The 72,089-nt window shown below is 34.1% G+C and overlaps 4 protein-coding genes across 5 annotated transcripts; 2 read left to right on the forward strand and 2 right to left on the reverse strand.

The window, feature by feature from the left end:
* The first annotated feature begins 5,746 nt into the window (after positions 1–5,746).
* Positions 5,747–9,450, forward strand: LOC110462368. Its single transcript, XM_021516300.1, has 4 exons — positions 5,747–5,772; positions 7,643–7,739; positions 8,537–8,750; positions 9,085–9,450. The coding sequence occupies exons 2-4, from the start codon at positions 7,667–7,669 to the stop codon at positions 9,212–9,214; spliced, it is 417 nt and encodes a 138-aa protein (XP_021371975.1). The 5' UTR covers positions 5,747–5,772; positions 7,643–7,666; the 3' UTR covers positions 9,215–9,450.
* A 2,759-nt stretch (positions 9,451–12,209) lies between these two features.
* Positions 12,210–17,059, reverse strand: LOC110462365. The gene is made up of 5 exons (XM_021516298.1): positions 16,958–17,059; positions 16,127–16,570; positions 15,384–15,524; positions 14,793–14,993; positions 12,210–14,274 (listed from the first exon to the last, which is right to left on the reverse strand). Exons 2-5 carry the CDS (start codon positions 16,562–16,564, stop codon positions 14,074–14,076), a joined length of 981 nt encoding a protein of 326 aa, XP_021371973.1. The 5' UTR covers positions 16,565–16,570; positions 16,958–17,059; the 3' UTR covers positions 12,210–14,073.
* Positions 17,060–23,603: 6,544 nt separating this feature from the next.
* LOC110462327 (macrophage mannose receptor 1-like) lies at positions 23,604–36,595 on the forward strand. Its single transcript, XM_021516255.1, has 14 exons — positions 23,604–23,720; positions 26,828–26,994; positions 27,637–27,776; positions 28,192–28,319; positions 28,694–28,866; positions 30,174–30,295; positions 30,970–31,100; positions 31,786–31,943; positions 32,049–32,173; positions 32,316–32,437; positions 33,466–33,644; positions 34,733–34,866; positions 35,332–35,465; positions 36,196–36,595. The coding sequence occupies exons 1-14, from the start codon at positions 23,684–23,686 to the stop codon at positions 36,273–36,275; spliced, it is 1,830 nt and encodes a 609-aa protein (XP_021371930.1). The 5' UTR covers positions 23,604–23,683; the 3' UTR covers positions 36,276–36,595.
* Positions 36,596–39,126: 2,531 nt separating this feature from the next.
* On the reverse strand, positions 39,127–68,027 carry LOC110462328 (ferric-chelate reductase 1-like). Of its 2 annotated transcripts, none has more exons than XM_021516256.1 (15): positions 67,947–68,027; positions 61,681–61,779; positions 60,287–60,430; positions 57,343–57,491; positions 56,909–57,000; positions 55,453–55,546; positions 54,470–54,673; positions 53,911–54,006; positions 48,417–48,582; positions 47,554–47,670; positions 43,303–43,418; positions 42,129–42,215; positions 41,737–41,893; positions 40,540–40,680; positions 39,127–40,179 (listed from the first exon to the last, which is right to left on the reverse strand). In XM_021516256.1, exons 2-15 carry the CDS (start codon positions 61,727–61,729, stop codon positions 40,058–40,060), a joined length of 1,734 nt encoding a protein of 577 aa, XP_021371931.1. In that variant the 5' UTR covers positions 61,730–61,779; positions 67,947–68,027; the 3' UTR covers positions 39,127–40,057. The 2 variants fall into 2 exon arrangements, with proteins under 2 accessions (XP_021371931.1, XP_021371932.1); XM_021516257.1 differs by lacking the exon at positions 67,947–68,027 and adding an exon at positions 62,864–63,130.
* Positions 68,028–72,089: the final 4,062 nt, after the last annotated feature.

The following is a 72,089-nucleotide window of genomic DNA, read 5'->3' on the forward strand; positions in this document are numbered from 1 at the left end:
GAGTCAAAAACATACTCTAAAGTGCCTTCTGACAGCCCTGACTGTGTTTGGAAATAATTATTCAATATTTATCATTGTATGTATTATTACTATATAACCCTACTAACAATATTCCTTTGTCCAATTGGCATTCATATTGCCTATGAATTCCAACTGAAAGCAGTTCAATGCTTAACTCGGTGAATCACAGACCGTAAAAAAGGATGTATGTTCTCTGATTTAGATTTGAAATTTGATAATCTTGCTCTTTCATAACACAAATAGGAACTGACTGAATGAGTACCTATATTTTGAATATAAAATGAAATCTTCAGGAAATCCGACTTCAAACTTGTCTTCGTTTTTCTAATCGCACATGATAACATGTATCGATAGTGATACCATGTATGCTTCTTCAATAAAATATGAAAAATATGAATGTGCTCAAATGAAGGATGTATATTAACACTGCTTTATTATAACTTGTATAAAAAATTAACTTGATTAAAAAAGATATTTTGGGAAAACTACCACATTGTCTGATAAATTGATTTACTGCAAAATTGCTTATGAGTCTACATCTGTAAAGATACCGCCTCTATTAAACTCCCTAATTTGGTAATGTTCACTTAAACTAAAGATGTATTAAAAGGAACGAAATTTATATAAAAAAACCACACCAAACAAGGAACACATTTTAGATACTATTTAAGAGTAACATGATATATCCTATTGCAGTTCGAAAACAATCAGTGTCTTCAGCGTAGACTGTAACTAACAGTAAACAATCGAGTACATATGTAAAGAGGAATAACTCTCTGTTTTGACTGTACATATATCGATCATGTTGTATTTCTCCGTTTTGCCCTATGCAAATGTATAAGTTTAATTCATTTCGAAAGCGTTCGAATATTTAAAGTGAGGAAATTTAAAATAGTATATTTTTGTTGATATATATTGATAAATTTATCAATGCACCGCTTTCCGCAGTCTCCGGAAAATATAACCATAGCTGTAACAAAAGGACAAAATCGATACTCAAAATGCTTAATGTTTTGATCCCTCATTTCGTAGTTGCCTATTTGGCTTATAAGATAATTTTAAGTATGAATATGGTGATTCCCAATGGATAAAAATGGCAAACAGAAAAAAAATATCCAAACGTGTCAATATAAATAACATTTGCTATGTTTTTTCTTCACAACAGTTATGCTTTTGCTTCTAAATAATGAGAATTACATGGTAGAATTAATATAAGGTAAGTAAAAGAACTATTCTTGTTCGTCGACAAATACATATAATGCCACTAGGTTTAGAAATTACTCAATTATCAAAAATCATATTTAATCTATTCTCCCGTTCTTCAATGGTCCTAATATGAAACATATTTGCCATGTATTAATTGTTACATCATGTCTACTTGTGTGGAAGATGGCAATGGGTTTTCATGGTAGGAAGTGGCAATGCGTTTCTTTTGTTGTAGGAGATGTGAATGAGGTCTTGAAGTATGTCACGTCAATGAGTTATTGTGGTAGGAAGTGTCAGTGAGTTATTGAGGTAGCAAGTGACAATGTGTTATTGTGGTAGAAAGTGTCAATGAGTTATTGTAGTAGGAAGTGTCAATAAGTTGTTGTGGTAGAAAGTGGCAATGAGTTATTGAAGTAGGAAGTGTCAATGAGTTATTGTAGTAGGAAGTGTCAATGAGTTATTGTGGTAGAAAGTGTCAATGAGTTATTGTAGTAGAAAGTGTCAATGAGTTATTGTAGTAGGAAGTGTCAATAAGTTGTTGTGGTAGAAAGTGGCAATGAGTTATTGAGGTAGAAAGTGTCAATGAGTTATTGTGGTAGGAAGTGTCAATGAGTTATTGTGGTAGGAAGTGTCAATGAGTTATTGAGGTAGAAAGTGTCAATGAGTTATTGTAGTAGGAAGTGTCGATGAATTATTGAGGTAGAAAGTGTCAATGAGTTATTGAGGTAGAAAGTGTCAATGAGTTGTTGTAGTAGGAAGTGTCAATGAGTTATTGAGGTAGAAAGTGTCAATGAGTTATTGTGGTAGGAAGTGTCGATGAGTTATTGAGGTAGAAAGTGTCAATGAGTTATTGTAGTAGGAAGTGTCGATGAGTTATTGAGGTAGAAAGTGTCAATGAGTTATTGTAGTAGGAAGTGTCAATGAGTTGTTGTGGTAGGAAGTGTCAATGAGTTATTGAGGTAGGAAGTGTTAATGAGTTATTGTAGTAGAAAGTGTCAATGAGTTATTGTGGTAGAAAGTGTCAATGAGTTATTGTAGTAGGAAGTGTCGAGGATTTATTGTTGTAGGAAGTGTCAATGAGTTGTTGTGGTAGGAAGTGTCAATGAGTTATTGTAGTAGGAAGTGTTAATGAGTTATTATAGTAGAAAGTGTCAATGAGTTATTGTAATAGGAAGTGTAGATGATTTATTGTTGTAGGAAGTGTCAATGAGTTATTGTAGTAGGTAGTGTCAATGTGTTATTGTGATAGGAAGTGTCAATGAGTTATTGTAGTAGGTAGCGTCAATGAGTTATTGTGGTAAAATGTGCCAATGGGATATTTTGGTAGGAAGTGTCAATGAGTAAGTGTGATAGAAGATATCAATGAGTACTTGTGGTAGGCGATTATTTATTGTAACATGATACATGACTATTCATCTAGCGATTTTTGGCTACATTGTTAAGGCAAAACCAGATCTGGCCCTGATAGTGGGTACATTTTGTGCGCTGTGTAAGGCAATCGTGAAAGATTTTTATCCGATCTTCGCTGACAATGTGAAACATTTGCTCGTGCACAAAGCATTTGCATGAATTTTCAAAGGAATTCTCCATCCTTTTCCTCTTCAATGTTCAAGATTACATACCAACCCAAATCAACCACACAACAGCACATACATAGGTTCTTAAGAGCAATACTCTTATCAGGTTTGGAATCAATCTGTTAACATAATCTTGTCCATATCCAAGAAGGTTATATTTCATACCGAATTGATTATTTCGTTTTCAGAGCTAGATATGATGAATTTAGAATAAAGAATTTCATATCAAATAAGGGTTATAGAAGCTAATGCAACTGAAAAAGTATTTTGGTCAAGTATTGGAAATGCATTAATATATGTTAGTATTAGCAATACAATCATCATTACTTTGATAAAGAAGAGTTTAAATACCACCATTTGCAGATGGACAGCTGTCTTCAGATTTTACATATACATAAATTTATATTTATGATCAGGTATAAAAAGGCTCTCAAAATTGTAAAGCATGAGAATATTTAATCTTTACTAGGCTCTTTGTGTACTGGAAAGTTAACATATTATTTTTCTCTTTTCGGTGTCGGTAATTACATAGTTGATTTCAATAGCTCTTTTGAGATTATAACCTTTATCACTATACAACATGTAACATGTAGCTATAATAGCTACAATTTGACACTGGTTTTCCAAAGTCGTAAACTACAGCAAAAAACTCCCGAGATTTTTCATCAAGTTCCATTTTAAGTAAGGCACGTTTTAATTAGGCACATCAATTAACGCTCCCCCAGTTTTCAGTCACCCCCGAGAAAGTTGCGCAACGTATTGCTAACTTAAAGAAAAGATTTAAAACTGAACGTTTTCAATATCTCCACATGCATGCCAATTGTTTTTATTTTGTCGATTGCTTACTAGTATTTACATACAAACACATGTGATTGTAGTGTTGAATTTCAATATTTTTCAATATATCTTTAAGACTCAATGATTTAAAAGGACGCTTATCAAGTATTATATAACCCATATATTATACCAGTTCATGACAAAGACATTATGCTTTCTCTACTTTAAACGTGTATGCTTTACATGGCATTTTAAGTATCTTTAAAGCAAAGTGACCATTTTGACAATTCATTAATTTCTTTTCTGATACATGTTCTGAAAGCATCGTTTTAGTGGTCCCACATTGTTGTACCTCTTAAATGTAATGAATCTAATTTCAATATTCATTTTTGTAGAATTCCCATGTTTATGCATGTTTGTATAGATTGTGAATGTTTTCTACGTAAACTGTATGAGACAGTTCGTTGCCATTGGATTATGAAAAGTTCTTTTTTACACAACCAATAAAATGTTCTATGTGACGTTTCGATGACTAGTACGATAGATACACTGTCACCTTCATCAGACAAATGACCAGTGAAGCGTATAAACACAAAGGTGCGAAATGTGTACGAGTTGTCCACGAAATCAATTTAGATCGAATCAGAAGTTAGGCGTCGTACGCACATTGCTCGACAGATGTGATACAATAGTCACAAAACAACAGGACAAAACACAAAAGCAGAATCACATTGCCAGGGCAATGAGAACATGTGCATTTTCGGAACGCGTCGTATTTTGGGGTCCGCCTTGGTAAACACCGGAAAGATACAGAAACCCAAGTTTTGTTCTTATCCTTGATTGGGCTTTTCGTGTTCTTCTCCTTACTTTGACACTGTTTTGTACCCGTTTTAGGGCCCGTTCCGGATATGCACATGTTCTCATTGCCCTAGCGATGTGATTCTGCTCTTGTGTTTTGTCCTGTTGTTCTGTGACTATTGTATCACATCTGTTGAGCAATGTGCGTACGACGCCTAACTTCTGATTCGATCTGAATCGATTTCATGGACAACTCGTACTCATTTTACACCTTTGTGTGCATACGCTTCACTGGTCATTTGTCTGATGAAGGTGACAGTGTACATATCGTTCTAGTGTTCGAAACGTCACATAGATTATGTTATTGGTTGTGTAACTAGAACGTTTTATAATCTAAACTTACCAACCTGAAGAAAATGTTTAGAAATATCGTTGCCATTGGATTCAGACACGATTTTGCTATGAGCGAGGATTTGTGAAAGCGAATATAAAAATGGAATGTTATGTAAGTTTAAATGTACGTTTTTGAAAAAGTTAAGATATGAACATGCACACACTTTTCCATTAAATCAAACCGAACCTGAAATAACATTCAACGTTTTGGCAAAACGATTTCCATTTTAAAATCAACAGAGAAATAAAGCACTGTGTGCTAAAAAGCGACGGAGCGATTAACCTTTGACCCAGCCGACATATTAAATTACCTTTGAAACTGATGGCGGATTAAATAGGAAACAGATTTATATAACTCTCTTGCGACAGGTTTTTAATTTTCGAGTAGAAGGGTTAACTAAACTAGAACCACAGCGTGGTCAGAAACCCCCCATTTTAATTAATCAACAAAAAAACCCCGAGGGTTTTGCTATTGTATAACGCAACTTACTGTGTTATGGTTGTCGTACCGTGTCGTATCGTAAGAACAAAGCCATATACTCGACAGGTCCTTCAAATAAGCAAGTTTTAAACAAAAGTTAAGCTGCATATTGGAGAAGACAGCAAAATATAAAAAACACTAATGATATACATATAATAATGAAATAAAAATATAATGCTTACACAGCACATTCTAAAATTCTAGCATAATATGTCACTATGTGAATGAACACATTGACCGCATTAGTTGGAAGAAAATATAACAGAAAAGTTCCATCATTTCTGTTCAACCCAAATATTTGGAACGTTCATGACTGAAAAATATTCTGTCTAATCCAATTATGTCAAACTGTTGCATCTGCACTGTCGAGAAAAGTAGGACTCTTCCATCACGGAAAATGTCACATGGCCCTAACAGGTGCACGCCGCTATTTATTACACTTCGAGCAACACACGTATAAATAGGTGCGAGCTCAAACTGAATCTTACATATCGCAATCAGGCTGCAAGGACGATACAGGTGAGTTCAACTGTCGTAAAGCTTTCATTTTCATTTCGTTTTTTAAATATTGAGGTAACGTTACATGTTTCGTGCAAATTTGTCGATAGTACGGTGTTTCGATTTATTTTCAATTTAGTGTGCGGTTTTTGTGTTAGTTTATTTCAACTAAGTTTAGGAAAGATATCAGTAACACCATAACGTAATGTTTCTAGCAGACTGTTGTTTGTGAAATAATTAGATATACAACATTTAAAATATCTTGACAACTCATATTGACGACATAACGTGACCGGTTCTGCGGCAGCCAAAATGACTGCCAGATAGGATGGTCGGATTTGGCAGCAGAAAGTGCAATTATTTTCCATCAAGAAAATCGGGGTTCGATTTCCGGATCGGACATAAAGAAGGATCAGGTGTTCTCCGGGTATGTCGGCTCCCTCCTACATCATCACACCTATGTGTTGTCATCCGGACAGCTGACATTAATATTGAACAATATAAGGTATACAAATGTATGTAAGGCAGGTGTACACAAATAAATATCACTATATACGTAACAATTGGTATCTGTTGGATTCGTTTAGTTACATGCAATATTATTTATCTATAGTCTTTGTTAAGTGGCAACATGTGCAGAAATTCTGGTAATTATATTTTAATCCTACTGTGTATTAATATATAATCAAGTTAGAAAGAAAATAACAGACAGATGTATTTGTTTGTGTAAGTAATCACCAACTAAACTGGAAAGAGAAACATATTTAATTTTGTTATAACTTTATATCACTATCGGGATATATTACAGATATATGCAGAATATATATATACTAGTTAAATAATACAACAAATGTTTTGTCTGATTGTTTGTATAATATAAAATTTAGGTTTACGACATATTGTCGCAGTGGTCTTCTAATGGTAATAACTCAGAAACGCAATTTGCTGAACGTACCTTTAAAACGACGGGTTTGTAGATAAATGGAATCCAGTGAAATATCTTACAACAGTGAAATAGCAATGTTAAATATTCTGCTGTGTCAATGCGATATCTGGTCACTTTTATCTTTGAAATTATGTTCCGATCGGGACTGCAGGATTAAGTGTGAGCGTAATACATGAAAAATCCTACATTAGCGAAAAAAAGTTTTGAAATAATTATCGACACATATGGTAAGAGTAAATTATGTTATGCTAAACCACATCGTCATTCACGTCCCCCTACACACGACCAAATGACATATTTATCGCTGACCTCAGACCAAAATGCGACATGAAGACAGATTAATTGGGAAAAGCTGTCAATCGTTCTTCAGTAGATTTGCGTGGGCGATGACAGGCCTATATGTGTGATATCGGTTGATGTACAACTAGTCTGATAAACATTCTGACATTGGATATAGTCTTGGACGCGTGGCATTTATACAGTCACTAGATATTGTGTTCAGCATTTCACGTTATAACTTAATGGAGCATTTATTTTTTGAACACAATTCGATTATTGAACGGATTCCAATTTAACTGGAGTTTAATGTCCTAATTTGGTGGGAACGTCATCAAGATTTGTTAACATAGAACATGTGCACACTTTGACGAGAACTGTCGCCTGAACATGCACGCATGTTTTAAAAATACAAGCAAAATTAATTATCACCTTGCAAAACATGCTGAGTGTATAAATCTCATGACAAGTTGAACTCTATCTTCTCTCTTTGAATCGACGTTAAAAAGAAGTCACATGGACAACAAGTTATTGTAAATATCTGCAAGAAGAATCTGTATTTGTTGGCAGTCAGAGCTAGTAACATTTACTGCAGTAACGAAGGCGACAGCTATAAAACAGCGGTATCTTGGACACTTGTTATCAATGCAGTATAAACCTTTTTTGCAGTGTGCATTGGACGTATCTGGAAAAATGTTCACCAGGTTACTTTGTGTTTTGAGTGTGGTAGCGTTAGCATCGGCCTTACCAATGGGAGGTTTCGAAGGTAAATTGTGTTTTAAGTTTATGCTTGTTTGTTTTTGCTTTATTTGTTTTTATTTTTATTTATTTATTTATTTTTCAACTAAATATCAATTAAAGTCTACTTTACTTTATTTAACAAAACGCAAGAGATAATGTTTGAGAAGGTACGTAATTGTACGAATAATTTAATAAGTATATTACGACATTTTATTTGATGTGCCTATGTTTTGCACATTGAAAACTCTACGCCCATTGGATGCTATTTGGTAAAATGTGTATTAGGAAAAGAAAACAATTTAACTAAATAAAATCTTGTTTGTATCTGTTAAGTTATCGTTCTTCCGAATAAAGAATTAGGTTTAAACGTATATAGTTTTCCTAATGAATGATTAACACTTATTTTCGTAAGAAACATTGGCCTAAATGTAAATGTATGGTACTTGTATGTTTATACTCATAGTTATCTTGTTGACATTCTGTAAAATGTTTGGACGGAGCTTGGAATCTTGCGATCAACTTTAGTTCATAATAATATTAAGTCATGGTGAGAGGAACAATAGTCGTATTCAGTGAACGGCATTTTCAACCAATACTATTCACTTGAATGTACTGCAATCCTTTTGCATACTGGAACAAGGTTATAACAATCATAGGATCTAAGAACGTAGTTCACCCAATATAGACATAATTTGTGATATAATTATAGCTTGTTAATGTTGTTTGTTTGTTTGTTAGCTAGATAGATGTTTTAATTCTTGTTTTGTTTTTCGAGGATGAAACTATCGTTTCCTATTTCAATATTACCGATTTCCGTTTTAGGTCATATTGGTAAAGGGTCCACCTCGGACTTCTTTAGCAAGTTCATCCCAAAGGGCGTCATGGCCAACTTGACCAGTAACCCTATGCTGCAATGGCTACCAGGCTTCATATCGCAGACAGTTAATGCTGCTAGGGAGAGAAAAATGATGAAGGAACGGCAGCAAGCAATGCAGTCTGATGTCGAAATGGGTGGACTTAGCGGCTATATGGCCCGGTAAGTAAAGCAAAATAATCATGAATGCAACAGTGACTAACGCCTGGATCGGCCATTCATTATATATATTTTTAATTGCAAAGAAATTGCAATTTCATTTAAGATTGATGAGTTTAATTTAATTGGTATTGGCGGATACATTTAAACAAGGCTTTAGTGAAAACAAAAGGACGAGTTACATAAAACTCATATGAAACGAAAAGTTATTCAAATCCAATGCAATCATGATATTTCATATCGAGTCGTGAGGAATGTACAAGAAATCTTGTAATAATTGGAAATGATGTAGGTACCTAGTATTCTGTTAATAATTTTCTATGATTATTTTTTTAAGGAGTTCTGGAGGATCCACAGGTTTATCGCTGTCTAGTAGTGGACGTCAAGGCACGGCCATGGCGGCTGATAATCCGGTGGGAGACTATTATGCTGGACATTATGGCAGAATAGCGGAAGGAATGATGTAGATAACGGAAACATTTCCATACCTCTCGATACACAAATTTATTACCTGTGCTAAATGCTATTTATATAATTACAGCAGGCATTTAAAATGCACCTGTTTTATACGTAATGAAGAAACTTTATAACTTAATGTTATACCTATTGTAGTTATTTATATACTTATACAATAAGTAGCAACATGTGATTAAATGACAAAATTCCATACTTTGACAATAATGACGAATAGATGGATATTAACTGAACGATGCTTTATTTTAATTCAGATGAAAAACATTAAAGTAATTGTTCATAAGATGGTTTGTGTGTTTTGTCTATTAGGTTCGTAATGCTGTGTTGTCATTAAAATATATACTGACAATTAAAACCTCAATGATTGTTCACGTAAAGAGAGGCTGAACTTAGTAATAGAGAATTTAAGTGATTTAGAATACCCAGGTTACCTGTCCGGAAGGACCGTATAGGTTTAATACATAAGTTAAGTAGAGATATTCATAACACATGACACATACAATACACGCGAGTTTGTGTGTCGAACATTGGATTGTGTACAACAATCACCTAATACAACACCCAATGATATACTGTTTGTATACTATAAATAAACTTATCATATTACTTGCAAGATTTAATTAGCGATCACGCTAACAAACAGCTGTTGTTACAACGCATTGGAATGATTATGCTATTATGCGATACAAGATATATATATATATCTAAATAAGAGACACAACCGGCGACAGTGATATGCGATAATATGTTAATGTATCACTCTCACACCAGTACAATTAATTTGATTATATTAGAAAAGTACGCTTAGTTGTGGTATTAAATAAATTGTGTTCAGGAGCTTCACGGAAAGAACAGATTAATTGATGAATGCAGAAAAATATGCAAATCATTGTACATGTGAATGTATATGTGTATCCCGTAACCGCTACTGGCTTTTGTTATAGGCCTTAGTTAATTCACTTTGTATAACAAGCATTCTTGCGCGTGTTATTGGAGCCACAAAACATCCATAATGTTATCAAGTTATATAGGAACTCTTAGATTAAACCTGAGAAGAAGTTACTCACGAAAAGTAATCACTGGTTACAACTCCTCTACATATAGTGTGACAATAGAATCAAATGTTTCCCCAAACACCTGTATCATAGAGCTATAAATTGTACATAATAAGCCGGCTGGAGGTAATAATTGTTTTATTAATCCATTCGATAATTCTTTCAAGATCAATTTATCTACAACTTTGAAAATTAACTATGAAAATGGAAAGCAAAAGATAAATGACAATATTGTTTTTGATAAAAAGAAATAATAAAAGTAGATACCCAGGGCATTTGACGAATACTTTCCTGTTTGTGTCTGTAAATACATATACAAGTTGAAAAGTACAGTTGTGATATTGCTTTACTTATTTTATCAATTTCTCCTTATTTGAACATGAATCGAGATTTCGACACCAAGAGAATCCATGACATACACCATGCGTATAGTACTACTTTAATACTTTATCTAGAGGTCTGTAAAAGATTAATCCAGAATTCTGCTTTGCATACTAATAAGTATCTGCAAATCATCGCTGAAAGACTTAAAATCTTCAAACCCAATACACCTGGGTGTTCAAAACTAAAATAAAGCAATTTAATAGGATATTTAACCGCAAAAAAACACAACATGTATCCCCTAAATTCATGGCAGAACAGCAAGGAAGAGGACGAATTTTAAGTTGTTTTAACCTGTGTCTTATCCCATTTGTATTTTACAAATAAAATATATTTAAATGAGATGTTCAGGAATGATAATTTTTCTTTATGACATTCAACATATTGTGTATTGTCAAATAATTTAGGGAATTATGGTGATGAGGATCTAAGGCTCTGTGAATAGGGCCCGTGTTCATGAGACCGTTATCATGCTCCTCAAGAAATAATTATGTGCTTAAACGAACTTTCTTGTAGCTTACTTAAATCATGTCACAGGATCAAAAAGTCAAAAGATTTGGCTTTAAGTCTCTTAATTTTGTTTCCAAATCATCGACAATATAAGATGTCATTTGATCACAAAATCCATGCTTGAGCATGAAACTGGTTTCATGAATACGGGCCAATGTCTTTTATCATATCGTACATAGCATGTTTAAAGGACGATGACTGACAATTAATCTTGACAAAACTCACGTCAAACAAAGCAAAATTGCACTAGGTATTTCAAGCGACGAAATTAAATGAACCAACTTTTGTTTCTTATCATAAGTAGAAGTGTCAATGGAAATGTCTGCAATTCCTAATGTCAGGGTTATCAATATTTTATTTGAACGTACGACCATAAGATACAAAATACCTTTCTTCGTGAATGTACATTAACAATATCATACTAAACTAGTTTTATGCTGTTTTTTGTTGACGTACAAGATTCTATTATATGACCAAACAAAATGTGTGTAGGGCTAGAGTGGCATGTCATTAACCCCAGGATGTTTGTTTTTTTATTAAATCTATGACCGGATGTCATAAGAAAAAAACAAAAAAATATATGAGTTTTTGTCATATCCTAACAAGGTTGCATTAAAAGTGTGCTTTTTGAGCAGACTCATAATTTAACATTCCTATCATATCACAAGAAAAGGGCTGACTTTGTAAAAAATGTTCTTAAAAACTCTTTTGCCATTTACATAAAATATATATGTTGCTACCATAACAGTAGTTATGGTGTGTATTATAGATGTTGGATTTACGTTATTTTATATTAAACTTGTTTTCACGTGAAACATTTTGTACTAATTAACTTTCACTCATGCGTGATAGGATCTCGACCATAGCACTTCGGTCATGGAGAAACATAAGGGTAGAAATTGTTAAGGTTAAGAAAAGACAATACCTCAAGTACCGCATTGTGGACCAACAGAAGACAGATAATAGACTAGGCAAAAAGTAAAATAAAAAGCAGGTTCTCATAGAAATAGTACAAAATACAATAACTCAATTGTAAGTTTTTAAACATTTAATTCACATATCAAGTTTACAAATTCATAAATGAACATATGGAAAATAACACATCATTCATTCAAATGGCAAGTATTCGGTTGCGTAAGAAAACAAATACAATACAGCTGTTGCACATTCGCTGTGTTTATATCAATGCATTAAGTATACGTACATGTACATAAAGCTAGAACACAAAACTCGTGTAATAATAGTTCAATAAAAAGCAAGGGGGACTATTTTAGTTTAAGTGAGACTTAGTTTAATAATATAAAAATGTAAGGTTGCCGACAATGTCTCAAACGATATATTTTTATCAATTATTATGTATATTTCAACAAAACAAATACAAATATATATACTATTTTTATTTGAATACATTTTAAATCCATCAAACATGCAACAGGTTTAATTTCAAAATGATGGAATTCCAAAATAGAATTAGCGTCGTGACCTAAACACACAAACAATTACATACTTTAGGTTAAGTTATTTTGGAGATACTAATATTTTACCGCTTTTTGAGCAAAATCGAATGTGCTAACTAATTATAACTGCTAAAAATTAAATCAAGTTGAATTGTGGCAGGATTTAGAAAACTGTAGCGCTAAATCATTATTCGTTTCACTTGAAACTTCTTGTCGAAACGCGAAAGTATTAGCGCTCCAACTCGTTTTTTTACAGTAATTTGAATTCACTTAGGCCAAGGACTATCTGTGTTTGAGGGAAATTCTATGGAACGTAATGCAGAAACAAAAATCTATATATTCATGTAGGTACTGAAATCAACACATTGCAATCATGTAAACAAAACACAAATAAATAATTTATAAATTAATATTTTCACAATTGCAGGACAAAAGTCCCTTGTGATGATATAGATATAACCTGAGAAATAAAAACAAATATGTATCAAACAAATTCATGTGCAAAAGCAACATGGAAATAACACAAAATGTTTTGTACAAGTTTTAATAAACGTGATAAAAAAAATAAGCACATGGTAAAATATATTTACAAAATACTAATAAATTAAAAACAACAAAAGGTACATGATTTTAGTCTTTACATAGGTTTTTTGCATAATTCATGAGGGATTCTAATCGCTATTAAGTTTCGAGTAAAATTATTGGCTGTGTATAGTGTCACTTTCCCATTCGTTACTAACATAAAAATTGATAGAAACATTGTTATGTAATTAATAATTAAAAAAACCCATTATTCACCTAGAGGAAGTCTTCAAAAAAATGATTTTTTTTCTAAAGCACTTTCATTTATGAAACTCATCAAAAATCTAAAATCGAAATATTATTTGAAGGTTATGGGAAACCGTACTGCTAATAGTGTGTAGATTTAAGATCTCTTTGACTATAGCTAGTATCATAAGCAAGATTGCTTTTTAATATGAAGTAAAGATCATACATAAACGTTTTTGGGAAAAGTTAACTTAACATTATAAGTCATCAATTTCTTGTTATAAATACAGTTTTGTTTTAACGAATATAAGCAGGGTCCAAATCATTGACCTATGAGTTGTTTTGTTCAAACTGTTGAGACAGGTAGAAGACAATGTGCAGTCATGCATGCTCTTTGTAATGGTGTTACTATAGTGACTGGTCCGGCTATTATACGTCACTATTGTTTACGTTTAACGTCATTCCTGTTTGTTGTACTGCAGCGAATAATATTATGATCTTGGCAAAGGAAACACTACAGCGGTCATCAGAAAAGTTATAAAAACATGATGAAAATACTATTTTTTTAAACACCACATAGTAAATAAACAAATACCAGTGCAGAGTCGTTGCTCCTTTGTATTCCACAAGCCATCAGTACGGTATCTTCGCCGCTGTATGATGAATTGACGTATCACATCGTTATCGTGCTTTGAGACGTTCTATTTTTGAAAGGTCTAGTATGTACGTGAGGGCTGCCTCTGTTTCGAACATTTGTAGCATCATGTTATAAATAGTGCCGAGTACAAAAAATACTCGGTATTTTGAATAAAACTTAAACTTTTCGGGACTCATCCGTTGTGGTGTCTGTCGACTTATCCTCGCCCCAAAGTACATTTTTGCCTGTAAATAAAAAAGAAACAATAAATAAATAATTAAAAATGCTAAATTGATCCTTTTCATTGCAATATTAATAACCATTTTCTTACTTTTTTATTGAAAATTAAAGAAAATGTTTTGAAATTTAAAAATTATATTCAGAATCCAATTAAAATCAATCCAATTTAAAATTAAAAAAAATATCGTCACTACAACTAATACATTACCTAACGTGCATTCACTTTCATTTACTTAAGAATAAGTCGTTAACTACATTTAACTGATAGTACATAGCATTTTAATACGTAATGCAATTTTTTAAATAATATAAACAAATAACAATCCACGCAAAATATGGAATAGACAGTCACAGTTTTGTAATAACTTATTGCCATCATATGTAACCTTTGATCAGCGCCTAAGTGAGCTTACATGTAGCATACAAAACCACAGCCGACCAATCTAACGTGTATGTCTGCGCTATATATCCTAATGTTTTTATTAGTATTAATTCGCCCATTCACTTCTCGTAAAGGCCCCACCTGCTTTTCCAGTCCAAGGATGAGCTCGTCCAGGTTAGGAACAATAACAGTATTCAGGGTACAGTATAGGGAGGACCCTTCATCACAGGTGACGTCACAAGCGACCTCGTTTCCACAAATATGTCGTTTTTCAATGGCTAGGAGGTCAGTCAGGTTTCTCTGATTGTAACGAAGCACTTGTATGACGTCAACAAGTAATTTCTATAACATGAAATGTACACAAGCTATGTATATGGTTACAGAAATTCCCCGCACGCAGTCTACCGAAGAGACACAACAAATAAAGACTTGCTCAAGTTAGAAATTATATTCCTACCCGCAAAATAATTCTAAGAATGAATAAAAATGAAAATGAAACTGAACAGTGTGGTATCATATGTGCTCACACGTGTAATTGATTAAACCGGACATGAAGCACTAGGCTACTTATAATTAATTTTAAATATTTTATTACTATCCCGCTTTTACACGTTGCTTACTGTTCATTGTGTGCCTTATATTTGATAATGTCTTTTTCTAATCTGTAAATCGTTCTGAAATTTCAAATGTTATTTAATTGCATTTAAAAGAACAAAATGTATTTCAATATACCTTGTCGAATTTTTTCTGCCTCTTGATCATCATGACTTCGTCTGACGGTGATCTGATAAAGTCTCGAACATTCCAGTTATTGATGAGGTTAAACGAGAAGTCTAAACAATCATCAGGTATGACGTCTTGATTATCCTGACACTGAAACATAGAGGTAAGGTTTGTCTTTGTTTACATGTCATAATTATAATAAATGCAACCGTATAACATTAGTTGAAATTCTATGACAGTCTTTCTTTATCATTGTATTACGAGTCTCATTGCTTCTGTATTATAATGAAAAATGATTCATATACATTGCAACGAATATTAATGACAGACAAGTCAAACCATATTTGATATATATAGGATCTTACATGACTTTCCATTTCATATGAGATTTATGAAACGGGTCTAAGAATTTTTCACTTTAGCGAGCCTCTGGAATGAAATCGAGTGTAAGATCATTTTGATCACATAATCAAGATGTGTTGCACTTATTCGTGTAAAACGACAATTTCCATGCAACCTTGAAATGTAAAAAGCTGCCAATGCGTAAATCTATGACGTTAGTACTTGTCCTAGGCGTGACGTCACAATTGAAACAATTGAAACTGTCAACCAATCACAGGGCTGATAGGTCATATTACATGGGTTAATACGCTAAAGGTTAACTGGATAACACAGTACATTATGTGATAAAACTGCATAACATATTATTTTACATTATACTCATTTATTCAAGTAACTATTTAACTACTTACATAGTTTGATACAAGATGCTCCAGAGCATTTCCTAGAAATTCAACAGTAGGTATTGCCGTTTTTGATAGACTTTTCCAGAAACGGAAATGCATAGATGCCGACCCCCTCATTCGTAGGGAAGGAAACGAAGATCTTTCATCCGGATAAGAATTATCCGATTGCGTCATATCTGCATTAACATCAGTATAAGTATACGCAATGGGGGTGCGTATGGCTGACTCCTGGTGTGTCTCCACGTCTGTGATTGATCGACTTTCAATCAAAGATGAAGGTGAAAATATCTTACTATTCTCATAGTCTATCCTTGATATTTCTTTTGGGAAGTTAGGTGGCAACTGGTATTGCGCTTCGGAATCTTTGAAAATGGGTGTTGAGAGCGCTGATGTTACCAGGAGGAATCCAACAACAAACTCGAGTATCAAATTCCCAGAATTCATTTGTTTCTGAAAAGTAAAGACAAAAAACAATGTTGTTATAACGACAAGTGTTTAAATAACATTTCAGTGTATAAAGTCATGGCAAGTAAAAACATTTCAAACTTAACAAGTTATTTTAAATGTTGCTGATGAATGCAACTTCATTGAAATGGGCGTCAGTATTCTGTTTTACATGGATGCATGAATAAGCAAGCTCCATGAACGTATGTTTCACAAAGAAATGAAGCCATTAGTTTACCTGCATATTTTATTTAACACCAAGTTAATATTTTTTAATGTAATATACCTTTGGAAATATAAAAACAATTATTTAAAAAGGATAATCGTAGTTACTATATATTTACAAATCTACCTTAAATCTCGAACATGAATTTGTTACATTCCATTACTTACTTTTACGCTTGATTCCCTGTACTGTTCACGTGTTTCTGTGTAACAACTTAGACTTAAATATATCACTTGTTAAATATCGACTAGATAATTATACAATACCTAAAAGGGCCACCAACACATGTCTTTATACTTAAAGTTCAAAGATCAAAATTCGCGTGCCTGTCACTTCCGCCGATAACCGCAGCTTCCTGTTGTGGGACTGTCAGCCAATTGGAGCTCGATCTGTTGAATGGAAATTTTTCTTCATCCGGGCACACCAATTACAAGATAATTATGCTTGTTGACGTTTGTTGTAATTGTGTGTTTAAACCACTTACACATCTATATACGTGCCATTGCTCAAACATGAAACAATAAGGGTACATATCACTAGAGTTATACACATATGATCTTCACTTTATACTACTACACATTTGACGTTTTCTCAATGAGATCTGGAACAAGTTGTATTGATTTCACATAATCTTAATAACATATTTTGTGAACATTTTGTTAAAGGTGATTTTTTTTTTTACAGAAATGAAACAAATATGCATGTCCTCATATAAAAAACAATTATTTTATCAGACATTTTATCGGAAGGATTATCAAAATAAGTATGTTTAACGTATATGATATATCGTATAATATATATGAGAGAAATCGGATAAGAAAAGACTGATATAGGATCAGTCTGTTGTCTCATCCTGTTCATAATGCATGTATTGTTTTTTTTATTTTTTATTTGCTGTTTATCTGTATTATCATAATTCTAATATACTATTAATAACATGTTTTGATTTGAATTGAACTTAGATAGTACAAAATTATTTTATGAAGTATGTGATATCGCATATAATATATGAAATCTCATAAAAACTGCCACAAGATATAGACATTATATGGGTTGTACATATGCAGTATCAACCATATATTCCATATACTATAACATATTAATTGAATTTCTTATTTCTTACACAATATATCTAATACAAAACGTGAAATTACGGCATTAAAAACGAGCACTAATGTAGTAACTGCACCCGTGAGAATCATTGGGAACCAATCTATCAATTCATGACAAACTGTAACAAAGGGATAACCTATTCGATAAAATCAGACAATGCACTGAAGTTGGACAGAATTGCATGTATTTTTGGTTGTGTGTTGTATCAAACACTCAAAAATCACTCCAAGTTTTCACAAACCACAATGGAATGACGCTCCCAGGAGAAACTTGTCATCCCGTTCAATTATATAAGGTATCTTATATATTATATAAGATATTTCATAAAACAACTTAAATGATATCCTATATACTAAGCAAGAGATAAAAAAAAATGCTCTATAATATATCTGATATAATTTATACAAAAAAAAAGAAGTGAAAATCGGAGTCAGATATGGTATTCTATCATTATAAAATATATAGAGAGATGTTCATATATCATAAAATGATGGATCTTATATGCTGTATAATGTATCATAGATGACATAAGAAATATTATATATATATACAGTATCCTATGTCATTGTGCAAAACATATCTTAGATAATTTATAAGATATAGGATCATTGCTCCTGAAATAAATTGCCTTGTCAAACGAATGTATCAATAAGGCAATTGTCGGTTTGATCAGTTGGAGGGAATGACGTAAATTCTGATGCTCGTGATTTAACAAACCATAGCCAATAACAACTGCTATTTCTGTAGCGTATTCGTGATTACAGGAAATTCGGATTTCCGAACACCCCATTAACAAAAATAGTAAACTAAAGATTAGGAGCTCAGTGATATAAGGATTAAATTACGTCGAACGGTTTACGCCCGCTCTCTAGGTGGTCGTTTTAAATATTTCCAGGCCTGTTGCAGTATTCACATATTTTGGTACGAACGCGCACAATATTTACAGTATATCGTTTACATGTTTTAAGATTTGGTTATGGTGTCGCATTCATGTTGGAGGTGAGACTTTAGTATGTAACAGTGGTGGACGATCTGATCACGTGTTTCTTGATCTACTTAGGGCTTTTCCTTTTAACTCCAATAGTACAGTATACTAGATTATCAAATAATTTGTAGTCCAAGGTCCAAATACTAGTGGAAGTTCTGTTAAAAAACTCTGACCTCTGATACTTGAAAAGAGTGTATACCTGTTCCATCTGCTAATCCCGACAAAGTTATTTGAAGTGCAGTCGTCAGAAATACAATAAAATGTACGAAAATTAGGGGATCTGCAGTACTTATGTTATTGTTAGTTAGTTGCACTGTGTTTGTCACAAGATTGTTATTAGGACACTTCTCTATCAATCTTAACATGTATAATGTAACAATTGAAATCAAACGAAAGTATTCTGATCAAATTATTCTTTATCTTATCATTTTCTTTGTTATTCCACAGTACATTACAGAGGGTTGTAGGGTTTGGACCCTCCAGTCAATTCTAATTTCTCAAACCTGAAGACATTCATCCATCAATTTGCTTAATGATTGTGAAAAAAATACGTTTTTCTGCTAATGTTATTTTCAATTTGTGCGAAATTATTGATTTAATTGAAGTTACTAAACCCAATCATGATATGCTCATTCTCTTATTCAAACACCCATGCCAAACTATTTAAACATAAAATATGAATCATTTCAAGTGCAGAATGTGGAAATATATTCATTTCAATTTGATACGCATCATGTGATACACAAATTTAATAATAACTTCCGAAGCATGTCTTTTTCGATAATACACATAACAAGATGTTAAGAAATGAAATATGTATTTTAATTTCCTTAACATGATTCTTAAATAAGATTAAACTGCATGGGAATTTTGTTCAACACCATGCGCAACTTTATATCATAAACCATCGTATACAATAATCTTTGAATTAACATGACTATTAAGACTTTTTAAATCACAAACGACAAATACTACTGGAATCTTCTATCATACTTTGATTTCCTCATGTACTCTCCACATCACCTTCAATGCGGATGACTAAACTTGTTCCGTTGACTAACTAGCGCGGTTATAAAAGCCTTTTTACTTCTGGATGAGCGGTTCTGTGTATACTCATGGTAATTCAGCGCCTTTAAATCACAGATTAGAATTCCCGGTCTCTGCAAGATGAAAGCACTGTTAGCTTGAAGAAGCTATTGCAAAGATTGCAAATGTTGAGCGTTAGTTACGTCCGTAAAAGGTACAACTGATGGTTTTGTCTATGTGGTAAAGATAACCATGCTTTGTATAACGGAATCTATAAATATTTTAATACACGTACAAGAATTATTTATGTTTCCTTAATTTTAAGGTAGTGAATAACATAAAACAAATTATCTGATAAGATGTAGCAGTCCTTTCAGCATCGTTGCCTTTGAAGTTTTCTAAACTACGTTCGTGAGTAACAGAAGAATTTCCTAATTTTGTTATCAAGCATTTCCTTTTACCGAAATCTGACATTACATCACTAGATTTATCACACAGCCAGGGGTCATCCGGTGCAGTATTTATGTTCATGTTTCGTGTTTTGATACCTGGCTGCTATAAAGTGAAACACTGCACAGTACACACACACACACACACACATATATATATATATATTCTCATAGGTTTTTTGGAGGTTCTCACTTCGATCGAAATAAAAAAACTCTGGAAAGAATAATTGATATAATTTGTTGACAAAATCATTATAAAGTCCTGTTTTAAAAAAAAAAGAAAAATGTAACGGAAGTCGTGTACTGCTGGGAAATTATATTATAGAACATATATTATTCACGAATCTTAATGGTTAAGCAGACATATTTGGTTCTGAAAGTATGTAAATAATGCGGACAGTTATTGCATCGTGGCCTATCTATAACAAAAATAGGAGGTCAGCGTTCATGTATCAACTCCAATGGGTACACTGGGTCTGATTTTGATGCAAAAACGGACGATCTTGTGTTGGTTGATCATTGCTATTAAACAAGCAGTTCCCACGATTTCCAGTGACTCTGATAAAGTAATACAAATAAATAGCCAAATTGTTCATTTGATTGGTGCTTATTTTACCTCTGACCTAGAGAGAAGGTCACTGTGAATAATTATTACAGTCTATTTCACAACAATTGTGGATAATACAGATGCACAGCTTAGGATCACAATAACCAAATTACATTGTCCAGTACACATCCTGCTGATAATGAAGGTAAACATCAAAAAAATATTGAGATGTCTTTAATGGTTTTAACGTTTCGACCCATTAAGATTGTATACAATAAGCGGAATTAAGTCCCGGTGAAGGCGCAAAAAGGAGGTATTGGAAGAAAAACCAGTAACAATACAATATGTTTCACTTCACTTGAAGTGAAGATATATTAATATACCACAGCGTCAACATACTGATACATTAACATCTTATATACATTATTTCGAGATTTTAAAACTAAATATATATTTCCTGGAAATGGCTTTTAAACTTCATTAGTTTGTGGCCAATATATGACATATGGACTCTATGGCCTGTACATATTTTTTGGGGAGTGAAAGTCAATTATATCAAACATATATGATGTAAATGTTTTCATGGTATATAACAAAGTGTACCTATATCTAAATTAAGTAAAATAGTTTTTGTAAACTTGTTATTAATAGTCTCACATCACTATTATATAATCTACTTTGGAGGAGTTACTTCCCATTTACGTGTCTAAAATGTACATGTCTTAAATATGTAAATAGCATGTTCACAACGAGGTGTTGCTGTAGGGAGATAACTTATATCGTAAATGCCCGATGTCCAATCCTGCTGACTTCTTTTGTCCATAACATATGATGGAATTGAAATTGAGATTTCGAGATTAAAGTAAAATAACAAAAAAACAAAAAACAAAAACCCAGCAGAGATAGCGGAGATACCATGGCAAACGTAACGACATCATGAACATCTATTTAAAACAGGAGTTAGGACTAAGAGCTCTTCAAGAATCGATATTCCGTCTTTGCGTATTGCAGAGTTATCCTCTCTTGGGAGCAGGGATTGATTGTTACGTCATTGATTTGTGTGAGAAAATTACGTCATTTTCTCAAAAACTGATGACGTTATTCTCACAAACAAGTGACGTAACAATCAATACCTGCTCCCAAGAGAAGATAACTCTGCAATACGCAAAGACGGAATACCCTGTCTTGATTATAGCACCTATATCATGCCGCTTTATTCAATATATGGTTCATCAGAATAAGTTAATATAAATCAGTAGTACAATATATAAGAATGGTTGTTTCTCGACCATAGGTGATAACTGCACTGTTAGGTGAATGTTTATAAAAGTGCACATCACACCTATGATTATTATAATGTATGTAACACGACTGTCTGTTTTATTGTAAATATGGCGGTATATCAGCAGCATTGAGAGGACACTCAATAAATCTATCATTGTTATAAATGATTTTTATCGTATGGTGTAGTTGTACGGTACACACTGAGTGTGATCTCAACATAAACGTGATTGTGCAGAGGACATTATTCTTTTGAAATGTCTTGTGTTGTTAAACAGTACTTAAACCAAATCACTGCATGCCGGGCTTCACAGGCGATAGGAATTATTTATGTTTTCAATCACTCATTTCGTACACCGATGGTATATTCCAGAACATTATAAGTAAGCATTTTTCTTGTTTGACCCCGTACGATATATTTGCCGTTAAGGGCCGTTAGGACTCAACCAATAAATGAACATCACATTACGTACTTGCACTTTCAAAATATAAAGACTACAACCCATCAACTTCCGGCCACTGAACTGAACTAAGTCTGACCAAGTGCCAACGCTATATCTAAATGTCAACTTGAGCGGATATAACAGTTTATGTATTGTTTATGCGTTGTATATTAAACGAAAACTGTGTGATAAATTGACTCGTTTATTTATTAATTCATTTATCATAGTTTGATAAGAGTTGTAGAGAACCCTTACACTTCCGAAGGGCCAGGTTAATGACGTATTTACGTTAATTTTAGTGTACCCTAGATTCCTAATGTTGAGTCTGTGAGCCAATATTGTCTCTGTGTCAACGCTATAACAGTTTAGTTTTGCTATTTATTTAATTATTTATTAATAGTACAATTATGCAACGTATTTTTTAACATTGATTGATTAAAATTCGCAATTGATATAGCATTGAATTGCTTTGTAACATTGTGATACACAAGTGTTCGAGCACACACACGATAACGCACTCTTACATAAATATAACTATATTCATATAACGTTGTCGTATCACCCAGTGACATTATCTTTATCAGTGTGCGACATTGTGTTATTGTGATCAGGCGTCACGTGACACTGATACGGAGGTAGAACGCAGCTACCACTAGCTTGTATATATATGAGATAAACTTTACAATACGATCATAAAGCATTGTTTTCTTTACCTGTTCTATATTATGTCCCTTATATATTCACAGTTCTCTGTTAAACTGTGATATTAAAATAATCCAGGTAACTCGATATTCCAATTTGAACTGCTGATATACATGGGAAAGTATATTCATGTAAATTTGTGACATTATTTGTTTATATTGAAAGATTGTAGAATATGACGAACGATGTAAGCTTGTATGTTTAGCGACAGAGTACAATATCGAAATTCGGAAGGTATCACAAGCGAGATAATAGAGGCTGATCAAAGTCGAAGCTAGGTGTTGTGGGGCGGAGTGGTTAATTGATGGCGGATCGGCATCCTATTCAGTAAAACAGGCGTCAATATGTTGAAGGTTTTTCTCTTACTGACAGCCTTGATTGGTAAGTATAATTACATGGAAAAGATCACCTTTACTGCTTATATTGTTTGATGAATAATTTGGTCAACCAAGTACCTTTTGTGGCAGTATTTATGTTATACATTCTAAAGACCAATCAGCAGTTCTTCATTTTGATACCAAACAACATTACTGCAAACACGTATAATTAAATCATAAACTATGTTTCATAAAATTTATTTGCCTGTTTAAACAGTAAGTATTACAGTTCCCCATACCCATCTCATAGACCATATAGCATAATAATTGCATTAATATGTACTTTTACTTTCATCTAATAGTTGAAATATATTTAGGTTCCTGGTCTGTTGTTTACTTACAACTAAGGTCACAGGTTCGACAGACTCGGGTTTCATCTTTTCAAAAAATAGACGAAAATACGTCAAATCAATCCGGGCAATTAATCCACACTATTTAGAAAATGAGAGATCTCCTACCACTGCCTCTACTTCAGTGCTTCCCTACGTTGTATTAGTGTTTGGTACTTCACTATCAAGGTGGTTGACTCTGTTGGTGGAGTATCAGATCTCCAGGTTGGCCGTACTCTTGTGTTCATAAAACACGAGTTTAAAAATATATTGACGTAGTAACCAAACGTTGTATATTTGTGACGTCATAAAAGATTTTAAACACTTTTCACCTTTCCATATCTACTGAATCACATTATACATAAACCTGCATTCTTTTAAATCCTTAAAATGGTAATGACAACAGCTGGTTCACCCGTTGTCAATATAATGTGACTTGATTAAATGCTGTGCTGGGTGCCTTCGACATGGTATTTCAGTGAGGTAGCACTATACAGTTGGCATCAGATCCACGCTACCACAAGGAGGCAAGTACACCAACATACCCTGTCTCCGGCACACATACACATATCCACGCATACACATCACACATGGAGACAAGTCCTTAAATGACCTAAGCTGTTGATAGGACATTTAACTCTATACCACAAACGAACCAACAGTTATACCGCCGAAGAGTCCTGAATGGACGAAATGGACATATAGTGCCGTTAAATGTTTACGTTGTGTGGTTTCTTCATTTACAAACCACATATATAAATGTGTGATTCCTTACTTCATATTTCAGGTAATCATTTTATTAAACACCATTGCACCTAATGTTTCTAACTAAAGATATCCTAAGAGCTTCTATGTCTCCATGTTCCTGTTCGTCGCTTTCTCAAAAAAATATGACGTTACTCTCACAAACAAATGACGTAACAATGAATACCTGCTCACAAGAGCAGATAACTATGCAATACGAAAAGACGGATTACTCTGTTACAGCTTTCCTAGGGACACTTATGAAGATTAAAACCAATATATTTTTTTCATCTTTTTTGCCCCTAGCCACACCTAGAAGGACGATATAAAGCTGGGGAATGCAACGTTATTTATGTTTTGTATACCAAATATAAATATACAATCACCTGTGGGTGTGTGTTACATTGCAAGGTGGTAGACTCTGCTGGTGGATACCTTGATGGCCCTTAGGTTCATAAATGATTCCTAGAAGGATGAAACAGCTGTATTATGCAGTGTAATTCATTTTGGCATACTGTGTCTAGTACCTAATTTAAAGCTACAGTCACCCGTGTGTGTCTGTGTGTTTCGTGTATCTTTATAAATATCGGGAAACATTTACTATTCAACGGAATTTAAGTTTAACAAAATCATTGTTAACGCTGCAAGAAAATGTCCGAGGTAGACTGGGAAAGCCATTTCTCTTTCTGATTGAATTAAAAAACATTTAACAATGTTTTATTGATGGTTCATTCAAATGCTTATTTTCTAAGCTCTAGCAAGCATATATATCGCTTTTCAACCATATGCAGTCCACGGAATCGCTCATGTCTAAAAGCTTGCAAACTCATACATAACGCTATGCATATCCTCTTAGAGATATAATGACTAGGTTAAGTAATCTGCATGTTCTCCACTATGGTACAGGGAACACTTTACAAAACAGAAATATTCATATTATTTTTTAAAGTTTGTGTGTCGTCTTTCATACGTGGTGGAATTCACTGGGAATATTACATAGTCTCATGTTCGGCTAGCCTCATATCTGATAAATACAATTTTAACGTGAATTAGACAAATTCCCCGGAGGGAAACTTTGGATTTGGCACACAAAAAATATCTTCATTCATATGTTTACTTTTTACATATCCAATTCGATAAGGATTAACCTCATCAACATAAGAAGGTCGGCGTACATGTAACAGTAAACAAGCAGCGACTTAAGTTTGGCCTGCGCAATTTATCATACAAGGGAAATAACTCATTAAAATAGTCTCAATGTGTAAAGTACAACATTTTACAGCATAAACTTGTATGTATTCAGACTGTGACCTCATAATCAAACAGCAATTCACTAGTTGCTTCCCCCCAAAATGACCGTTAGAATTTATATAAATATCAGATCAGCAAGTACAATGTAACAAACGCAACCACTGATACCATACATGCTTAATAGCCAAAACATTTGTCACATTTCGTTATTTGAGTTTCTTTTCAAGTTTTCAATCCAATAGGTACAATCGAAGTATGTTGGTATGCATAACGTACGCGTGTGTATTTAATTATTTGATTACAGGTCAACTGGTTTAATTCTGCTTGTCCTTTTCAATGATTTCCCTGTAAAGCTTTTGTTTATTCATATTCTGTCATTATTTTCTGGGATATTTTAATTCGATTTATGTTTCCATTGACGCTTTGGTATTTCTTTTATTTTGCAATTCACGTATATGACAGATGTATAACTAATGTAAAAATGTAATTTCCACGGCATGCGTTTATTGTTTTTGTTATGATGCAGTATGTTACTAAAGCTTGATACTTGATAGGATATTTCCAAAATTATTTATCTAATATCATGTAAAACTAATAATTTTGACGAAATTAGTTATTGACGCCATGTGCGATGTTATTAATTTGTCTGTCATCGTGTCTGAAACGTTACCTCCTGACGCCTGTGCTATCAACTTATCAGTTATTTAGCCCCCGTGTGCATGTTTTGATGACATATTTGCATATAGTGTTGTTGATGTCCAGCGTGTAACTGATGTTTTACTGGTAGGTGTGTTTGGCGACACCGTTGACCTTGGCTGTAACCCTGGGTGGTATCCCAATGCTGGGTATTGCTATCTCTTCAACACCAACAAGCGTGTGACACACCAACAGGCTGCTGACGAGTGTAACAATTACTTAGCAACACTTGTCAGGGTCGAGTCAGCGAACGAAAAGGTAACTGACCTCATTTTTATGTTGAGCAGGAAAACGTCATCATTGATTGGTTATTTAATGTAAATTACTTGCTTAGGTAATGATATAATGTTCTCAGGATTATGTTCACATACAATGAGTGTGAATCGTGAGTTCCAATACACAAATAATCATTTTATATACAGAGTGAAGATTACATGCCCAATATTCCCCGTGGCATCATATTGGATATAATTCTTGCATCAATAAGGATTTGATGTATTCATCGTTGTGTCACAGGTCCCATCTACCTCTTGTTGCGTAGATTATCTTTTCATTACAAATGGAATAAGCATTCATATTTTGTTATTATCTCTGAAGAATCTTGCTATGTAACATTATACCCATTTCAACTGAAAGTGTATGGAAAGTGAAATCTGAAATAGACAGAGAAATTTTCAGGGAAACCTGCGAGATAAAGGGACAATCAGGCTTGTGGTGACTGAGTTACAAGTTTGCTTGCAGATGCTCTTCAATAAAGATAGGACAGAATTACATATATATACAATACCGGGTATAAATAGCGTTATGATTACTCATCTTGAGATAGTTATTTAAAAAAAAGTTAATACGACAAAAGCATTTGATATACATTGTACTCAACATTTTGCGTTTCCTTTTTAGATGTTTATAGACACCACTATTCCACAGTTTACGTCAGATGGGTTCTGGACAGACATGACAGACCTTCGTTTTGACGGGACATCCACAGGGACAGGAGTCTGGGAATGGGGAGGCTACGAGAAAGTTAATATGTCCGCAATGTGAGTATGGCGTGAAGATGAATACCAGATGTGATTCGTGTAAACAACGCTAACTCCTTTGGATCACCTAGATTGGCTTTCGGCTTTTTGTGCAGAGCATGATGTATTTCATTTTGTTGAAGTGGTTCATTGGTGCCTGTCATTGATTGTCCGTTTCGATAATAAGTCATTAATAAAAATAAAATGTACATGAGACACATTTTCTTCTGTCTATGCTAATGTTAATATTAATTGTCAAAGCTATTTGTTAACGAAATCAATGGAAAGATATACCCGCCATCGGTTGATTCTGAAGAAAGCGCCCTTAATTGTCGTACTATAAATTATTTTCGTACCGGTCTCTTAGATTCATGTAGTATTTAACATGCGCTAAGACTACAAAACTATTTCTTCATCGAGGCCTCATCTATTACAGCGCGTGGGAAAAATATCCTACCAATAACCCAAAGGACTCATGTGGAGCAATCAATATCCAAGGCGTTTTCCAAAACTGGAGATGTGATCAGCGCCTCGGATATATATGTGAGCTGGACGTTGGCACAGGTAAAAATGAAAAATAGATTATCTTTGACTCCGACGAAAGTTCATGTGATATTCTTTAACTGCGATATCCTATTATATGTTGATAAATATATGGTTTTCTTAACCCCCCAGAAATAAAAACATAACTATTCGGATACAAGTATCAGAGAGAATACATAACACACAAGACATTATTTAGTAAAAATGGATGTTATCTGTGTCAACTAACACATCAAAAATCAAAAAAGATATTTGAAATGAAAATTGTTCTAGCTGGAAAAAAACAGTTATATTTTTTGACAGTTGTACGTTAATTTATCTTTGTTCGTTACAATGCATCGCTTACACTCACTCTCTCTGACATTACATTAAATTTGATATCCTGTATCCTTTAGACGGTGGATGTCCATTTGGTTGGATGTTTGGAACAGACACCTGTTTCTACTTTAGCAACACCAGTGATCCTAGTCTGCTATTGTCTTGGACTGATGCAAAGGCCATGTGCGCAGCCAAAGTCGTAGGCAATGTCAAGGGGAAGCTTGTAACGCTTGACAGGCCCATTGATGCTGTAAGGAATATTTTGTTTAATTGACTGATTATTGTGAAACATCGAGGAACCTATATACAACCTTTTATTTCAATAGATTCAAAGAGAATTCCTTTGTTTTCTATGTCAGCTCAGTAACTGTGATATTTTACATGTATCGTGTGTTATTTGTTCTTGTTACTGTTTAGCGTTTTTAATAGTAAGCAAGATTTTGCGAGCATTTCATGAGCCTATGTCAAGAACAATAGAAATATATATCACATTTTTAAACGAAAATTATAAATGAAAAAATGTACCACAAATGAAAAATTGAGTATTAAGATATTTACATTTCTTTGTCTATTTTACACTTTATATGAAATAAGTACATTGTAAATCAATAAGTGACAACGTACCTAATAACATGAGTTTTTGGTTCTGTATAGGTCAACTATCATTAATATAATCTTGTATAAAAGAATCCATTTGAATCAATTTCATTAGGATTTTGAACAGTTTACCATTCTGTTTGAATCTATTGAGATAAAAGGTTGTATATTCCGTCTTTGCGTATTGCAGAGTTATCTTCTCTTGGGAGTAGGTATTGATTGTTACGTCATTGGTTTGTGTGAGAAAATACGTCGTTTTCTCAAAAATGTATGACGTTACTCTCACAAACAAGTGACGTAACAATCAATACCTGCTCCCAAGAGAAGATAACTCTGCAATACGCAAAAACGGAATAGGTTCCTCGATGTTTCATAATAAATGAAGCAACATACTTGAACTCAATAACTAAATTGAAATGATAAATTATAAGAAATATTTTCTGCATATCTTTTGCAGATTATGATCTTTTCCCATAATATTTCGTATTGTACCTATGCTATTGATAACATGCTATTTCAATGTTGGATGATGTCTTTCAATTTCAATAAATTTTATTGTCAAAGGACAAATGGATTGGGCAGAAGGCATAGCCTATTTAAGCCCTTTCCAAACATAGTAACAGACAGTGGTACAAGCATAGACATAGAAAACATACAAACACATATAAACAAGTTGGTATTATCAAATTAAGAATCAAATTAGGGGAAACAACTACTAATACTCATTTTTATTATAATTGAATCTAATGGTTTGAATTCTAACCTTTTATTTTGATATTGAAAAGACATAAAATATATACCGGTATATACATATTATGAAGAGAAAAGAAAAATAGTTTGTTGATGGAGCTGCATGTATAAACATTTGATGGGATTAAATTACCGCACCCAACAGATGATGTCTTTCCTGCTTAGTTACCTCAAAGTTTATTTTAAAATCATTATATAAATATGTCGCAGGCTTATATCGTGAATGAAATGCCAGAGATAGCCAATTCTACGATAATGTATTGGACCGGGCTTACAAAAACTGCCACCGCCTGGGCTTGGGACGGAGGGGACCCATACAACGCCGGATATTTGTAAGTTTTGAAGGGAACAAACATGGAGAATATGGTACTACAGGTTTATTACAAGTTGTTTATTATATATTCAATGATTCCTTTACCTCTCCCTTTAACCACGTTTTTGGAAACTATTTCCCGGCATGATTATAACTTGCGAAATCATTTCTGAAACGACGTTGTAGGACTTTTTGGAGAGAAAAAAATCAACAACAGTGTGCTGAGTGTAAGACTTTAGAGGAGGCTAGACCACGGTTCGAATCTAAACTATTCTATAGCACTAAATGACTGAGCTACCTAGTCAACGGGAGTGGCCTAGAACACATGTGGTACAGTTAAATCATACAGGATATTAAGGAGAGGTTATTTTATATACGACAAAATCACTATGCAGTGGGACAGGGAACTTTAATATATATGATATTTTAGATGGAGTACACGATAAGTATGATAACATCAGAAACAAACAAAGAGTTAAAAGAAGCGTTGAGATTTTCTGGAAAGTTGATAACAAAAATGGCGTAGAGATGCTTTTTTTATGTTTCAAAACATTTTATTTAACTATTTACGATATGACATCCATCTATCAGTCAAGTCATGATGAAAAATGATTATAAGTAAAGAAGCTATACATGTACGTATTTTACAAATCGTCATGTTAGTAGTTCCGTCTTGTTGATTCCAATTGTCAGTTCCTGGGCCACCGAACCGGACCACATAAACAACAACGAACACTGTGCTATTCTCAAAACTGACGGTAAATTTAGCGACCAGAACTGCAACAGACAGATGAACTTTGTCTGTCGACTCGGCACGACGACAGGTAAGCTGATATAGTCACTCTTTCTGATAGTATTATGATAAAACGGGAGCTAACTTTTCCTTGGATTCTTTCGTGAATTGCAAGAGATATATCATTAAGATACCACATGTGGTAAGAGAAACGCTAATCCGTTCCCCAGAGCACCTCCGGTTTTTAGTCCAGGTTACAGAATTAATGATAATTGTCTTGATGAAGTCTATGGACATTTTAAAGATAGGTATTATGATCTCATTCGAAATACAACCAAGATTAACTCATATGGTATAAAGGTCGACGTTTTTATTCATTTAATTAGTATGCCTTATTGTTTACTTGCCATTATCATGGCTCTCGCTTTGAAAACGTGATATTGCTTTGATTTTACCTGTGTTAACATGGCGAGGGTTGTATTTCATGTTGGGATGTTTTGTTTGGACATAGAACTATTTGTTGTGTTCCGATAACACTATTTTCTTTCAACTAAATCTTGACCTGGGATTTAACTATTGTGTAGATATTGAATCTCTTTTGGCATTCTAAAGTGCGAAGATCGTTTGTCTGCGTCACAGGTTATGTTATAAAAATGTGTGCATTTATGTAAAATTCGAATAAAAAAAACCAGAACAATGGCATAGATCCCTGAACGAAGAAATCACTTATATTTATATCATAGAAACCATTATATGATTGTTTTTTTTATCATAAGTGAATTCGGATTACTACATGGGATGCAACGGCTGGACCCGAGCCGGTCACAAGTGCTATCAGATATATGACGGACCCAAAAGCAGCTGGACTGATGCCAATTCAAAATGCCAGAGTCTCAGCTCAAGACTACTAAAAGTAGAAACTCTGGACGAAAGGGTAGGTACAGTGTATAGCTTTCAGTTTTTTTTCTGATTTGTTGACGTACTTGGTTGTTAAGTGAAAATACCCCTTTCCTTGGTTTTTCACTTATTCATAATTCAGGACTGGGTTGAATGGCAGCTGACTGACGAGTCTCATCCAAACGTCTATTGGTCAGGCTTGAACGACAGGGCCACTGAAGGAACGTATCGTTGGGCGGACGGCGCCTTAGCTAATAGTTCGTTGATGTAAGTATCAACACCATGGAAGTCTTTAAGTCAGGTAAAGATTAAAAGTTTAGGCAGAATGATTTCATTTTTAAATATAAATTATATAATATTGTAAATTTCTGCTTTGATTTTTTTCAATAGATGTCTTTGACTGTTTTAGTCGTTGGAATCAGGAACCAAACTCGTGGTTTGGGGACGAAGATTGTGCTGGCATTCGTCAAGATGGCAACTATAATGATAGGGACTGTTTCCTGCAAGCACCCGCCATTTGTGAATATACCGGTATGTCGAAACCTGTATTTATCACATAACTGACCAATTTTACTATGTCATACGGCCATGTCAATAATATGGTATTACACATGTGTAATAAAACCTAAAGGCACTGCGATTGGTCGAAACCGTGGGAACATATTCCTACACCACTACAGGTACTTCTTTTATTAACTTTGCCTCATGATATATCAACTGTTGTTTAAATTAATTTGATTATTTTCTTTTTCATTAACATTTTCATTGAATTTAAAAAACTATTTTGCACTGCGCGGAACGACAATTTTATGATCGGAGTACTTTGGGTTTTACCTATATAGAATCAGCTGATAACACAAAATTGTGATTGAAGATTTTTGTTCTTCAAATTATGAATATTATGTGATAAAAAGAATATTACATTCGTGTTCATATCTTATGGACATTATTAAACTCACTCAATAGGTTGGTATGCCACTCGCCTAAAGGCTCTTGTCATATCAAATGATTCATTTCGTTTAATAAATTTAATATGAATGGACACTCATGTAAGATCCTTTATATGTAAACGTGGTCACATATATGTTACTTACCTTGCTTTAATCAATATTGTCGTCTGTCATCATACATGACCAAAAACAGTGATTCGGATTATGTATGTTCAAAAATGTCTCGTTCATCTTTACGTTGAATATAAAATTCCAGCGTATGCATTTTTAGCAGGAGTTTCCTTGTGTTGCCTGTCTGATCATTGCTAAGTTGTATCAAAAAGACAATATACACGCTCTTAAATCGTTTGTCGTAAAAATGCTAGCTCAACATTCTGTTTAATACAAAAGTCAATAGTAAATATATGGTATACTTTATACAATTTGGAAATTAAAAACTGCTATAGATATTTGACTATATAACTAATGACTCGCTTTTAATCAGTATGGTATTCATATGTTAACATGACATGTCTCTTACACAATATATCTGTGAATCAATCAGAAATTCTCGATATGGTTAAAACGATAATTGTTGTTTAAATCACAATGGCTTTTCTTCCTGTTTAGGCAGTCCATGTCCTACAGGATGGGTTACCTGGGCAGGTACGAGTACTGTTTGCTACTATGTTACTGCCGTCAATCAGACATTCACATGGGACGAGGCAAACACTTTCTGTAGTAAGGATATGGCACAGATCGGTCAAATGAAGCCAGCACTTCTAGCCGTAAATAGCCAGGCAGAACAGGTAGGCATTTCTCGTTTAACGCTGCCTCCATATCTGCTTATGCTACTGCATTTTGTTTTCTTCTAAATAACATGCTTCTAAATAGATTTGAAAGCAAGACGACTTTGAAAATACACCTAGGATTCATTGCAGTCAAACATATGTCCAAAAATAAGCTCTCTGTGGAAATAAGACGGCTTTGAAATATGAATAGTATTCAAAGTTCAGCCGCATTTTTCCTGTCATTATGAATAGGTATTTAAGTTGATAGTTAACAACTTATATAACATTGATGGTTTACTGTCTTAATGACTTAGGACATATGCCTGCCTTGATAATAGACAGACTTGGAAAATAAGCCTGAATTCCTAACTGAAAATGAAATAAGCCGCGGCTTTTTAACGAGATTGTGACCAAGATTATTATTTGGTTTAAACTTTATTTTAATCAAATGTTTTGACAACACATTGGAATTCAACTTGTACAGTACATTATATGAAATAGAAAAGGAAACAAAAACAAGTGTCATGGCAGGTTATAATTTAATTACGTCTCTTAAGAGAATTAGTTTCATGTTAAAGTTTAACCTGACATGAGGTTACCAAAAATGTAACACTCTAAAAGAAATATATATATATATATATATCTCCTTAACATTTTATGAAATATCAATATTTTTCTATGATAAAACTATAAATGCCTTGACCTTTCATCTGGGAAATTTCTTAAATATCAAAACACGTGCGTGTCAATTATAAGACGTTCATTTTGAGTCTGATTCACTAGGACGTTTTAGGTGGGGATGGTACCCAAACAGAACACTTTCTAATACAAGTCAGTTTCTGAATATCATATTTTAGGCCTTTTTGGAAATTGGTTAAATAACAAAATGGCAGAGGTATAATGTAGGTAGAAAATATTTTTCTTCACATTTCTTATAACTTTATCATTTTTTATTTGAATTAGCTCTATTTTGGGTATAGTTCCCTTTTGTGTATTCTCACTTGCTTGAAAATTTAAACCAATAGAACCCGAAATATCATTTTTAGTGAAAACTTTCAACTAGAGTCCTAAAAATATACAAGTATAATTGTTGTCATTTTTTAAAGACCTTCATAAACAACTTGTTGACGAAGCAAGCCCTCAATCCCAAATCTTGGTGGACGGGACTGAACGACGTTAAAAATGAAGGCATCTGGACTTATCCCGACAGGTCAAACCTGCCTCCAAACATGGCCGTCATGTAAGACAACAAACTACCTTGCTTCCTAATATGGCATGTTGGAGCACGTTCTTTTGCTTCGTTTATCAAAGAATCATTATTTCTAAAAACAAATTGGTTTTAGCGCCCTTTTTTCAGTCTTCTTAGCCCTAATATAAAGGCTGTGGTTAGAAAGAAAATGTCTAAAATTATGTTAAGAAAGAAGCAGGTGCCGATTAGCAATTAGAATATGATTAGAACTGTAGTAGTGTGATATGTGATCGAATGGTAACAGTGTACGTATGCAGTGTACAAGTGTAGTGTTTAGTTAAATGATATTGTTGGATAACTATAATTACACTGTAGGATATTAGTTGTTTGCCATAAACAGGTAATATGTATGTGTTATTATATTGTCCAATAGCACGATAATTGTCAAATGTGTTATTTCAACTTTGCGACCGAAACGGAAATACCTCCGTTCTGATTTAACGTATTCATTCACAGACCTTGGAATTCTGAACCCAATGACAAGCTGGGCAATAAAGATTGTGTGATGTTGGCGTGGTCTGGGCGTTATATTGACATCAACTGCAAAGCAAAAATAGGATTCATTTGCGAAAAATGGCCGTACGGACTAAGTATGTAATGTAATAGTTAATTTGTGTATAAGATAAACGGCAGTAAATACAATGAATAACTTCTGCTGTCTGCAATTTTTCATTATGATGAAATAAAAAAAAATAACGATAGTCAGAGTTTACGTCATCAGATCCATCTATAAATTCGACTGAAATATGTAATTTCCGTATCAGAATTCGGCATCTAATAGGGTAGCACATGGGTAAACCCATCAACAATCTACCTAGCCCTTATTTTGTTAATAGTCAGAAATATGAGGAATGGGAGTTCAAAGAATCCACAGTAAATTTCTTCTCAATAAGAACAGTAAAACATCCTTACTGTTATAAGGCGGAAACGACGGTATTTCGATATGATAGGGTAATTTTACAGTATTCAATTATGAAACTAAGAATATTTGTAAAATGTTTAATCAGAGAGCGAGATATTGATGGATTGCTAAGAGCAGTTTCAAATTATCTATGGCGTAAGTTTTGTCATGTAGCTCAAGTTCAAAATATATGCATGGTTACCATACTCATAAATATTCGACGTACACATGTATATGATTGTCATGACAATTTGATATCATGATATATATATACCAATTAAGATTAGAGTAATTGTTGATTGATATCAAATAATGATCGTGAATGTGTGGTAATTTTACAATAAGATAAAACTACAACAGTAATACTATTATTTGAATCATTTTCATAGCGATATAATACTTTTTCTTCTTTTTTCCAGATCCAAACAAAGCAAGCACGAGATCGCTATCATCTTTACTGATAGCATTAGTCGTATCTGTAACGTTCATTCTCCATTGAAATGTTGTAAAATATAAAATATTTATTTCATTGAACTAGAACTGTCTATGCGTACGAAAGTACAAACACTTCAATATACCTGTTAATTTAAAGAACGTTTCAAAGCAATTCTAAAGTCTTGATCAAATCCCTTAGACAGTGAGTAATTTTCCTCCCTAAACGATCTTTTTTATCTGAACGATTACTCATTCTACAGACTCCCTTGTCTAAGAACGATACTTTCATATATTATCAATGAGCATACATCTGTGCAATATAGTTACTGAGTGCAATATATATACAATGTAGTGTTTAACTAGTTTAATAAAGTGAAAAACCAATGTGTTTTTTTGTCGTATTTATATGCCGTATAACTTTTTTATCATTCATTTATTACATCTCAAATATCATGAAACGTTAATGCTTGGTATATTATAAGAATAAAAGTGTCATCACTTTCTATTGGTCATTTGACATTATACAGAGATGAAAGTCTCCCGTCCCACATGTGCTAGGACATCTCTTATTCACACTTTTTTAATCACAAAAAAGATATTTGCTACTTCTTGTTATACTTTATAACCAGATAACAATACAAATACAGATGCATATATCAAATGAGATGTTACAAAATACCAAATTCCATCATGTAGAAGAGTATTGACAAAATATTCAGACAACAGGCTATGCCTTAATCAGTCTTCTTCTATAAAACTAATGTAAAATATAATAGATAGAATATTATGAACACTGATTGTAAAATGGCATTATTTGTATTACGTTTTAACACATTTAAGTAATTATCAATGATGTTGATGACGTCATATTTATATATTATCGCACCGTATTTTCAGGGTTTGTAGCGAGAAAAAAATATCATCGCGAGCACGTGGATAAAATCGAGAGGCCACCGCAGGTGAATTCGAAATTTTATTTACGTGCGAGCGATGAGAAAATTGTTCGAACGACAAACACTGAAAATACTGTTTGATCAACTATTTATCATCCTTATATATTTCTCCATTTAAAAAAGTCATCTACAAACCATGTTTTCTAAATGACTTCTAAGCTCAATGATTGACGATCGCAATTCCTCGGTCTGTGACAAACGTTAACAAATAGAAGATTTGCGCGGAGGAATACAAGGAAATATAAAAATCGTATCGTCATTGGCTTTTTCATATGCACATTTACGCTTGAAATTGTGTTTTCGTCCTCACAGTAATTTTTCGTATCTTTATATTAATTTGTTTATGACAGACTATATTCTTACGCGGATCACTTTTGTGTTGATACAATGTATCACCTCCGGTTTAAGACGTCACCTGGCGCGAGCAGACGTTATGAAAATACGCTCTCAAATGCCGGGAAATAAAAAAAATCATTTCTCAAGTTCTTCTCAAGTTGTTATCAAGTCGTTCTCAATTTCTTCTTTGGCATTCTCATACTTACATCCCATGATAATGAATTTATCATGCTTCCAGTAGGTTGTACATAGTAGTATATAGATGATAATGAGATAATTTCACATTGAGATACAATGAACTTCAGTTAGTTATAGGACTTACATAAACTATAGTATTCTGGTTAATGTCAGGTAAGACATGCTTGTTATAATGAAGTTTAATTCATTCGGTTCAGCTAGCTGTTTAGAATTTTGCTAAATGATTCTTTACTATTGTAAAAGTTAAACAATATTTTAAGTGGTTTTCCTTAGGTACATGTATATAGCTCTTTGCAATAAACAATTATATAATCAAAGTGCCGAGGGCACTCAGGGATGCTGTGTATGAAGGATTCAAATTATGGAATAACGGAGGTGGTATATCAGTACAGAATGGCAGGAAATAATAACGAACATGTTGTTGAGTAAGGGTCATAATAGCCCATCCCATAATCATAATTTTCAATAAAAATATAGATAACAAGCACAGTATTGCTAAAACAATATAGGTCCCTTACTGGCTACCATTAGCAGTATAAACATAAGTAACGATGATCTTGACCCAACTGCCCTAAAATTGAAACTTGTCTGATATTATGGTCCTTAATTAGTGTTTCAAATCAATGTAAATCCTTCAAGGAATGAAGCTGCTACAGTACAGACAATAATATTTTTAAAAATAGTAACAGTGACCTTGACCAGACAACCCTGCAAACCATAATTGCCCCGTAAGATTATGGGAAAGTTTACGATTAAGTAAAAAAATGTTATAAAGATAATATAAATAAATAATTATGATACTATTATTACAATATGTTATTATCATGATTAATTACACAAAAAATTAAAACGAGATTGTTTTATTTCCAGTGAGTATAATCGGGGAATTATGCAAGTACCTTGTGTATCTCTCCTTCTCTCGATATTTTAACGAAAGTTAAAGACCTATATAATTATTCAGTTTCTGGTAAATGTGAATAATATGTATATAAGGTTAAAATTTTTGATGTTTAATATGATATATTCACGAAACACTTGTATTATATTAATCGGGCCATTATCTAGAGACTGTATTGGGAAGCTATCTACAAATCGTTCGGCACAGCTGCTGTCGCATTGGGAAGCTATCTATAAACTCGTTAGGCACAGCTGCTGACGGCTACTTTAGTATAAGTCAACATTCTATTTCACTTGGAGACCTTCCATTGAGACAAAGAAAACACGAAGCCTACTTTATCAAGGACAGTTATCAAACAGTCGTTCAACAAGTCGCGAGCATGAAACTACGCAATGATGGACAAGGGTAGAAAACTCTTACACACACACTTAATAATATTGGAATACGTGGCTTAGTAATTTGAACCAAATATAGTTCGGAACTTCACTGATTAAAAACGCCAGTGTTAAAGATCTATACATATTTTCTTTGATATTGTTGTCTTATACAGATATATTTTACCATATTATAGCATTGATCATATCATGAAATAATGAACACATTATCTAATGATCTTTTGCGGAAGGAGAGAAAGTGGGGTTTTGTTTTTGTGAGGAAATTATTCGGTCCAAAAAACGTAGTAATCTGAGATTGTTATAGTTCATGATGCTCACTGAAAAAAACTCGCCTTTTCGTAAAATTTTAACATTTTTTCTTTGATTTATTGACCGTTTTCAAATGTATTTCATCATTTTATAGCATTAGTCATACCATGAATTAATCAACACAGCATTTAAAGATCTTCCGCGGAAGAAGAAAGTCTGTTGTTTGGTTTTGATTTGCCCAGGCTTGGCGAGAACCGCAATGAATGCTGTACACAGCACCATAAAGACAAACACACACAAAGTCAGTCACGTCATAATTGCATTAACACAAACATCTTAATAAAATGAAAGTCAAGTTTACATCTTAAATTATTATACTGTTTCTGCTTACGTAAGGGTAGGAAACAGATTCGCGTCCTTATTCTACACAAGGCAAACTATCATGTATGATATCGCTTTAATTAATATACATCCTCCCAAATATATATTTTTCTTAAGATGCACGTTTGCTTTCTTAAGTTGTAAGTTACCAAATACAATACATGGCATTCATTAACTACTAAAACAACATATCTGATAAATACTGTACACTGACACATAACGTATCTCTCTTTAAAAAAAAACCATCTTAAAAAATGAAAATATTACATATTTTCACATTGCAATTTTTTGTAATGATGTTAATATAATTTGGTCATTTGCGAGAAGAATTTGAAATACTCATTCAACATGTTACTGCTGATAAATCAATACCATGATTGTAATCTAATCAGCATATTTCCGTTGAAAAGTGTAATGGGAATGAACAATTCAAAATCTAAAAAAAGAAAATTGCCAAGGAAGCGAGAGTGACCAATGCCAATAGAGTTATGACGTATAAAACCAATAAGAAGTTTGATGTTGGTGATGTTGTAGACTCGTCCATTTTGTTGTTCTGTCCTGCAAGTAAAAACAGCAAAGGTGTTATGTTGAATACATTTCTGGGCATCTATTTTTGGTTAGTAAATAAAATTTTCACCTGAAGTCTACAGCTAAAATGTGAACAAATATTAAATACAACTATGGATTACCACGTACTTACCATATAGTTTTGAGAATAAAAAACATCGGGAAGTTTGAAAAAGCTTACTATTTATCTTAACAAGTGGAAGAAAAGCAAGATTGCTGTTGAGGCACTTTCTTGTTATATAAATTAAAACGAAATTGTGTAAGTCTAAAGTAGAATAAATCATTTAATTTTAACTACTTAGCTGTATATTTATATCGATTTATTATTGTTTATATAACTTAGTTACGTACCGAGTCTTCTACGTTTGCAAACTTCAAAAACCAGCTCCCAGACGACTTGAAGACCAATCCATACGGCCGTCATAATGGTACCAAACTTCTCCTGGACATGGGGCAGGAATCCGGTATCAAACACAACAAAACACGATGCGACTAAAACATAATAGGAAATACATTTGATTAATCACTACGTAAACTGAGATCAAATCATCCCTGATGTAATTGACTTTTTCATTGAAGTTTATATATGTTAAATACTTTTATAAGTTATTTGTTCTTTTTTTTCTCTCTCTTTTCTTATATTATTTTTGTCTACAGTAACATCATTATTATTGTCAACCATTTCAATCAAGCAAAATATCAATAAATTGATCACGAGCTTTTCCACCATAAAAGCAGTGATGCACACATACAGCTGAAACACCTCACGAAAATATACCAGAGACTCTGGATGATATTTCTTCTGTTTTATAGATGATTGTCGAACCGAGTGAAGAGTCTTTTTTTATCTTAACTAGGATCAATGATGTACCGAGCAGCATTATAAGCTCGCGAGGAAATGGGAATGGATATGAAATTTAAGATGATGTATTATCACATTTCCAAACCATTATGCACTACTTACAAACATTACATTTTCTTAGGCATTCACTGTCGACATCTTGACATCGTGTCTTCTGTATTCAATGCAACTCAATCAATGTTATGTACCAAGACGTTCATCGCCTCCATTCTCTAACACACAATTGTATTACTAGATATACACAAAAATTGATGTATTCAATGCATGCGCGTAGAAGGATATTCATGCGATAAATAAAATTATTATTTTTTCGAACTATTCCCAACAATTGATTGGCCAGGAGTGCATCACGTGTCCACCGATAAAAACCGATATTGACGTTGAGCGCGTGATTTTTGTCAAAGGACTGGATGTTTCTAAAAATAGAATTATGACGTGTCTCCAAACAATGCACCGTCCCACTTCCGAAGATTGTTTGTTGTGGTTTTTTTTCAGATTTCTTACAAAACTGTTTTGTAAAATAATAAAACAGTTGTAGCCTTCAACTTCGGTCAATATCTGGATTTATCGACCCGAGGAAAGATATATTAACCTCGTACTGCGTATTCGGTCAATATATCTTTTCTTGGGTCGATAAATCCAGGTATCGACCTCAAACTTAGTCTATAATTGAATATTATTTTTACCTGCAACAAGAAATATAACTTTCCCAAGAAACCAGTGAATCCAATTAAACATGCTTCTGTAAGGACTGTTATTGCTGGGTCTAACCAATCCCCCAAATAGCTGAAGCGTAACTCCTGACATCACAGCTATACCTAGCCATCCGTGAAGTTCAGTGACCTGTGGTGAAAAAAAAAGTAGTACCAACAAAATTGCATTGAATGAAATAAATCGAAATAATTTATTTTTATGTCGTTACACTGGTTGTAACAGTGTTTTGTAAATGTCTCAAAATATCGTCTAAAATTGGCTAGTGAACAAATTGTGATATCTTAAAAATGTTTTCGTTCTTTTAATGCTAAGCTCGAAACATAGGAGTTCCAATGATATGTCGTTATATATGTAGTTGACTTACTTCAGTCAGTCCATCTACTTTGATGAAGATGATGACGAATGCCACGGCTGTAAGCAAGAACGTTGCAATGGCGGCTGATCTGTGTATCTGTTGGGTTTATCAAAAAACTTATTATTTTAACAAGCATATATTAGTTCGCGTAATTATATACATATAACTACTACACATTAGTACCCCTTAAAATGATTCCTTGCTTTCAAACTAGGAAGCGGAAATCTCAACCATTTCAAATGGTCCCGCCCCTCGCCCAATCCCTCCTTTTTATTTCAATTATCATTATTATTAAATACTTGCCACCTGCGAATGCTTCAAATCGAAAAATATGGATGATACCCATCACAAATTTGTATAAGGGAATCGCTTCATGGAATATGGCTGAAGTACTCCTTTTGTCTCGCCATTCAGCATGTTTCGAGTTAAGTCCCCTCGTCTGTTTATTTTGAATAATTTTCACCTGAGGATGTTTCCATTTAAATATTGCTTTATATCCATCCTAGGTCTCAAAGAAATATGGCTAAACTACCCCTGTTTGACCCCGACCCTCCGGTTCCTATATATATATGTTTTATACACGAAAGGGATTTTCCGCACATCTCCAAAGCCAGGAGAAGATAAACAATACATACTATGAATGATCTAGCTGAAGAGGGATATCACTATTTACATATACAAAAAATGTTATATTAAAAGTTACACTCGAGTGTTTTCCTGGCATTTTCATCGCCCATATTTCTCCCGTGTCTGGGCATATATCATTTGATAACGCCTCTTTAGAATCATATAATTTTTGAATGTACCATCATATCACGTCAATTCATCTTTGATATATTTACAAAATATCATCATACAATAAAACTTAATATCAAATAATGTCAGAATTACATTCTATCTTATAAGTGTTTATCATATAACAGTACATTTTAATATTGTATCATGTTATGGTAATATCGTATTTTAAATTGACGAAAAGTCATCATATAATGATAAAGACCTATCATATAATCATGAAAGCATGTCATATCAAAATGAAGTTAGATCATATGAAAATTGTTAAAAGACATAGATTTTTAATTTCCATACAGAATGGTATACGTCATATCTTAATGATAAGTAATGATAAATATAGGGAAAATAAAGAATAATTAAATAATATTGAATTGTATATATCTCCTACCTGAAACCAGACTGATGTGCCAATTAAAGTTTTTCCTGGAAATATTGGTCTGTAATAGCGCGCTATGACGGTGGTTAAACCCCCAAATACGATCCATGCTATCAGCATGAGGATACCTAAAAATAAATGAAAATGTTTATCGATAGTACGAGAAGTATTTGGTTACGGCGGCTTATACGTATTAAAAGGAATTATACCCGTTTTAGCACAACCATATAACCAAAATAGTTTTCCAAATAACATTCATGCTTTGCGAATGTCATTACACATACCAGTATTGCAGCCGGTGCAAGGTTGATAAATGACGCCATTAAAAATTACAAATGTATAAATGCATTCGGTTCACCATTCGGTTCTCCGTGTGGTGGTCAGTTGCCAGCGTTGAGTGATACCCCCTTCAACATTGCCAATTAAAATAAATCCTGTCTGAATGACCATCACTCTAACAACCGTTACCTCGAATGTTCGTACAAAGAGAATGTAAACAAACCGGCAAACGTTTGGATGCGGGGAATGCTAATATAAAATGAATGTCACATAACAACGAAAATTCTGTTGCCTGGTAAACGCTGGAAAATTGCAAAGCAAATGTTGTTATACAGTGACTGTTAGTACACAGCATATGTTAGTCCAAAACAGGTCTTAGTTTGGAGAAAATTATACAATACAGCAAATGACGGAACTCACCGAAAGTAAGCACGAAGCGAATGTAAATATACACAGCAAAACTTTGTATATAATGCACTTAATTACGCAGCAATAATAGTGCACGGGCGAATACTGGTCAAAGATAATGTTAAAGGTAACTTTAGTACATGTTCTGGGCGAATGTTGGTACAACACTAATGTAAGTACATGCACTAGGCGAATGTTGGTACATAGCTAATGTTAGTACATATACTAGACGACTATTGGTACAAAGCTAATATTAGTACATGTTCTAAGCTACTATTGGTACAAAGCTAATGTAAGTACATGTACTAGGCGAATGTTGGTACGACACGAATGTTAGTAAATGTATTAGGCGAATGTTGGTACAAAACTGATGTAAGTACATGTACTAGGTGAGTGTTGGTAAAAATCGAAGTTTAGTACATGTACTAGACGACTATTGGTACAAAGCTAATATTAGTACATGTTCTAAGCGACTATTGGTACAAAACTAATGTAAGTACATGTACTAGGTGAGTGTTGGTACAATACTAATGTAAGTATATGTACTAGGCGACTATTGGTACAAAGCTAATATTAGTACATGTTCTAAGCGACTATTGGTACAAAACTAATGTAAGTACATGTACTAGGCGACAATTGGTACAAAACTAATGTAAGTACATGTACTAGGCGACTATTGGTACAAAGCTAATATTAGTACATGTTCTAAGCGACTATTGGTACAAAACTAATGTAAGTACATGCACTAGGCGACTATTGATACAAATCTAATGTGAGTACATGTACTAGGCGACTATTGGTACAAAACTAATGTTAGTAAATGTACAAGGCGAATGTTGGTACAAATTGAAGTTTAGTACATGTATAAGGCGAATGTTGGTACAAAACTAATGTTAGTACATGTACTAGGCGAACATTGGTACAAATCTAATGAAAGTACATGTACTAGGCGAATATTGGTACAAAGCTTATGTAAGTACATGTACTAGGCGAATATTGGTACAAACTAATGTTAGTACATTCACTAGACGACTATTGGCACAAATCAAATGTCAGTACATGTACTAGGCGAATATTGGTACAAACCTTATGTCAGTCTATGTATTAGGCGAATATTGGTACAACACTAATGTTAGTGCATGCACTAGGCGACTATTGATACAAATCTAATGTGAGTACATGTACTAGGCGACTATTGGTACAAAAGTAATATTAGTACATGTTCTAAACGACTTTTGGTACAAAACTAATGTAAGTACATGTACTAGGCGACTATTGGTACAAAACTAATGTAAGTACATGTACTAGGCGACTATTGGCACAAATCTAATGTCAGTACATGTACTAGGCGAATATTGGTACAAAGCTAATGGTAGTACATGCACTAGACGATTGGTACAAAAGTAATGTCAATACATGTACTAGGTAAGCGACTATTGGTACAAAACTAATGTAAGTACATGTACTAGGCGAATCTTGGTACAAACTAATGTTAGTACATGCACTAGGCGACTATTGATACAAATCTAATGTGAGTACATGTACTAGGCGACTATTGGTACGAAAGTAATATTAGTACATGTTCTAAACGACTTTTGGTACAAAACTAATGTAAGTACATGTACTCGGCGACTATTGGCACAAATCTAATGCCAGTACATGTACTAGGCGAATATTGGTCAAAGCTAATGTTAGTACATGTACTAGGCGACTATTGGTACAAAAGTAATATTAGTGCATGCACTAGGCGACTATTGATACAAATCTAATGTGAGTACATGTACTAGGCGACTATTGGTACGAAAGTAATATTAGTACATGTTCTAAACGACTTTTGGTACAAAACTAATGTAAGTACATGTACTCGGCGACTATTGGCACAAATCTAATGTCAGTACATGTACTAGGCAAATATTGGTACAAAGCTAATGTTAGTACATGTACTAGGCGAATATTGGTCAAAGCTAATGTTAGTACATGTACTAGGCGAACATTGGTACAAATCTAATGAAAGTACATGTACTAGGCGAATATTGGTACAATCCTTATGTCAGTCTATGTTCTAGGCGACTATTGGTACAAAAGTAATATTAGTGCATGCACTAGGCGACTATTGATACAAATCTAATGTGAGTACATGTACTAGGCGACTATTGGCACAAATCTAATGCCAGTACATGTACTAGGCGAATATTGGTCAAAGCTAATGTTAGTACATGTACTAGGCGACTATTGGCACAAATCTAATGTCAGTACATGTACTAGGCGAATATTGGTCAAAGCTAATGTTAGTACATGTACTAGGCGAACATTGGTACAAATCTAATGAAAGTACATGTACTAGGCGAATATTGGTACAATCCTTATGTCAGTCTATGTTCTAGGCGACTATTGGTACAAAAGTAATGTTAGTACATGTACTAGGCGACTATTGGCACAAATCTAATGTCAGTACATGTACTAGGCGAATATTGGTACAAAGCTAATGTTAGTACATGCACTAAACGATTGGTACAAAAGTAATGTCAATACATGTACTAGGCGAATGATGGTACAAAGCTAGTGTCAATACATGTACTAGGCGAATGATGGTACAAAGCTTATGTCAGTACATGTACTAGGCAAATGTTTGTACAAAGCTAATGTTAGTACATGAACTAGGAGACTATTGATACAAATCTAATGTAAGTACATGTACTAGGCGACTATTGGTACAAAAGTAATGTTAGTTCATTTACTAGGTGAATTTTGGTACAAAGCTAATGTTAGTACATATATTAGGCGAATGTTGGTACAAATTGAAGTTTAGTACATGTATTAGGCGAATGTTTGTACAAAACTAATGTGACGACATGTACTAGGTGAGTGTTGATACAAATCGAAGGTTAGTACATGTACTAGGCGAATATTGGTCAAAGCTAATGTTAGTACATGTACTAGGCGAATGTTGGTACAAATTGAAGTTTAGTACATGTATTAGGCGAATGTTGGTACAAAACTAATGTTAGTACATGTACTAGGCGAATGTTGGTACAAATTGAAGTTTAGTACATGTATAAGGCGAATGTTGGTACAAAACTAATGTTAGTACATGTACTAGGCGACTTTTGGTACAAAGCTAAAGTTAGTAATCAGCAAAAGTTGATAGTTAGCGAATGCGAATACACAATATTATACATAGCTAACTGAAGTGCATGGAAAATGTTGGAAAGAGAATGTTTCTAAACACCGAATATTTATCAAACAGCGGATGTCAGTACATGCCTAATACTAGTATCGAAAAATGTTAAAAAATCAGTATACAGCGAATTAGTCTTCAACGAGAGATTTTGCATAGCGAATGATAGCACACAGCAAATGTTATTCTACAGCGAGAGATATCGCATAGCGAATGCTAGCACAAAGCGAATGTAAGTCTACAGCGAAAGATAATGTATAGCGAATACAAATGCACAGATAATGTTGATACACGCCAGGGTTTGTACACTGCGAATGCTAAATCAGGGCCAGGTTAGAAAACAGCGAATTTTAGTACACAGTGAATACAGAACATCAGGTACCTGAGTATATACTCACCATGTATTTGAGTGAGCAAGGGCAAGGCATCTCCGCGGTGAATAATGTACTGGTTGAATTGTACCGGGTTCAGCGATGTCACTGGCAGTTCCTTGTGTTTACTCATTACTGCAGTATCTATTAACGAGTTTTAAATAGATTGGTTTATATGATGATCGAAACAATGAAATGTGTCAAAGGTTGTTGTGTCTAAAATGAATGGTGACAAACAGTAAACTCAATCGATGGCAAAGTCATTTAGCAATATTCATGTCTGCTTAATTATAAATTTCTAATTACTCTACGTCAGTAACTATAATAGTTCTTAATTCCCGGTCGTTTATTGAACTACCTGTCATGGTAGGAGTTTAATTTCCACAATAAATATATATACATTTAATTTTAATATACTAAGAAGAATTTCCGAGATTTCAATACATTACCTGTAAATTGAGTGAAAATGAAGGAATAAGCAAAAAAGTAAAACCACGTTAAACTTCCACCATTTGTCATGAGAAAATACGGCGGTATAAAGGGATTTTGCGATAAATTGAGGAAAACGTATAAAGGAATTCTTAAGAAAACGAAAAAAAACCCACTGAAATATGTTGGCTGTAAGCAAGGTGGCAAATGAAACGAGGAGAATTGTATCGAGGTTTTTCTGTATTCATAACTAAGTAATTGAGTGTTTTAGCTGGAGAACAGAACACCTATTTGAACCAAAATGTTGGCTTTCAATCCTCATAGTTTTAGATTGATAAGTTATCTTTCCACGTGAATGAATTGTCCATTCGGATCGCGAAGATTCGACTCTGTACTAAATTCACAACCATTTAATTCTTGAAATATTTTCAGATAAATGACAAAACATTATCACCACATACCTTCATACACATGACCCCATGCAACCATGACGTAGTAGGGGTTATTTAGGTCATAGGTCGTGACCTCTGAACTGAACTCGGTGACATTCATAGCATGAGGCCTGGTGAATGTACAGTACAGCTTTCCGTCCCTGTACGTGCTAGCCATGCTGCTCAACTGGTCTCTCTGTATAAATACCGAAATAATAAGTAAAAAACAAGATTAAAGATAATAAAGAACTAACTAATAATACACAAGCGGAAAAAAGAAACTGTGCATGCCTAAAATGTGTTATAAAAATAAATGTGTATGACGTAGAACAACAAGGTTTTCAGGGACAATTTATTTGTTATTTATTAACAGTTGCATTCCATTTTCCACAATAAGTTCCGCTCAGGAGTGACGTTAACACAGCAGGGGTCAATACTGAGTTCACAAAGTTAATACCCCGTATGTCCACCGTTGCCTGAATGCAAGCCTGGCAACGTCGACGCATGGAGCCTATCAAGAATGCCTGTGGGATGGCATTCCAGATCTGTACCAACGCTGCAGCCAAATCAGCCATCGTCATCGGTTGATTAGGTAATACCCGTAATCTGCGCTTCATTTCATCCAAGACGTGTTCAATAGGCGACAGATCGGGGGATACAGCAGGCCAGGGCCGGAAAGTCCATAGCGACACGAGCTGTGTATGGCTTGGCGTTGTCCTGCTGTAGCGTAATGTGACGTTGCTGTGCATGCACGAATGGAACGACGTGGGTTCGGAGGATCTCGTTACGGTAACGTAGCGCATTCAAATTCCCGTTAACAACCACCAGAGGCGTTCTCCCGTTGGCTGTGATGCCGCCCCATATCATAACGCTGCCTCCGCCCAAAGAAAGTCGTTGTACCATACACGCGTCACGGAAACGTTCTCTAACGCGACGATACACTCTGGTACGGCCGTCACTACTATCCAGATGGACTCGCGACTCGTCCGTAAACAAAATGCCTGCCCAATCCCGTCGAGTAAATCGCAGATGCCTTCTGCATCAGTCCAGACGTGCTACACGATGACGTGGCAGAAGAACTGGGCGGATTGCAGGACGTCGCAGACGGATAGCTCGTTCACGCAGTCGGTTCCGTACAGTTCTCGGGCTTATTGGTAGCAACCCATTGATTGTCCGTGCAGTCAAACTTGCCGTTTGGAAGCGTTTTCTCAAATGGACAAGCCGAATACGGTTGTCCTGTTGACGTGACATCGCACGAGGTGGCCAAACTGTTGATGTGGTCACCACAAATCCCGGATTGAGTTTCGATGGACATGAAAACGTGTAGAGACAACGGCTTGGCCCATACCAGCTTGAAGCATACCAATAATCCGGAGGCGGTCATTTTCATTGAGCCTCGGCATAGCATTAATCACAAATTAAAACGTTATAATGCTGTTTTTACTGTTCACTGGTCTCAACAGAGTGACCCAACAGTTGAAAAATAAACTTTCATTGTCGAATTGGATGGCTGGATGAGAAAAACGTGCAAACTGGTCAACGCCTATAGAGAGCAAACTGCAAGGGAAAAACTGTCAATGACACACGGATAGTGTGTATGTGTCATACTCGGTCATGTGTGTGAATTTTCATGTATATACAGTTGGTAATACATGTTCTATAACAATTCTACGCATGGACAGTTTCTTTTTTACTCTAGTATACATAAAATTGAATCTCGCTAATTTTCTCTTTAAAGCATTATTATAAATTTTCACTGTATGAAATACTTACGTTCCAATTAGTAATACATTTAAATTTGCGCAGATTGCCATTCTGTTCCGTTTTTAGGTGTACCAGGACAATTTTTATGTGGATATAAGATAAATCTATTCCGAAAATGTGTTTTCATTTGTCACTAATTTTTTTTTACGTTTTACATACAATTGAAACTAATTTTCTGTGTGGATATATTTACATTTGCGCTGCAACCCACTATATGAATTTTTCCAACAGAAATGCATTACATTTGAGTATGAAAGCAAAAGCTCTCGTGACGTAACACGTGGGTTACTTATGACGTCATAGATTAAACTTGTTCAATGATCGTTCTGTCACTTTGCTTCGTATAATATGGAGAATGCCCCTGCGTCAAACGCTCAAATGACTATGGTAAATTATTGGCGCCCATTTTAGTTAAATAGGTCTGTTCCGCCATCGTCGTTTAAAGGACGACGCATATACAAAACGCAGTAAATAAATTAATTAATTAAGAACAAATTAATATAATTAAATAATTCTTCTATAGTAAAAATGTAAATATATTTATTGAACGGCGTTTTTTATATTTTCATGCCGTTATGAACGAAAATCGGTTACATCCATATTAAACGGCTTCATGCAATATGGATGTAACCGATTTGCGTTCATACCGGCATGAAAATTGACAATACGCCGTTCAATCCCTATGTAAGGCAAATCTATTCCGAAAATTTGTTTTTCGTATGTCACTATTTTTTAATTCAATAAAAAAAGGACAGGAACTAAAAGCGTAATAATTAGCGCCATATTATAATGACGTCAAGTTTGAAAACAAGGCTGCGCGCCATTTTGAATGGGATACTCAACGCAATTCCGACGTTTACTGCTTTTTGTCTGGTATGATTGCTTATAAAAATGCCTTTAATTGTATATTTATGTAAATTCTTAAGTGTGTGTACCAAAGATTGACCATTACTATATAGTACATTAATCTTTACCTGTAGAAATATGTTTCAAAATAGTTTGAAAAGAGTAAATCATAGTTAATTTTCTAACAAAATATTTCAGTGATAAAGTTCCATTTATTTTCAATTTCTCCCCTTTCTTAGTACTGTAAGAGTAAAGACCAACAGATAAATATAATTTACCCTTGGAAAAAGACAGAGTAGTTTCCCTTTGCTTACAATTGTAGATGAAAAACTTCAAGAGTAGCAATACATTTTTTGTTTCATAATCAAATCTAGCAATATTGACCCCAAAAAGTATTGATTGAGAATCAAATGGTAGTTCAATGCCATGTTTTATTTGTATAAGATTAAAAAATGAGGACCAAAAGACATTTATATAGCAACAGTCCCAAAATAAATGTATTGTTGTCTCCCTTCCATGTTCACAAAACGTACACCTTTCTGTTCCCATTAGTTTAGCTTGCATTAATTTGACATTAGTATATAGAATATTAATTTTATTTATTTTAAACTGAAAATTCTGAAGTTTGGTGTCACCAGTAAGAGGTCTAGGAGATAAGTAGTAAGTTTGCCATGCTTCATCAGATATATTAACTTGCAAAACCTCATTCCATTTTCCTTGACTCGTTGGTTGTGTTTTATATCTATTAAACAATAATTTGTTGAAGTATTTTGTTACTTTATCATTTTTATTAATATATTCTATCATTTTACAAGTAGTAATCTGTATCGGTACATTGTTTTGCTCTCTCATGATCCGTTTCCAGTCCCTTGGTATGGCATGTATAAGGCCGTAATACTCTACAAAAGTAGTATCAATATCATTTTTTTCTGTGAACATTTAAAAAGACATAAAATGTTATCCCCGCCAAATAATTCTATCAAAAAAAGATTTAACATGAGGAACTCGTAATCCGCCTTCATTGTAACAGCCATACATAACATTTCATTTAATTTTATCAATCTTCCCTTTCCATATAAAATTAAAGATAGTCGGCTGAATATCTCTAAAAATATTTGCAGGTGGATCTGGAAATACAGTTAAAGTTTGTATAAAAATTGGTAACGCTAAAGATTGTATTACTGTAACTCTTCCTATGTATGAAAGATTCCTAAAGGACCAATTACCCAGCAGATTTTTTATTGACTTTAATTTTTCTATGAAATTATACCTTATATATTTTCCTTTTGAAAGTTATATGTGATGCCCAGTAATTTAAACTTCCCCTGATAATTCAAAAGTAGATTTCTATGGGGAAGCATTTCCAACCCACAACCCCGACTGGATCCAATCCATACGGCTTGCGTTTTCTCCATATTTATTTTAAGTCCGGAAACTAATGCAAAATTGTCTAAAGTAACTAGAACTGTTTCCAATACGTTAGGATCATCTGAGAGAGTGAATGATGTATCGTCTGCAAATTGATTTACGAAATACTCAGAATAACTTATATTTATACCAGTTATGTCAGGGTTATATTTAATTGCTGCACTTAGCAATTCAACACATAAAACAAAGATATAAGGACTAATGGAATCTCCTTGTCTGACATATTTCATTTTTTTTTAACAATGTCCAGTATATGCAACGCAACAGGTATTGTTATTATAAAATGTTTCAATCCACTAATTAATTGATCATGATGGACCAAAATTATAGGATCGTAGTGTTTCTAATATGAAATTGTTTCTAAAGAATCAAAAGCTTTCTCAAAATCTATCAGTAGAAGCAAACCCAGAATATGTTCTTTTTCAGTACAATCCAATAAGTCATCTAATAATCTAGTGCATTCCCCTTTGTACCTTCCCTTAATAAACCTTTTTTGTGTTTCGCTAATAAGAATATCTAAAACTTTTTTTTTAATCTACTTGATATTACAGAAGAAGCTATTATGTAGTCTACATTTAATTATGTAATAGGTCTTCAATTTTTTTATATATAATTTAGATTTCCCTTCTTTCGGAATTCAGGTAATCATACCTTGTCGTTGCAAACATGATAATTGTCCTTCGATATCAGATTGATTTATAGAACGTATGAGAAAGGAATACATATCAACCCAGAAAAAATACAAAATTCAACAGTAAATTCGTCTATTCCCGATGACTTACAATTTTTCATATTTTTTAAACAATTAAGACATTCTTGATAGTGTATTTCACCTTCTAAACTATTCCTTTCTTCCATAGAAAGTTTGTTGATAAGGGGATTATTTTCATCAAAAAACTGATGCTGAGTAAATATCATTATTAGATTTTGTATACAATCTTTGGTAAATATTCTTTTGCCTTTTTAATATATGAGCTATATTACTTAGATCATTACCGTTGTCATTTATTATTTGGTTTTTTCTAAATTACAAAAATACTTACTACTTTTTTCACCCTCTATTTTCCACCTGGATTTTGTTCGTAAAATCATACCATTAATTTTTCTATCTCGGATACTTTTTAATTCGTTTTTTAGTACAGTAGCTCTCTCATTTTGCCTATTTTCTGCTTTTTGTAATTCTTCTAATGTCAATATTGCATTATGCATATGACGGGATCAACAGGGTCAGAGAGAAACTCTCATTCACCCACTTGAGGTTAGATTGAGAATCTCAGCCCTCTGGGAAAGATTCTTAATTTGTCAAACAATTTAAGCATCGTCCCCTTGGGTTGCGATTATCCTATCTCAGCCCAAGGGGATGAAAGATTTATATACGCTATAGAGTAAATAATAAACATAATGAGTATAGGCTAAAACGAAGGATTCGACTTTTGATATAGGAAACGCCACATCATCAGATGTGTAAAATTGTATACGAGGTTACCTTATACTGGCGCTGGTTGTAGTATTTAGGGTTGTTACCGTGTTGAAATGTAACAATAGTACCGTCATATGTGCAGGATATTGTCTCATCCGTCCCCTTTAATGTAAAATAGAAATGTGACAATTATTCTTGTGGTGCAACATAGATTCATTTGTTTTTGTATGGCGTAAATGCTTGACTTGTTGGAGAATTTCACGATTGAAATACTAGGAACCTTAAATATATTAACATACATCACATTTATTTGATAATCATTAGACGACCTCACTAGATAATAGTATTATGACCAATCAGAAAAGTATGTAGCATTTACGTCTCTGGACAAGAGTAATGAAAGCATTCGATACAAGTATACAAAGGCTATCTTTTAAAAGATAAAGCGCACTATTGAATATGTTTGTTGCCCACTGCGTTCATGCTACCGTGTATATGCCGTCAAAATGAAGATCAATCCTTATGTTTTTCGTTTTGCAAAACACATTAATACAATTTTTAAACAATCATTGAAAAATGTAAGCATTAATGGAAAAAGGACTTAAATTACATTAGATATATTTACCATAAGTCTGTCGCCAGAGAATCCTAGCGACACGTAACTTTGAATCTCTGTCCGTGCCCAGAAGGTGAATGTGGCATTGCTATTGGTCATTGTGTAGGTCAAGCCGACGTCACAGTCCAGACCACCACAGTACCTCGGGTAAAGCAGGCACCCCATGCTCTTACCACAATCGTCATAATCAACGTTCACCTGTTGGGCTAGAATCTGAAAATGTCTTGTTATTTATTGAGTATTCTGAAATATTTTGAGGTACATGTATATTAGAACCAAGAGGGAATAATAATGTACAATCTTTATGATTCAGTGCAGCGCTTCATGTGATAGAATGAACACTTTTTTTTAGTCTATGCCTTGGTGGACAAAACAAAAATGAAGAATAATCTTTATAATTCAATTTCATACTAAGAAGATATACACTGTAAAAGAATTCCTATGTTCTGATTTGTCTTTCGTTTTAATCAATTCTTATTTTTCAATCAATGAAATCATTTACTATAACTTATCAAACCAATCAGCTAGCTTATTAGAAAGAAGCTAAAACAAGATTATTATAAAGTTTCCGACGTTTCAATTAACCAAATTCAGTCTAATTAGTTTCAAACATCCTTTCTTCTTCCGTTTTTACAAATGGCAATATAATTCTTCATCTGGAGATGTACAACACATTAAAAATTAAAAATACTACTCTATTTAGTCCTTATCTCTCCCCTCCCACCCTCCAAGAAAAAATATCTGTCGGTCGCGTAACGGTAACATTGGCTGGCTTTGAATACGCATGTCGCTTCTCTGTAATCTTCAAACGGCAGGAATCATCCAAGCGATTGGTCAGTTTTTTTAGACCAATCAAATAGCTTACCGCGTGCCTTTAATTTTGCTACGACATATTCCAGGGGTGCGGAGAGCGGCAGTGAGCGTAACCCCATGATTATCGAGAATGACCAGTAGTTAACATTCTACTTTAGATAATGAATAAAATACTTTACCTTATTGACGATAGACTGTTTTATGTTTGTTTGTGAAGGTAGTTGTAAGGTGACATCTGTCCAGAATACATGATAAGACTTCACAAAGGCCGCTCTAAAATGATACAGAAACATTTTTTTTTTCAATATGACATGATTCATGAATACTGTACATTAATTAATTGCATCTGATTCTATGACTCTAAGGGTCCCCGGACCATTGCCAAAACTGTAATGATGCATTGGATTTTATTTTTCTGGAATTAACATAGTTTGGTATGTAATTTCTAAAAGGAACGCCATATCTTGTTAAACTATTACTGGACATAAATAGTGTCCAGAAGACTGTAAAAATGCAATGTGCTTAAAGCCGAATTGTACTTATGTAAGAACAAGTAAAACCCATTAACAACCAAAACCCTCCACCATTAATTATCTCCTTTTCTTTCTCCTTGTTTAAATTATTGTCACTGTTTGTATTATTGTATGTATTTTTCATGGGAGACAATATGCTGTCCATCCTGAATATATTTTGCAGATTATGATAAGGTGATAGATTTACATAAGTGTCTAAGACACTTGTTTCTATTTCCTATTTTGAGTTTTGTTACAAAATGCTATATATATATATATATTGCATATATATGTATATAATTGAAATACTTGAATAAAAGACTATTTAAACTAAAAATGCAATGTGTACGACCAGGTTTAACCCCATTTGGAACACCTCGCTCCGATTACAGTTCCTTTCAATATGACCGAATCGGCCGAGGCGTTCCGAATGGGTTTAACCCCCGGACCTCAGATCATTATATGTACAAGAGATCCCAGAGGGATCTTGGCACCCACCATAGTACATGTACCCTCTTCATTAGTTATATGTCGGTTTGATATTTTCTCTTCATTTTTCTTATCTGTTCGATCAGTTTACCTATTTGCCATCTTAATTAATCTTTTAATCAAACTCAAAAGGTAACATGCACAACTCAGGACCACTTAGTGACGGGGAACCTACATATCAAATTTGAGGAAAATTCCTCCAGTTAATGCTGAGAATTAATGATAACAAATTTAAACTGTAAAAAGATGGCCGGTCGATATGATTTGATATGCATAACAAAGAACAAGAGAACCCTTATGTGAAATTAAGAGTAGTAAAAAGAGGCATACTCGAAAATCACAGAGTGATCACTATAACATATGTTAAACGAGACGGATAAAATAATAAGTTGGTCATGCATGTATAACAAAAACATCAAAGATAAATGTACAATTAAAATTAAACAAATACCATAATGTCAACACACAGAGACGAAATAAGGATTTAGAGTATATATGAAAGATAATTAAAACAACTGAAGAGACACCTAAATCGAATTGAAAGACATTACTGAACCCAACAAATAAACGAAGGTAAAATCCAGATACTTTTTATGGAGACGGGGTTCATGCACAACATCACCCTTTACCATACCTGAATGTGACGTTGCCTACTTCGTATGCGGGGGATTTCCATGTGACAGTTACTTGTTTTCTAGCGCTGTTGTCCTTGTGAGTAACCATGTTCTGAGGCAAAAATGAAACGTTTTAAGTAAATCGTTTTGGTCGTTTAACATGGGGACATGATTTAAAAAAGTCAACTCCTGACCAGTTGCTCTGGTTTGAAATACATGTGTTACATTGTTTTGAAAAGCGAAAGTATTTATAACATAACATGTGGCGACACAAACGTCTTTATAGTTCAATACCATTGGACGTAATATGTTGCGATACTGAATGGTTACACATGTACAGTTAAACAGTAGGAGTTACGTATTTAGCGACACATGCTTTTGTTTACAGTTAAACAATATGATATACATTGTATTTTGCAACACTTCGGATTTTTAGTTTATAAACATGACGTACATCTTTCCCTCCAATGCAGCTCCTTGCCTTCGTGCTGTCCTCAAATATGTTAATGAAACTGCCAAGTCGTTCCTCCGTGTCACCAGCTTGCCGATGTACGTTCAGCATAAATCCGATAAACGTTTGACCATGCGGCGCCATCAGAGTAACTTACAAGAGCATAAAACATTACCGTTAATAATATTCGCAAGTAATATTTGATAGTTATAAAGATATTATCTCATGAAAGTTTATGCTTACCAAATTTCTGTTGAAGATCACTATCGACTTACCTCAGACTCCGGAGAATTCGCTGTAACATTTCGATCTTGGCTAACATTTGGTTTTGATTTTGTTACACATGTACCATACGACTGCGATATCGATACTAGTAATCACCAAGTTATACGCTATTTAGGTCTAGCAAACGGAGACATTCAAATTAAACAATCATATATATCTACATTTGTAAAATAGCATACTTAATGCAGTAACTTAATGTCAGTTAAGCAAATTATACTAATGAGGTTCCTCTACTAAAAATTTAGTTTTAGACTCTCAAAACTTAGTTTCAATTTTAATGCAGCTTTTACTTTAAAGCTGAATATAACTGATAATGGAAATTGAAAAACATTTTGATTTTTTCTACATTTGTGCTACCTTCCCTTAAAGGGGCATCACGCTGAAGTCACTTTTTTGTGTCTTTTTTTCAAATACTGCATAAACATATCAAGTGAGACTCCTCATGGAAAATAACGACCGGATTTGGCTGAAATAGATTCATAAAAATGATTAAATCTAAGAAAATCAACGGTATTTCTACCTGTCTGACCAACGTTTTGTTCAGGGATTTCCCTCTACAGGCGCATGCGCATAGCATACCATTTCTTTGTAAACAAAATGACTGGCCGTGTGAAGTAAGCGAAAATAAGTGTTGTACCGTGTCAGCTACGAAGCGAAAAGTTGCCAAATGGTCAAAAAATAGCACAAGGGGTATGTTACGGAATCATTATTGCCAGTGGGAAGTATTCAAAGCAGAAAATAACTGCCCTAGCAGTTAGTACGGTGCATGTATTCTTCCGGATAGCCGGTTAAGCTGAAATGAAATCGACAGAAATGCTAGCGCTGTTTATGTTATGAATAAATATCTAAAACTATTAACCTCGCTAGTATCATTGTGTGAGTTTGAACACAGATACACTTAGTTTAATATGTTAATGGGCATGTATCGGAGAAAGTTTACTTTGTGTTTCTATAATTATACAGTGGTTTATGCGAAAAGAAGGATAAGTGACTGGTTAGTTTGATTTTGCCATGAGGCCCTCCAAGGAATAACTGTTGTGATGGCCACGGCATCACTCCTCTGTCGGTACTCGGGGTCAACTGAGATACGTGCGCTGCATTGTATTAGATTTACATAATTTATAATATTACCGGGATCAGTAAAACGGTATGATTTAACTATATTGCTGAATTAAACGATTTTTTTTTTGTTTTGACATGCAAGATTTAAATCAGTACTAATATGAAAACCAGGCCTCCTCTGGCGCGACGACGCAATATATAAAAAAAAATCGCTCTTCGTCAGAAAGCTACGTTATCGCAGCTAGATTAAAAATGTGAAAATGACGGACCAGGATGAATAACTGAGGAAGGAGAACCTACTTCTAGTAAAAAGGATCGCATGACATTTTTTTTTAAATCGTAATTTTTCAACAGTTCATGTTTTCATATGATGTTGACTTAGGATGTATAATCATGTAACAACCTTTTCTCTATAAATAATTAATTTTCGACTTCAGATAGAATCGGAATACATATTGAAAACAGGGGNAGACTTACTAAGTGTTAGCGTATGGAGACAGTGAAAGTGGGAAAGAGAGTAACATACGTTTATATGCATGGTCTAGAAAATAAAATTGGCCAAAGACATTGAATTGTACAATGTAATAAATAAATTCACAAACGTTTCTCTTTTTTTATACGCGTGTAGTTTGTCATTGCATATATGCACTTTATGTAAACATTTGAAAAGGGATATTCGTCTCGTCAATATTCCTTTTATTCCTTTTTACAGAAAGGTTTATCCCATGGTTGAGGGAAGATGTTTAGCCCCGTACCATCTGTACCGGTCACATTCCGGTACTAAATTCAATATATATTTATATATATCTACTTTATGTTTATGCCTATTATCATTGTTGACATTTAATTGTAAATGTATGACGGGAGAAGGCTGTGATAAATTGAAAAAACGTTTGCCCCATCCCTAAATAAATTTAAATTCTGAATATTGGCAAGTGTGCAATTAACTTCTGATGATGAATAATTATTGTTCAATAACTTTGAATACGGACTTAGAAATCATATTACTTGGTTTCATAGTGCGGTAAGAAGTTGCAGTTGCCTGACGGCCCCTCTCTGGGGGCCCCTTTTGAAACCGTTTCATCTCGCTCACACCACTTGTGTTTACTGCCTAGTCAGGTTACGTTATCGGCGCTATTTTTAGCAGGGCTTTCCCGAACAATTCAAGTGGTCAAACTGGACATTTGGAACGCACTATGAATATGGGGATAGCGAGGTATCATAAGTGGAAGTGCATACAATACATACATTCATTAAAAAAAATATGGCTCTTCACGTGATGTCCCTTTAAACTTCATATATACAATCTATTTGCTGTTCACTCAGGTTTTAAACATACTCAAACAGGACTTATCTCCATGGCCCAAAATATATATTTCTTTTGTTTCAAAAGGCTTAGGTATAGTGTCCACTACGTTTCTAATTACTAATTTCAATATACCCAATTTCGATTGTATTACCAATGTATGTATTTGCTGAACATTTAAGACTTCTTTTTGATTTTTCATTGTCAGTCAATGATAATTTATGATGTGCAATGTATTTTCCAACTTCCTAAAATGATCGCAATTGTTGCAGGATAAGTGTAAAACAATCTTACCATTTATTTCTTGAGAAGGTCTGAACGATGACGCTGATATTTCAATCCAATAAGGGGAGGCACACATCTGCTTATTGACACCATCGTGCTTTGGAAAAAACGCTAGACATGACGACATAGGTGCTCCGGCGCCAAACGCTTCAACTGTGAACAGGGAAAATAATCATTTATGTGTAAATGAATTGTACAAAAGTTCTAAACGCTGTAATTGAAAAACTGCTTCTTTAATTTCCAGTTTCTAAATTAATACACTGTGCTCATTAACTCGGTCAGCCATGTAGGATACATGCTGCTCTTTACAAATGTAGCAATTCGGGCAACAGTGCAATTGTGGTTTCTTCTATGTTCCCCAGAAACCCCCCGATTCTTCAGGGGGCCCACATAAATCGCCTTTTACGATATAGAAGGTCGGACATAGAAGGCCTATTCTTTCCCCGAACTTGTAGGCGAGGCATGGCTTGCTGTAACCATATCAGACATGTGGTCACAACAGGCCACCTCATTTTTTCTTTTAATAGTTTTACTGCATGACATTCAAGCGTCAACTAAAAATGGATATACAGGTCACTTTGGACCTCTTATGATATGGTTACTTAAGGTTACTAATGATAGGTAACTAACATAACGACAAGGGAAAAAAATAGTTTTCACTAAAATGAGTGCATTGCTTATAGAATAGATATCACGAAACGCTTTTCGCGATCGGCCGGAGTGCCTGCTATTACTTTTGATTTTCTATTTCTAAATTACATTTACCCTTCATTTGAACATCCCTAAATATTACCCTAGCTGTTGATAGGACGTTAAATCCTTTACGACCAACCAACACTTCTCTTGACCATATGCATTGCCACAAGTTTGTACTTGATCCATTAATTTGAATATAATAAGCATTTGATTTCCTGATCAAGATGTCTCCACTCAGGACCGTATACGGTTCAAGATAATTGGTGTAATATATTTTCCATTTAAAAATCGTTGTGACACCTCTCTTAGCCGTCCGCATTGCTAACTTTTTGTAGCTAAATATTTCTACGACGAATGGATTCTATGAAAATATTTTATCATTTCGCCACAAAACCGCGAAAAAGGATTTCCGTGGTGTACTTAAAGTGTAAATCCGTTAAATATTGCACACACGAAAAGGTAGGTTATTTGTTACATTTTGTAAAATTATAAAGTTTATTTTAACATCATTATATAAAACCGTATATGACAGTGGTTATTTTACGTATAACAATTTGAGGATTTATTATGATTTCATCATTTTTCATGAAAAGCAAATGTAATAAATAAATATTGGTATTTTGTTAAATCGGATAGTATATTACATGAAACAATTACAATAGCACAACCTGATTAAGCATTGAAACAAGTAATAAATTCATACTTACCAATTCCTACCAAGACTGGTAAGGCAATGATCACTACCGATACAGACATACTTGGCCGAAGTATAATTGCGAATGGAGTGCCTTTTAGTTGATCAGGATCTATGTATAAAAATATGTTTATCTGCATATGACAACCATGGCTTTCACTGATAAAAGATTTCTCTTATTAAATTTCTTTTCAAATACAATTTTTTCTCTTCCGAATGTTTTTTTTTCAATTGGTATAAATACCATAATGTCCTGTGGTAAATCAAAACAAAAATATATAAATATCACAGCATTTAACAAATAAGAACAGTCAGAACGCATCGTCGATAACGGGAACAAAGAAGAGAGCTTCTTTGACATTTTGTACAATCTTGAATTTTGAATCTATTCGAACGAGTCCTAGCGACCGAGCACTCCATCACTTCAGCACAAGAATGCACAGGGCTTGAATGTTTGTAGAGATGTACATGTATCAACCATAGCTGAATGAAGACAGTGTATTGTGATATATCACTGTCAACAGTGTTACCACCGAGCCTTTTTCAGTTAATGCACAGGTAAAACTATGTGTGTATATAATGTATACAACAACCTATGTTGTATTCAATCTGGACAAAACATAAAAAGTTCGTCCATGGATAGCTCTAGCAGGCTAACAAGTTTTATACGTATCAATATAATATTTATGAATTTTGGAATTTAATAACTTAACAAATCGTAAAATATTCCTTACATGATTTGGATTACATTGAATTACGCCTTGTGCAAATGTGTTATATATATTTCAAATTTACTTTGATTTCTCAAAAAGTACCTGAATACAAACTGATCGCTCTCTCTCTCACACAAAAATGAAAATATTAGTCATAAATATATAAATGACCATTTATCTTACTTAGCAATGGAATACATTTGTGAATCTGTTCGCTGAGAAAATAGTTTTTTTTTGTCTACAATGACATGATGTTTTCCTTTTTCCTCATACGTGCATAAATAATTCCGTATCTATTTAGCAATGAAAATATAAAGCAAAGACATGTTCGACAATTCAATAGCATGCGAAATGCGTGTACAGCAGTACTTCGATACACGTGTGACTTGCTACACTACAGCTGTTCAATGTTAGAATTACGCGCACACAGCCTTGAATATTACAACAACAACAAAAAATTAACCCCATACATGTAAAATGTACCTTTGTTTCTGAAGTGCTCATCTCATTAGTATATCCAAAATCATGGTACATTATAGTTGAATATATGGCAGTCAACAGAAAACCAATAATGTTGACTGAAGCATAAGACGTATGTTTGACCTGTTGACTACATGTATACATACGAAATATGAGCCTCACAATTGCGCATGTGTATTAGCTCGACTCGTGCGCTTGTACTGTAGGCTAGCTTAATGATAAGCGATCATATATCCGACAGAAATGCACCTATACGTCATTATTGTGGATATTTGAAACATTTTCTCATTTTTTTTCGCGATTATATGAACTGCATGGATACTTAAGGAAATGCTATGCTTTGGTAGTGATATTCAAGGCTTTGCGTATACACAAACACCCATTTGATCGAATTTCACGTTTTTCTATAACAATGATATTTTCCGCAGCCAGTTTCACCAATGGGGGGAGGAGGGGGGGGGGGATTACCTTGAACTAATAAAAACTGAGTCCAGGACCCAGTTAACCAAACAGCCACTACAAATACGAAGTAGGAAAGCAAATACTTAAATGTTTATAATATTATTCATGTAGCCATGGTAAAGAGAGATTGGCAAGGGAGCGCAAAACGTTCTTGTTAATATTCAAACGATTGAATTTCAGACATTTCAACAGGAAATTGCATGGTTAGCTTAACGATTAGCGATCATGCATTCTAATGGATCATCATCTATTCACTATGACAAGCACCAGCATTATCATCATCATCGTCATCATCATACAAACATCATCATCATCCAAATATCATCATCATCATCATCATCATCATCATCATCATCCAAACATCATCATCATCATCATCATCTATGCACAATGACAGTCACTAGCATTGTCATCATCATACAAACATCATCATCATCGGCATCATCATCATCAACAAATGCGAAAGAATGTATATCAGAACGGATGATTACCACAAAACTTGTTTGGTTTCTTGAGGACAACTATATAATATCTTCTCTTCAAAGTGGTTATAGAAACAGAACAGGGACAAAGACAATTTCATTAGACTCGAGACATTGATACAAGAGGCTTTCGCCAAGAAGGAACACCTTGTTGCTGGGTTTTTTTAATCTTGAGAAGGCCTATGATACTACATGGCACTTTGGCATAATAAAATATCACCTCTTCAATGTCATATCTTTTTACCTATCATATCGATACTTCAAAGTCCGTGTTCGTCTATTTTGTATGAAACGGCTAAACAGACAAGAGCTGTCAGAGAACTGCATAGATCGCCTATTGGTGATTTATGTTGTAAAACAGCAAATATCAATAGAAACAAATGTACAGTAAAACCACGATATAATGCCCGTCATTTCATTTGCCATCTCACTTACCGCCAACATATTTTCAGGTCCCTTAATTATGATTTTCTTATGAACTCCTTATACCTCTCCTTCAGTTTATCACCAAACTCTGTATACTGCCAACATTTCTTTAAACAAATGATGGTAATATAACAAGATATTTCTGTACCTTTACATGTAAGAAGAGATGACCAGACAACGTGAAATAGTCAACAGCAAATAGATGGTGGTGACCAATCCAACACTACATAAAAAATTTGTCCATCTAACCAGTTTTGGCCCCTAAAATAATGACAATATAATTTAGATCATTTCTTACACTCCATATAAAACCTCATTAATAGGCAACAGTCTATTGATGATGGTGATCCAACACTACACAAAAACACTTGCCCCAAAACAAATTAACCAAGTCCAATTAAGCTGTTTTGGCCTCTATAATATGAAAATATGGTTCAGCACATTGCCTACACTGCCTATAAATACTTTAACATTATAATATGTAACAGCCTATTGATGGTGATTCTCCAACACTTCACAAAAAACATGCACAAAAATTTTAACCTCAAGCTTGCCCTAAGTCTTTAACCAAGTACAATTAAGCTGTTTTTGGCACCTAAAATATGAAATATATATGGAGTTTTTACGTGGAAGAGAATGAACCATCCCTGTATGACCGAAGGAAAAAACCGGCATTACAGTTTGCAGCTCAACTAAAATCATACCCACAAATATCCTGCTTTTGACCAAGTATACAACTCAAAATACCAAAACATGTTTACGCACAACCAAAAACTCCTGCCAACAATTGGCATCCGAATTTCAAATTCCCTGCCGGGGCTCAACATAAAGTTGACTAACATAGCTGAATACAACATATCCGATGTTCCTCCATTGATCAATGAGCGGGAGACTTCCAAAGTAATGCTCGAAGAACACAAACCTCCTTTCGGGAATACATTTTGAAGCTCATTCACAACTTTACACCGATGATTCCAAAGAAGGTCAAACAGTTGTGGCAGCCTGCTGTTATGCTAACTCTTGCAATTCAGTTCGACTACCAGACGGCGTCCCTTTCTTTTTTGTCGAGGCATGCACCATCGATTTGGTCATCGACCATATCGATGAACACTGCATTAAAAAGGCAATCATTTGTTCAGACTCTCCTTCTGTCCTACAGTTACGAGATCCTAAAAACACCCTCTAACAAAACCTCACTTTTCGTATATATCGTATCTTAAAGAAATGTTAAATTACTTTACTATGGATTCCGAGCCATGTAGGAATCAAAGGTAACGAATCTGTTGACAGAGAAGCAAAAAATGAGTTAAATATCCACAAACATATACAGGATTTAAACCTAATGGAACCAACACTGGTCTCTCGAGACAAGCAACAAACTTTTTAAAGTACAACCGAAACTTAGAACATGCGTTCCCAGTCGGAACGATCGCAGAGAGGAAGTTGTCTTCTCTCGGCTCCGCACTGGGCACTCTTATATCCTACTCATTCGTATCTTTTAAAACGAGAAAATCCACCTAAATGCCACGCATGTGACCCTCTATTTATAGCGGAACATTTTTTTAATAGATTGTTCTAACTTCAGACACATTCGTGAGAATTACTTACGGGTCCCAGATATGAAAACTCTTTTCAGTTCCGTGGACTCGAAGGAATTGTTCAACTTGTTAAAAGACATTTGTCTATCTTATAGACTCTGGTGTCTTTTAACCCACCTTACCCTCTTTGCGTTGTCTAACGTACTTTAACGTTTTTTATTTAAGCCCCATTTTATATTAATTATTTACACATACATGTACAATGCTAATGCTTTTAAAAATATTCATTTTTATTCGAACACACACGCACAATCAGTTAATCACAATTTCAAATGTCACACCTGCATACACATTAAATAATTCAAGGCATTTGATGATTTTAACGTGCATGCAATTTGCTTTCATGGCAACTACGTGCCTGGTACTATTTGTATACGTTAAACGTTTTATCAAAACCAGCATTTTGACAAGGTGAAGTCAACATTCGTCCCTCCACCCCCTGACTTAAATTTCTTTAATTGATTTGCTATATGTGGATACATTAAAATGAACAATAACTGCATATATGGTTATTCATTATTACTAGTGATAACCGTAGTGGACCTCCTTGCATATCACCAGGTTGAGTGACTATCCTAACAAAATGACAGATAAATGTCACAGGACAATATAACTTTAAAAATGAATTATGATAATTATGTGTAAAGTGATTAAAATTACTGTTATTTTGATACCAAATATGTCATATGAATATGCATGAAGTAAGCGTAGCGATACTTTTTTTTAAAAGAAACTTATGCAAAATTTTCATAAAATTTTAAATATATCCAATATTGTCAATTCGCGAATATATAGAGTTACAATGGTAGTCCATATTTTATACTTCTTCTGTTTACAGAATATTTTTTGTGTAATATCAAAAACCGGTAACGTAATTTTTCAGTATGCCAAAAATAATCAATGCACAATTTCACATAATCATGAAGATTTGATTATCGATGTTTATAAAGGTAAATACTGATACAAATGTGCATTTTCTGTTTTTGTATTATACCAAAACATTTTATCATAAATTACGTGTTTTAAAGTTATTTTCAGCAGTAATAAACTAATAACTCATAAGTCTGGACTCTGAAAGAATAGTCGTTCCTCTGGAGACTACTTATAGATTGAGATTGTGCAATAGACAAAGATATGCAGACATATAAAAACATTTACTAATATTAATAGTAAAACTAATAAACATTTGATAATCATTTTATTTTGTCTTTTGCCAATTTATTAATCAAATTTGGTCCAGAGCATTCTTTGGCAAAAGAAAGTCGATGTTGTATGAACAGAGGGTGAGGCTAGGGGGAAGGGTCCAATAGGGTAAATTGAAGTTAATCTTTATAATCCTTCTCCTTCAGTATGATGGGAGTTGTTTTAACCAAATTTGGTACGGAGCGTCATTTGGTAACGGGGGCTCCATATGTATAAATAGAGTGTGGTCCCTCAATTTTTTTTATAAATAAAGGGTTGCTTTTAGGGGGCAGGGTGTTTCTGAGAGACAGAGCCAATATTTGGAAATAGTTGCAGTAATATTTGTAACAAGAATACTTTTCCATTGTTGCTTAATTATCCAGGTGAGCGATACAGGCCCATTGGACCTATTGTTTTAGTAATTGTGTTATTTAAATACTCTATAAGGAATTGTAAACCACACCTTTAACAGGTGTAAGTTAATGAGGTCCCATGTGTCATAAAATGAATTCTGTAAATAACTCTTTCTGATTTTAAGCTTTATATACTGTATACCTATACCTTCTTGTATTTATTCCAAGCGGGGGCCGAAGCTAATGCTAAATATCCATAGGCGTAGACCTTACATTTACGTTAACGATCAGACACTTAAGAACTTGGCACAAATCTGAATTATACTAGATAGATTGAGTGGTAATACCACACTGGTACACGTTCTGCTAGCCTTCATCATAGTGTGCCATTTTCTCATTCAATGTGTGGGGTGATGGCAATGTAGACTACTATTGTTTACATCGTAACTTTTCAGAGTAACACACGTGTATACATTTCTGTACACCTACAAACCTTATAATTCTCAGAATAGTTAACTCACTTTCTGTAGGCTGGAGAGGGAGAAATACACTAGCAGTGAGAACAACCTGAAATATAGCTTACCATGTCTTCACCAGCTGGGGTTGGTGGTGGTAGTGATGGCGGCCGTCTAGTTCGTGGGCGTTTGAAAAGCCTCCGGCTATCCTGAGTCAGAATATATAAACAATATGCTATTATAAGGGCATATATGATTGTGTCAAAGGTTAACTGCTATGTTTTAGCTTTGATATACAACATTATAGAGGGCACATTTAGAGGGCACATCAATACTAGTAGTTTATGCAGAGACATTTATATTACGTCTCTGGTTTATGTAATTACTATTAGTGTGGCAATTACTGAGGTTATGTTTAGCGCGCGAGCTATATGCTGCAAACGAGGTCTGTGTTAGTTTGGTGATGGTGGAAAATTATACTAGTATAATATTCTTTGCGAGTTTGTTATTACATGCTTATTTGAAATATAAAATTTCTGGTCAATAAATCATGTGAGGATGACCATAATTAAATGTCCATCTTCCTCATTTCAACACTTCGTAATTCACACGTTGTTCTTGTTTTATTTTCATGTCGTCATTTGTGTATTGCGTATCGGGCATTTCAATGCCATAGAGTAAATTATAGTAACGCCGGGTAAACGGGGTAAACAATAGTACACGTGCGTGACAATGATTAAAAGAATATTTCCCTACCTTGAGGGTGTTACAGAAAAATCTCCAACCGAGGGGTGATGTTATTTGGTTAGAGGCTCTGCCGAGGGTTAGACGTACAACCACAAAAAATCATCCTGAGGGTCGGAGATTTCTCTGTTATACCCTTAAAGTAGGAGATGATTCTTTTTTCTCCCATGCTAATATTGTAAACAAAAACACATGTGGGGTATGAATATCGGCATTCACTTTTGACGTCACAATTACCGGTGACACTTTAATGACATCACAAGTGTGACGTGCTAATTGGCACGAGGCTATCTCCCCCTAGGGGTGCGAGCTGATCTTTCCCGGCTAAAACGGGAGACACACCTATGAAGGGTGGGTGAACTACATTTCAACACCCATAATCAATACTTCACTTGGAAATGTGTAATCCCACCTACTTCAAAGATGTTCAAGAAGGACATATTGTGAAGCGCATGGAATATTAATGCGGACTAATGTTTCATGAATCACACCAGTTTACGAGCTCGAGGTCGTTACAATTTTTGCTTTCGAGCGAGTTACACTCGGTCGAGTAAATCATTCAAATATAGTGCCCTGCCTCGGTGAAAAAAGGTGGGTTTTCAAATAACATATTTAAAGATCCCTCTAAAAAGCACCTGTCGGTGCACACGAGAACGGCATGCCATGCCATAGCATATATAGTTACATGTACCTGCAAGACATGTACATGTAATATCATATGCTTTGCTTGTTGATACATGTATATGACACTATATTGGATGTCACTGGGAAATAACCCACAATACTTGTATTTCTTACACTATGTACACTATGTACACTATGAACACTATGTACACTATGAACACTATGTACACTATGTACACTATGTACACTATGTACACTATGTACTCTTTGTACGCTATGTACACTATGTACGCTATGTACACTTTGTACGCTATGTACACTATGTACACTATGTACACTATGTACACTTTGTACACTATGTACACTTTGTACACTATGTACACTTTGTACGCTATGTACACTTTGTACGCTATGTACACTATGTACACTATGTACACTATGAACAATACGTCGATGGAACAGTTTTGATATCATAATTCTAATATGATCATTTTGACGTATGTGAAAGTTAACTGTAATTGTGTGAATTTATGTTAAGTTCCGATATTTTTTCAAGGAAGCAGCTCTCATTCTGATCAAAGTGAATGTTAGATAGATGAAATAAAAAGCCATAGAGTATTTTTTTCAATTTGAAATCTTTTTGTATGAAAATATGTATCCTGTTTGCAGTTAGCTTGTAGATATTACCTTTTATCTATACAATTTTTATAAAACCTTTGTGTAACGTGTTTTATAGAGTTCAGGAGAAATATAAAATATGCACTGTTAATAAGCAATGCTTCTTTTCATTTTTATTGTTGTTGTAGTCCAGAACAATATTACACAGCCAAAAAGGGTAAAATTAAATTAAATTATCGAATACTCAACTTTTTTGTATTTTTTTCCTCCAAAAACTCCCCAGTGTGACGGAAAAATCACCTCTACATAGATGCATAAATAAATAAGGTGTCTTAAATTGACTTCTTTCCGAATTTACAGGAATACATTTTCCTCGCATTACATATATTTATGGTGGAGCCGGCTGAGCCAGAGACATTGAGCTCGGACAGACGATACTTTAACGGGGACTACCTCCCTTTAACTGCACAGTGTCACGACTCACTTATTCAGTTACATGTATAAAGATGACCAGAGTTTTCATTTCAGAAATGAAATGTGTAAGGATGTGCACTCTCATTGAAACTGACATTTGATCTACTGTTTTCACCGTCTCTGTTTGACTTAGAAAAATGTAATAAGGATTTTTTTATGGGAAGTGTATTATGTACTTCGTTTTTAATGAATGATACGTGTCAGTGGCGGATCCAGAGGCAAAGCTGGGGGGGTTTCCAAAAGTTTTGGGGTGAGACATTTGCCGAGCGAAGTGAGACATTTGCCGAGCGAAGCGAGGCAACCGACCGAGCGAAGCGAGGGAGTCTGCTAGGGGGGTCCGGGGGCATGCCCCCCCGGATTTTTTTTTATTCCTAAGTGTGAAATGGTGCATTCTGGCCACTGAAAATCTGCCTTCACATCTTATTAAATTTGTCTGTTTTATATGAATTTTGCATCAAAATTGACAGTACCAAAATTACTTGAAGCATTCTGGAAGTTTATACAAAGATGCTACAGTAATAAAAATGACCTTTTTTATGTAAGTAATTAATGCTTATCTTAAGACTTTGTATAGCTTTAGTATATGCTTCAAGTTCTTAGTGGCTTCACATCAATTGTTCATGGAATCATCAAATAACAACCAAACTAGTAATTGACATTCAGAATGTTTTAATAAATCAAGGATGAATTCTAAAATGAAGAAAATGTACACATCCTTCTTTCACTCACACACACCCACTAACACCCACACACCAACATTCATTCATGTATCCTCAAACATTTTCACATATACACACTCTTAACACCAAATATAACAATATTATAAATACTCTATCATAAGACCTCAATAAATATTCTCACAAGATCTCATTTAATTACTTTCAGTCATTCTAACATCATCTCAATGTATAACATATACTCTCACACATGACATCAATAAATATTTAAACAAGACTTCAATAAATACTGTACACCAAAAAATAAATATTTTAACAAGACCTCAATAAATACTCTACACAAAACAATGAATATTTTAACAAGACCTCAATAAATACTGTACACAAAACAATGAATATTTTAACAAGACCTCAATAAATATCCTATCACAGGACATCAATAAACATTTTAACAAGACCTCAATAAATACTCTACACAAGAAACCAATTAATATTTTTAAAAGACCTCAATAAAAACACTACACAAGACAACAATAAATATATGTCCTCTCTACTTAAAACTCTGTTTATGTATTTAAACAAATCCCGGTCACTGCCATCACATACGCTGGTAGCTTCAACACTGGTAATACCAAAACCTGCAAATTAAAGACTGTACATTAGTTGAAGTAAATAGTATTTTAATTAATAAGTTTGCTAAAACATAANCATTTTGCAAATAACAAAATCAAATATGGCGGTTCTCTGTTCAGTAAATGAAGAGTTTCTTTCGAAGGGCAATAACTCTTGATGCTGCCAGTGTTCTACTCCGGGACGGCAACATCGGTTGGCAAAAAAAAATAAAAAAAATGCTAGGGGGGTTTCCGGAACCTCCAAAAAAATCTTTGCAGTGGTATTCCGGTAGATCTACTGTCGGTTTACCACAGCAACAACCAAAAAAAAAGAGAAAAAAAAATTGTTGGGATTTTTTTTTTTTTGGTCTAAAAATGCTGGGGGGGTTTCCGGAAACCATGGAAACCCCCCTGGATCCGCCACTGCGTGTTTCTCTGATGCAACGTGTATCACGTGATCATATATGTTTCTTAACATGAATGACTTAATTTCTTGACATGAATTAGGCCTGTACATATATAT

Source organism: Mizuhopecten yessoensis, unplaced genomic scaffold (assembly GCF_002113885.1).
Source record: "Mizuhopecten yessoensis strain PY_sf001 unplaced genomic scaffold, ASM211388v2 scaffold10771, whole genome shotgun sequence".
Lineage (NCBI taxonomy): Eukaryota > Metazoa > Mollusca > Bivalvia > Pectinida > Pectinidae > Mizuhopecten > Mizuhopecten yessoensis.

Excerpts from the sequence above, each read along its gene's own strand:
- LOC110462327 (XM_021516255.1), top strand. The coding sequence starts at position 23,684 with ATGTTGAAGGTTTTTCTCTTACTGACAGCCTTGATTG. Across the intron at positions 27,777-28,191 it reads AAAGTTAATATGTCCGCAAT|CGCGTGGGAAAAATATCCTA; the intron begins GTGAGTATGGCG and ends CATCTATTACAG. Across the intron at positions 34,867-35,331 it reads CCTCCAAACATGGCCGTCAT|ACCTTGGAATTCTGAACCCA; the intron begins GTAAGACAACAA and ends ATTCATTCACAG.
- LOC110462328 (XM_021516256.1), bottom strand. The coding sequence starts at position 61,729 with ATGTCTGTATCGGTAGTGATCATTGCCTTACCAGTCTTGGTAGGAATT. Across the intron at positions 55,547-56,908 it reads GTAGGCAACGTCACATTCAG|AGCGGCCTTTGTGAAGTCTT; the intron begins GTATGGTAAAGG and ends GTATCATTTTAG. Across the intron at positions 43,419-47,553 it reads CTTGCTCACTCAAATACATG|GTATCCTCATGCTGATAGCA; the intron begins GTGAGTATATAC and ends ATTTATTTTTAG.
- LOC110462368 (XM_021516300.1), top strand. The coding sequence starts at position 7,667 with ATGTTCACCAGGTTACTTTGTGTTTTGAGTGTGGTAGCGTTAGCATCG. Across the intron at positions 7,740-8,536 it reads ACCAATGGGAGGTTTCGAAG|GTCATATTGGTAAAGGGTCC; the intron begins GTAAATTGTGTT and ends TTTCCGTTTTAG. Across the intron at positions 8,751-9,084 it reads CTTAGCGGCTATATGGCCCG|GAGTTCTGGAGGATCCACAG; the intron begins GTAAGTAAAGCA and ends TATTTTTTTAAG.
- LOC110462365 (XM_021516298.1), bottom strand. The coding sequence starts at position 16,564 with ATGAATTCTGGGAATTTGATACTCGAGTTTGTTGTTGGATTCCTCCTG. Across the intron at positions 14,994-15,383 it reads GGCAGAAAAAATTCGACAAG|AAATTACTTGTTGACGTCAT; the intron begins GTATATTGAAAT and ends TTCATGTTATAG. Across the intron at positions 14,275-14,792 it reads TCCTTGGACTGGAAAAGCAG|GCAAAAATGTACTTTGGGGC; the intron begins GTGGGGCCTTTA and ends TTTTATTTACAG.